Source organism: Onychomys torridus, chromosome 6 (genome assembly GCF_903995425.1).
Source record: "Onychomys torridus chromosome 6, mOncTor1.1, whole genome shotgun sequence".
Lineage (NCBI taxonomy): Eukaryota > Metazoa > Chordata > Mammalia > Rodentia > Cricetidae > Onychomys > Onychomys torridus.
The window spans coordinates 38,743,465-38,815,553 of NC_050448.1; the positions used below are offsets into that span (position 1 = coordinate 38,743,465).

Consider the following 72,089-nt stretch of genomic DNA (forward strand, 5'->3'; position numbering starts at 1 on the left):
ATCAGAATGGAATATTTACTGTAACGAAAAAATTAAAAAGCTTTCAAATAAAGGCCATTATTGAACCAACATGAAGAGCACAACTTGAACTTGACTCCATTCATCTTTTAAAGCTGTCCTCTGAATAACTTCAGTTCTAAGCAGTGAATTCAGTACTGTGAATATTCCTTGGATTCAAGTTTGGCAATAATGCGGTCCAAATGTCTCTTTGCTTCACACTGTGGGAAATTGCTCATGTCATAATATTGAGGGGCAATTTTCACCAACCATTCTGGCTTGATATCTGTACATGTCCAGATATAATTCTTCATTGTCAACACAAACTCATTATAAAGCACCCATTCAGGCTTGTGATCAAGCACAGTAGAGGGATGCAACTGGACCACCTGGTTATCTTTCATAGTTAAATAATGCCCTGTTCGTTCTAAATGTGCCACCTGAGTAAAATAACCAGTAACCAATGCTTTTCTTATATTAATATAATAGTCCCTGCTTGTGAAATCAGTACTTCGACGAGGCAAGTTAAATCTGTCCATTATTCTTGATAGCCTTGAACGGACTCTCATGGATTTTCATAACAAGGGGCACTCAACATTGTGTTTGTGCCCCACATTGGGCACCAGATAATGCAACAATCCACAGAGGTCTATTATTAATTTATTAAGGGGGTGTAATGTGGATACAGACTCACTAATACAGAACAAGGAAGACACTGCTGCTAATCCTGCTGGTCCAGCTACCATTGTTCTGTCCTTCTGCCCCAGGTGGGGTGGGGACCAACTGCAAGCTGCTTCACACTGCTTGACCTGGTCCTGGCCACTCAAGACCACAAATTATGATTCTCCCTCAGCACTTCAGAGGTCACATATGCAGACAAAGCTATACCCTATGGCTTGTACCCCAAAGCAATTGATGAACAGAATGAATCCCCACAACAGAGTGTAGTGTGGAAGTCTCTCACATGGTAACTTTTGAGTATATGGGGGTCATGGAGAGCTGCTGAGGTTCAACACTATGTGGCAGGTTCAGAGTCTCTCTGCAGAGGTCAGGACAGCCATATGTGAGGATGAAGCCTTAGTTGCAGTGGAAACCACAGGATACTAGGAATGCAGGGTTCCAAAAGTGGATGGTTATCCCTATAACAATCATTCTGCTATTGTGCCAATATGCATATCTTGCTATACCAGTGATGACTGTAGCTCACAATTTTCTTTTCAGTAGTATACATGAAGCCCTGAAGCATGGTGAAAACTAGTTAGCAGTGTTGAAGCTTCTAGATAAGCATTAGCTTGATTTCTCCATACCCTATGACTCAAATTTCTTCAGCAATAGAGTTTCACCATCACGTTCTGAAATGTATCCAAGAGCAATTGCAATAGGCTTTAAGGCTTGGAGTGAACTATAGGAGCCACTGGCTACCACTTTGGAAAGAGTCCTCCCTTACCTGGCACTGATTCTTTTCATTGATAGATGATGCTGGCTGGAAGGAGCATTGTTTCCCTGATATATGATAACTCCATTTAAATTCTTTTCATAATATGTGTATTTTAGGAAGCTTCTAAAAAGTAGATTTCTATAAGGCATATGAAAGGTTTTGTTTGTTATCCCTCCTCATACTCCCTACTTAGCCTACCCATCCATTCTTCACTCCATAAACCATTCCTATTCCAGTATCTCTTTCCCCCTTCATACCATCTGTTTTCTTGAAATCCTCCCATAGCCATATCAGTTTTCTGATTTCTATGTGTACACCAGTTTAAACACATTATCTAAAGATTTTAAAAAAAACATGCAAACTGAGTGCAAACATGCAGAAGTGTGTTTCTGGGCCTGAGTAACCTCACTCAGAACAGTTATTTCAGGATTCATCCACTTACTTATGGATTTTATAATTCTATTTTTTTAAATGGAGTGATAGTCCTTTGTGTATATTTCATTATCAATTGATCAGTAAATGACTATCTATGCTGTTTCCATCTTTATGTATAGAGAATAGAGTAGTAATGAAAATGGATAAACAAGTGTATTTTGGGATATGTCCAGGAATGGTATAGATGGATCATATGGTAGATATATTTTTAGATTTTTGAGGAAACTTCGTACTGATTTCCATAGTGGTTGTACCATTTGGCAGTTGCTCCAATAGTGAATAAGTATTTCTCTTTTTTTTTATTCCTACTCTAGCATTTCTTTTTGTTTGTTTGCTGCTCTTAGTCATTCTTATTGAGGTAATGTGAAGTTACAGGCCCAGGTAGTAAGTGGGTTGTTTGTTTTCTTGGTTAGCTTCGTTTTGCTTTGTTTTCATTTACATAGGCTAGAACAATGTACTAATTATAATGGTTCCTTTTACTAACTGGGGTTTGACTTGCTCTTTTTTTTTGTTGTTTGTTTGTTTTTGTTTCTGTTTTTTTTGTGTGACAGGGTTTCTTTCAGTATAACCAATATACCTGGTTATACTGAAACTCACCCTGTAGTCCAGGCTGGAATAAAATTCAGAGATCTACTTGCCTCTGCCTCCTAAATGCTGGGACTACTTGCTCTTCTTAATCCAGGTTTCAACAGTACATCATTAAATAGTTTCTGAATGTATGCACTTAAAGCAATTTATAACTATCTTTGTTTTGTATAATAAGTTTCCTTTATGTTTTGTTTTTAATTTCATTTGATTCTATGGAAATTTATTTTGTTACTGATTTAAAATTTAAAATTGGTGTATATCGCTTCTCTAGGTTATTTCCTTTCTCCCAGCACTGTTCTCCACTGTTTTCTTCATGTGTTATCTAGACTGGATTCCTCAATGTCTGAGGTCCTGACATGGCCAGACCTACATCTAGAGTAGATGGAGAATTCTCCCCTCTTTTATGCTGTTGGTGCTTTGAGGTTGAGTCTATTTTTTCCCTTATAAATCTCATGGTTAGTATTTTCCTGTTTTATCTAGTCTTTCATGTCTGCTGATTATCATGAGCATACATGGCCTTTTCAGCCCTCTCATCTTTTCTCAGGAAGACTCATCAGGGAAGTCTGTTTCGTTCACATTTGTGCCTATGTAGGAGAATGTCGTTTCTCCCTACTGGCCACCTTCCGTCACATAGACAACTTTTACATATGAGTGGATCATAGTTGAGATGAACAAAAAGGTTCAAGCTGAAGAAAAGCCCTAATGAAAATGTGTTTGGAGATGAGAGTCACATTATCAGCTAAATCCATATAACACACTTAATTTCCATTTCAGAAAGTTTATTTGGTATTTTTAAAAAAGCAAAAGCAAGTCAAACAACCATGCACAAGGAGCAGAAGCACTAGGACATAAGAAAATTATTAAACATTAATTTCAATACTTCCCAGCTGAAATGTAGATATTTTTGAGTTGATTTGTGCTGACAAGAGCTTGGGTCCCATCATCATAGGGAAGCAAACACATTCTGGAAATCACCAACTCAGATTATTCCCTGGATATGCAGCCTCTGTGTGCATAATGATTCACTACAGAAATTCAAGAGGATACTATCAATAACTCTACCTGCAATTTACAGTTGGCTGTATACCATCATGCATCAAGAGACACTGTTTATCAATGAATGCAACCCACGTAGGTACCTTAAATTTTGATCTTACAAAAGTATGAGTAAATATTTAAGCTTTAGGAATAATTTACAATCCAGACATTAACCTTTTCATCCAATGTACACAGCATTTTTGTAAAAAGCAATATACAATTTTCATGGGAAGTGAGTGAAAAGAACAATTAACTTAGTTTACCTAGAGCAGACCAAAATAATGTATGGACAAAACATGACTGGAAAAAAACATGGCAGAAGTACAGTATAAAGCTCAGTCCATAAGAATGTCACTGCAATAGTTCTTTATCAGATTTTCTCCTCATTCGTGGTTTCTTTTGTTTACTCTTTTTGAAGATGTTTTATTTTGAGACTGCATGCATGCCTCTGTGTAGGAATGAGTAGAGGATAATTAGCTACAAAGAGCAGCCTGGTCTTGATCTCACAGATTATCGCCTTTAGAATGCTGGAGAGTAATATGCCAACCCATCTAGTCCTCATGACTCCTTTTATATCACATCCTTGAGTCTCATCACAATTTTTCATTATCCTGCCATTTTTGAATACTCAGAGTACATCTTTCCTAACAAATAATAATTAATGGGAATAATGACATAAACATTCTCATTTTGGCAAAATTTTTAAGATTGAGAAGACGAAGTAATTTCCTCAAACATACACAATAATCTTCATTCAAATTGAAATGCAAATTTATCCAAAATCCATTCTCATCCATCATATGGACTGCCTAACTACATGTAAGATTTGTTTATAAATTTTCTTCTAACCAACTAATATACCTATCTCTCATTCTTAATCCTAGATGTAAAAACACTGGAGCTCTAGTAAATGACATGGCTCCATGGATTCCTTCCTCTATGTGGTCATGAGTAACTTGAACCCCAACATTTCTAAGCCGTGTGACATACATGAGACCATCGTCTCTTATAAGGTCATGTTCACAAGTGACGATGTAGGTTAAGGGCAAACTTTGTAACTGGGAATCACTGGCTAGCAAAGGGGACATCATGCTATCCACAAGTGCTGGATAGGAATCATTCAGTTTTCCAAGAATGGGCTCAGTGTAAACATGGTTCTTTTTAAACTTCTCAGGAAGGAAGTCACTCCAGTTAACAAACTTGAACAGATGTCTTGATCCTTCAGGCATGTGTTCATTTCTCAGTGCGGCCTGGAACAGAGCTTTGTCTTCAGACACATACAGGCATGCCAACTTAATTATCATCTCTCTGGACAGAATTGGACCATGTTCATACTCTCGATGAGATGGCAGAAGGGTGTCAGTCGACTGCAGGCCAGGGTATATCAAGGCTTGTGCCTTAATTCTGTCTTTGTATTCTGGATCATTCTGTAGCTAGACATATAAGTACTCATGAGTCAATAGCTATCAAACAAAAGGATTGGTATATTCACCTTAATACCTGTGGTAAAATAAATTTCTTAAGCTGAAATGTTATTGGTGATTTTTCCTATAAAATTTACTCTAATTTAGAGACACAAGAGTGTGTCATCCCACTTTCATCTGTGAAGAAACAATGCATATTCTGTTGCTTACATGTTTATTCACATATAACAACAGGAATACAATCAGAAAGATCAGGAGCACCCTAGAAAAGATGATAAAGTAACTATAATTTTGTTTCTTTTAAGAAAATTTGCTTTTGTTGTTTTTGATAGGGTTATGTTGTGCATCTCAAGTTGTGTGAGAACATACTGTCCCCCATGTCTCAGTCTCCTAGGTGTTCTACAAATTAGCTTGTATTACTATGTCTAGTTTCCCTAAAATAATTTTTGACCTAAGTAATAAAATGAGCCAAAACTACAATATAATATAATACAAATGCCAAAATCTACATATAAAATCTGATGTAACTTGTCATGCTAAAGGAAATGTCTAATATTATTTAAGTAATGTGGCATGATAGAAGTGATAGAAGATACAGAAAACAATTTATGAAAACTAGAATAGCAAAGAAGGATGTGGAATGTTGCACATGTGACCTGTTTCTTATCAGAAATAAGAGGAGTCCTGAGTCTCTAGCTACATTCTTCTTGTGCACTCCTCAGCAGTGAATCTAGACTTCACTTGTAAGTATGAATACTTAACCAGGACCAGCCTGTAGAGCAACTGTGCATCAGTGAATGTATACACTGCCATTCTTTGGGTATCCCAAGGTATGCAAATGTTCTCAAGACAATGACTTCATAAGCAAAGGAAATGAAAGAATTTAATGAAGTCTCATTAGCTCATCACAAGGTTAACCATCTGACTAACTTCAAATTTCAGGAGAGTAGAAAAGGGCTCTTACAAGTTCAGGAAGAAAATGAAGAAATAAAAATTTCGCTAAGAGAATCTTTCCTGGGTCCTTGTTCCTTCTCAGTGGCTTTGCAATGGGAATTTTCTAGATAAAATGCAACTTCTCAGAAGAGTAGAAAACAATTCTGCCTTGAACACAGCTTCAGAATTATGGCAGAGTTGTGATAGCTCTGTCATGAGTAGCAGGAGGGCAGCCCCTAAGTGAGCTAGCAGACATATTTGCACTTGAAGAACACCAAGGTTATAAGGTAGTTTTGTCTTAATTTTAAATTGAAATATATAATAAAATGAATGAGAAATGACATGGCCCTCTCAGTAAAGCATTTGTTGTTACAAGTTTGAAGGCCTGGGTACAGATGGTCAGAACCAAGAAAGCTGGGCATAGCAGCATGTACCTAGCACTGTGAGGAGAGGGTGGACGCAAGGGGATCCCTGAAGTTTAACAGGACAGCCTGTCTAGCTGACTCAGTGATCTCAGGCCCAGTAAGAGACCCAGTTTCAAAAATAAGGTAGAGAAATATAGAGGAAGACATTCAGTGTCAACCTCTGACTTCTGCATGTATGAGCATACACATGAACAAGCACTTGTAAATATACACATTTTTTTGTAATATACTCCCATAAACACATGCATACACACAGACATTAAATGAAAACTGTTGCATTTAAGGTGGAGAAAAAGAGAGAATAATATTTCTCTAGACAGTAGTTGAAAACTCCACATTCTTTAAATCTAAAAAAGCTGGAATAAATGCTATGATACACTGCCCATGGAGGAGAGTGTCTGGGATTCAAATTTCACTAGTCTTCTGCTGTTGTGAGACAATAGATTCCTTCTTTCAATACTCACTGTACTAAAACTAGTAAAATTTCATGGTGGAAATATTGTCTTTACCTCTAAGTTCTCAGTTTCAAACTTTATTATAAAAAAGCTTTCAAATAAAAACCATCAGATATGCTGATTTATACCAATGTCTTTCATTATAAACTCCCAAATTTGGATCCTACTACACTAAAAACAGTTTCTAATTATCATAAGCCAAATCCCCTAGAGAGACACTGATGACCCATTTAAGGTGCCTTTTCACTGAAGAGGACAATCATGGAAGAACTGGCAGTGTCTAAATTTACCTAGAACACTGAAAACCCTAGGAAAAGCAATGGAAGTCTTGACCTTGGCAAGTCAGGTGGATCACAGGGTCTAACTTGGCCCAAAGCATCTGAACCCCAGTGCATTGAAAGGCTAGTTGGTGGCCACATGCCTGCTTTTTGAAATCTTTCCATATCTGACAGCCTTTTGTGACACCACACCTGGACATTGTGGGAATATTGTCATTCTTACAATAGAATAAAAAAAATGGCCTAACACTGTACAAAGATTGATACCTTCTTCCAATTACCCTGATGCCACCAACCTTGGAAGGAAAAACCTTATGGCTATAAAGCTGACTCCTATCTCTTCAGCTACAAAAATATATGATTTTGTAAAGAGGGCTGTAATAAATATGGTGTCTTAAATTGCTTGACTTAGTTCTAGATTTTTCTTGCATACATACTGTAACAGAATTTCAGTAGCCACTCCAATGAAACACAAAGGCAGTTTAGATAGCTAAAGCATGAACCTAATTAGTCTTACCTATAAAAACCAGGAGTCAGATATTGTAATAACTGGAAAGATCAGTGAAGCAGAGGAGCAGCCACCAGTGACTTTTCACCTCTCTGGATCCTCCAACCAAAAGGCCCAAGATCCTGTCTGTCCCACATTATCACTTCTCTCCAGTTCCAGAATGCTTGGATTAAGAGCATGAGCCACCACCGCCCAGCTTCTATGGTTAACTAGTGGCTAGCTTAACCCTTTGAACTGCAGGCAAGCTTTATTTGTCAGAACACAAACAAAATATCACCAACAGGTAGCAGTAAAACAATGGTTATGGTTGTTTGCCCCCCATTGTGGCTGGTGAACCATGGGGCACAGGGTGCAGCAGGAGGGCATGAGGGCAGTAGGAGCAATGTACATCCCAGCACAACAGAAAATAATCACCAAAGTAACTCCATGTAGTGGTTTCTTTTTTCAGCCTTCCAGCACATGCTCCTAATCCCCTAATCATCTTTGCTGATGTGTCAATTTCATAACCTTAGTTTTTGAAAGAGAGGGGGGGAAAGGAGGGGAAGGGAGGCAGGCAAGCAGACAGACAGAAAGAGACAGTGGGGGAGCATGTCTTTGTGCACGTGGTGGTCAGAGGACATCTTGCAGCAGATACTCTCTCTCTCTCCAACATGGTGGACCCCATGATGGAACTCAGATTGTCAGGGCTGGTGGCCAGCATCTTTACACAGTGAGTCAACTTTTCAGTGATTGATAACTCATTCTTTTCACAGATATTTCAATCCCAATGTTCCTATGTGATGTTTGCTTATCTGGCATGTAGTGCTCTTGCTTATCTTATTTCAAGTTATAAGCCAAACTCAATTTTCAAAAATGAACTGAAGGATAAAGGTGTACCAAGTTAATGATTCTGTACTAGCCAGAACCACAGGCTTACAGTCTAGCAACAACTATTCCACTTATATGAGTATGATTACTCAATATCATATTGAGTATGATATGAATACTTTCACCATAATCATGCATACTTGTGTTTGCACATAGTAGTGTCTAAGCAAGAGAATCATTTCCTAAACTCACAGAGCAATTTGCCTTGATTTCAATGATCATTTCTCACCTTATGTTAAACACTGTATATATTATGCCTAAAAGCTTATTCAGTTAGGGAGAAGGTGGTCTGTCTTTATTCATCATTTTAGTTTTTTTTTTTTTTTTTTTAAATTTCTTCACTTCTGACACTTCCTGAGCCGTCACAAATCTGCCTGTTTATCCATACGTCTTTATTGAACTAACTCATTCATCATCCTTTCATCTTTGTAAATGATTTGGTGGAATCTTGTGAATTTTGGGATTCATATGAAGACATCACAGTGCTGCTCCCTACTGAAATGAAACATTTTAAATCTCTCTTTATGTTAGTTTGGGGCCACACAGTTTAGGATAATGTCAGATCTTTTTTTTTTCCTGATAGTATATTAGAGAATAATATACCTGAAGATGACAGCTTTTAGTATTCGGTTCATTTTTTCCCCACCATATGGGTCCTGGAAGTCACACTCAGGCTGTCCAGCTTGGCAGCATGTGCCTTTACCTACTGAGCCATATCATCAGGCTGCCGTGTTTCTTTAAAACATAAGAACACAAATATTTTGTACTCTATATTTTGTTTTTCTACTAGAAAAACCATGACCTGTTTTAGAAGTTTCTTTTAAAAATTCTGTTATTCTGAGAGCCTGTTCATGTACTGATTACCTCATCAAACAGAATGTCCAAGTGATTTAAGAAAAAATTCGAATAATTTGAGTAACTTATGGGCTTATATGATATGGCATTTCATAATGTTTGAATAATCAAAGGGATAGTTGTTTTAAAATGAATTAACTAGTCTTGAAAAAGAAAACATATATTATTGATTGAAGTAAATTTCAAATGAAACAGAAGTATCCAGTAAAATTCAATAAATACAAACTTTGAGACTACATCTACTTTATAAGAGGAAGCCAATCTATGCAATATAAATGATACAAAATATTCATTTTGTTCTACCAAAGCATTTGGGGGAATATGAGTCATGTGTTGGACTGCTTTTCAAAATATTACCAACTGGGCAGTGATTATTTAGCTCATCTCAGCAAGAATTTTAATATGAGGTGACTTAGTTTTATTACAGTAGGAATTCTTCTATACATGTGTGATTTATTGTCCAATGTTATCTATGATAATCTGCATGTTTGCCACACTGCCATGGTTACTAGTCAATAGCAACTTGCCTGAATTTAGAATCATGTAAAGGATTGAAGCATATCTCTGGGAGTACCTATGAGAGTACTTTGGAGAGGATTAATTAAGGCATAAAGATTCACCCTGAACATGAAGGCATCATCTTACAAGTTGAAGTTTTCAGAAAAAAGAGGATTAGTAATTCAGAAATGAAGCTTATTACAAACAAGCATTGCTTCTTGTCAGATATTTAGTCTCAGAGGGAAAAAAAAGTACCTAAACACTCAATGACAGTGATACAAAAATATTGATAATTTTAATAGTTATCTATAGAAAATCAGTAAATCATTAACACATAATTCTTTATTGTAAAAAAGAGTGGTTCATAGATGATGTTGAACTTTTTCCTAACATTGGCAAGGTAAGCCAGTTTGAGTAATGGTCAGTATGACAGTTTTCTAATACCAGGTTCTTGAGTTGCTGAGGCAGGATGCTCACAAGTTCAAGGCCTGCACAAACTACAGAGAACCTCAGGGAATCTTATCAAAAACCTATTTTGAAGCAGTAAGTTTTATTTATTTATTTTATTATTACTTTTATGTGTTTTAATTTTATACATCAGCCATGGGTTCCCCTGCCCTCCCCCTCCCACCCCCACCACCAACTTCCCCCCAGCCCCTCCCCTCCATTCCCATGTCCTCCAGGACCAAGACACCCCTGGGGATTCATTTAAACCTGGGGAAGCACATGAATTATGAACCAACGGCTGAGGAGCCTCCAGCTAGATCAGGCCCTCTGGATAAGTGAGACAACTGAATAGCTTGATCTGTTTGGGAGGCATCCAGTCTGTGGGACCAGGGTCTGTCCTTAGTGCATGAGCTGAAGCAGTAAGTTTAAAAGGGAAGTTTGCATAGTGCTGTGGTAGAGTCCTTTCCTGAACAGCACATATCCCTGGATTCAATGCCCATGCCTCTCCTCCCTAAAAAATAAGTAGGGTTGTAAAGCCCTTCCTTAGCCACATCTAAAGTAATGTGCAAAATGGATAATCCTGTTTAGTTTGAATTTCGCAGATAACAATTTAAAAGTACTGCAAATACACCTAAAACACTGCTTCTTTTATGTTAGGATTAAAAAATATTAATACATACAACGTACCAGTTGAACCACAGTTGCTGCCAAGGCTCCCCCAGAACTTTCTCCTGTAATGCAGATTCGAGTGGTATCTACTCCATATTCTGCAAGAACTTTATCCTGGAGAAAGAACTTGATTACAAAAATGCAATCTTCATGGGCAGCTGGGAATGGATACTGCGGAGCAAGCCTGTAGCTTTAGAGGAAAATCAAGCAAAACCACAATAAATCCCTTGTTAAAATTATACAACTAAATATCTCTCACCAACAGATACACTGATATCTTGGCCTTACTTTGAATCATAAATCTCACCAATACCCCCCAAGCTCATTGGTATCTTCTATCTTAAAGTCAGGTATAGGTTCAGGTTCAGGGTTCCAGGTATTGGTTTTAAGGAGGAACAAGTGAGACAGTGTGTTCACCCTTTGAAGCCTGCATGCTTCAGTGGCCCTCAGTGTGCTTTCTGACTCCAAAGCAATTCAGAATCATTGATAAGATTACCCTAGAAAATTTAAATGTAGAAAATACCAGAGTAAATTATTGACAGATGACTCCAATTATAAATGTATGTAGGTCCATTTTCTACAAAATTGTAGAATTTCATATCACAAACTGAATATCAGAATTTAAATCACGATAGTCATTATGAATTATGAAAATTCTAAGTGTATCAATGGATCTTACTCAATTTTTTGAATTGTTTCATAAGACTAAGTACTATTATGTCTTTTCATTTTTGCATTTTTACTTTGTGTGTGTGTGTGTGTGTGTGTGTGTGTGTGTGTGTGTGTATTCTGTCTTTGGAGGACACCTCAATTGGGGTATCACAATTTTTAATTCTATCACCTTAATACCTGTTAGAATTAGTGGATTATTCACATACTCATAGTAAACAATATCCATGACATCATTCTTGCAGATATTTGTTTTTCAATCTGTGTCTTAAATATTTGAAAATTAGCATACTATGAGCAAATGGCATACAAATATCATTACTCTGAAAGGTAAAGAACAGCATGTACCAAAAAATCATGTATAATTCTTAAACATTGTACATTATATCACACCATTTAAGAAGCTTATTAAAATGATTATATGTTAAATTTGGCTAAAATTACTGCAGGAAAGGCCCACTATTCTTTCTATTATAATTTAGGTATTTCTCAAAACTTAAGCAATTTGTCTGGTTCTATTCACAAATAATTATGAGCAGGACAGAACTAAATAAACTCTCTAGTATGTCCTACCTGCCTCTAATATAATCTCAACTATGGAACTCTTTACTGTGGTTTTGTGTGAGGTCTACAATCCTGTAAGTCTATTTCTACACTATTTCACTATGGAATTGTCCAGATGTGCAGCAATATTTTCATCCTCCTGATGGGAGTCTCAGCAGCTCGGAGGACACAATAGTTTATAAAGTAATTAAGTACTTACTCATATTTTTGTATGTTATTTGAAATGTTGTTAAAAGTCATGAGATAATAAGACATTATTTGGAAAATGTCTTAAAATATTGAAAATTTTTCAACATTTTTCAAATAAACAATACTAGAACCAAGAGCAACACTAACTTTCCACTGTTTAACTAGGTCAAATAAAACCCAACATCTCAAACATATAACAAATATACTTTCTGTGTATGTTACTTGCAGATAAAATAAGCTATTTGTGAAGCCTAGGTGGGTGTCTAGTCCTGCGAAAGCCAAGCCTGTGTTGAGAATGCAAGGGCTGTGGTAAGAAGTATGATTGTTCTCTTACTCTATTCCCACAGCAACAGCATCAAGCTTGTTTGCTATCTGTCTGTTCAGGTCGTCATAGGCTGACATCTCTGAAACAATAGAAATAACTGTAATTGGTGCACTGTAAGTGAAGACAATGGAAACCCACCAATACCAATGACTGTGAACGAAATGTAGACAAGTGATTAGCTGACAGAAACCCTGCAATCCCCACTTTCGTTGTCATGTAGAGCAATACCCTGTGAGAGTTCAGGAAAATAAGATTGTTTACAACTCACCTTACTTCATAAAAATCTTGGTAAAAGAATTGGGAAATCTGGAATTAGGTTGAAAATAACATTGTAGCCAGTAGTATAATTTCACAAACTCAGAGATTTACTATAGGTATTATTATTTTTTAGGGAACTTTTCAATAAAGGCACATCAATTTACTTAAAGCAATGTACTTTCAGTATAAATAAAACAAATGAGTTTTTCCTTTGCTAACGGCATACATATTTATGTAAAGTCATGCATATTTAATGAACTTATAAATAAGTACATATTACCATTCTGAGTAGAAGAGACAATTTAATTTTTATTAAATCAAGTAACAGCATGTTCTTACATTTGTAGTTCCTTACAAAAGTTAACTATGGATGAAATAGAGTTATAGTCAACTTCTAAGAATTAGAAAGAGGAAAAAAGGAAAATGTTTTACTAAGCTTTTAATAGTTAGCAATGTCAAGGTTCTTTCAATTAGCAAGATGTATTACTTCACCCAAAATGCCTAAATTGGCATCCATCATGTTAAATATAAAAACATAATAACCACCAGTGAATAACCTAGAGAAAAATTACAAATTTTAGTTAAAAGAAGTTTATAAAACTTTGCAAAGTCCAGGGAAATATATGCAACCAAATATAGTTGGAATAGAAAGTTAGAGCAGAGGCCGAAAGTGGGCAAAAAAAGGAATGGAGAATCTATACTTCAATGCTTGACAAAAGATTTATCAGTAGGTGGTCAACATAAATGTTTATCAATGATTCATGTAGCCATATTTTCACACTATGACAGACAGAGAAAGAAGGTAAGAGAAATGAAGAAACAGTGGTGAGCAACCAGGAATGAAAGAACAGGAAGTAATCTAAATGATAATCTACATACTGTGTACAGGAACAAGAAGATGCTCACAATTTTGTGGTCAGGACATGTCAGAAAGTGTAGGATCTAAATGACAGTGTAAAGTAGAGCATGTTGGTCACTACTGGGGGTCATTGGGGTCTTATTCATTTTCCTGTTTACTCTTAAAGAAGAGAATATGATGGATCTGTTAATGAATTCACATGGTCCACTAATGGCCAGTTATACAGCCCATTCCACAGTTGAGTTTATTGAACTTAATTTCAGCAACATTGGAGATGGAAAACAAGATGGGCATGGGGGCTAGGGTGGAAAAAGTAAACAATAAAGAAGAGAAAAACATAGAATGAACAGCTAAAGAATGAAATATGAAAATGTAGGAATATTAAATATTTGTAAAGTCTAAACAATAACTTATTTCACCACGGTTTCAGCTTTCTTTTGTTTTAAAATTGTAGTTGCAAATGAAGGGGTAAAGTAAGAAAGGAAAAAGAAATTTATTTCATACAAGCTAACAGTAAAGAACATTAGTGTAGCAAAAGGCATTACTTTCAGATTACACAGTTCAAAGACAGAATGAAAAGGAGAGAAAGAGACAGACATGGAAACATGTCTCTGAAAATAAAGCACAACTATGTAATAACTAGACTGAACAACCAGGGTCAACAGAGGCCAAGGCAGGAAAGACAGTACAAATTTAGGAGTCAATAAAGGGGGTACAATTGCAGGGGGAAGAAACACAAATCAGATGATGATTTGGAAGGAACTATCCCGAGGAAAGCAAGAGATATAAACATGTCTTTTTCCAGGATATAAATAGAGAATAATGAAGAAGAGATCAGTAAGATGCCAGTAAGTGTGAGATGGGTAAGGAGAGAAGTGGATTTGGAGATGCTAAACATACAGACTTAGGTGCTGGAAGGAGCAGGCACCTTGGAAATAGGATGGACATTTAGAAATGTCACTGGAGTAAAACCAAGGTACTAACTGCTTTTGAGAGGGGTCATTTTCCAGCAACAGTGAGAGCATGGATAGCCCACTCAGCAGGAGCATGAGACTGAATCCCCTGGTTTCTGCTGATAAGACTGTTACTTCCTCCCCTTTCTAATTGTGGGGCTTTGAAAACATTTCTTAATACATTTGTTTCTTCACCCCTACAACTTTGGTGATAACTATCTGAGAAATGCTTACTCAGTTGGCAGCCCAGCTGAACTAGTAACATTTTTATTTATTTTATTTTTATTTTTAATTTATTCTTCTCTCATTTATTATATTCTGACTACAGTTTCCCCTCCCTCCTTTCCTTCCAGTCCCTCCCCTACCTCTCCTCTCCAGATCCACTCCTGCTCCTTTCCCTTCAGAAAAGAGCAGGCCTCCCAGGGATACCAACCAGACATGGTACATCAAGTCATAATAAGACTAGGCACATCCCCTCATTTTTGCTTATCTTGAAATGCCCCCAGTTCATGAAAAAAATACTGGATATAATAATTAAGTTACAGGTTCATTGAAGAAAAGGGTGTTATCACTTGTTTCTTATGTCTGTTAAGCACAAAGTACAAATCTCAACACTTTATTGGGTAGTGAATCTGTAAGAAATCAAAGGTCTAAAATGCTCTGTCTCTGTCTCTGTCTCTGTCTCTGTGTCTCTCTGTCTCTGTCTCTGTGTGTGTGTGTGTGTGTGTGTGTGTGTGTGTGTTGCATGTGTGTCTGTCTGTCTTACCTACTACTCTCACCTCCAGAGGGGAATACAGAGGTTCAAGTCAGGAATTGATTAACAGCATTTTTTCATTTTATCACTTTAATACAAAGTTATTCTTTGGTTGCTAAGCTTTTATATTATTCTTGTATCATAATCTACAACTTGAACAAATGTTAACTGCAGTATGGCAGTGATTATATTCTTTTAGATCCAACAATTAAAGTACCTGGTTCACATCAGTGTTTTATATAATTTATTTGATTAGATTATTTTAGTCTGAATTCAGAGATTGTGTTTACATGTTCAAGTCCAGACTCTCTGTGTGTTTATTTGAAAGTAAAGTTTTTCTAATAAAACAATCTTATTTCCACATGATGCTTTACTTGCCAATATGAAATAGGTGTGAGCCATGTCCCATAAATTCCAATGTATCTCACTTAAGAAGCACATATTACTCAAGTCAACATTATATTGGTAAGTACTTTGTCAATCCACAGCACTTATTTGAATATGAATATATGAACAACACACACATCAGAAATACACTTACTGCAGCTTCCAAAAACAAAGGCACCACCATGAATGAAAATTACAGCTGGTCTCAGTCTTTCAGATTTCCTTTTTGGCAAATACAGACGAACTGGAATGCCACTAAAGTTTGTGTCAATCACTGTAATATTTTCATCTGAAACTGGTTTTGTAAAGTGAACTGTTGCTAAAGTTGAAAATAGTTCTCCATATTTCATAAGACCTACATTTTCAAATAATGTGGCCTATAAAAAAAAGACAAAATTTTAAATATTAAACATAATCTATCATTAATCTTTTAATAATAACAAACGCACACACACATGAAAAGATAAAAAAATAGTGTGATAATACTCTAGAAGACTAATTTTATTTCCTAACAGTATTTTGGTAGTATGAAGTTCTCAATATGTTTATCTGCTCCAGACCAGCACAAAACTAAGTTCATGAACAATTCATTATGGATGGCCGATGGGTCAATAAAATCCCACCCCTTTAGAAAAAAATAGGTAGTTATAGGTTAATAAGAAAAAGGAGTCATCTTCTTGCATAGCTGTTAATGAGTTACTCTTGCTATAGTAAATAATCTCTTCCCAATGCTCAAGATGCTAATGTAGTAGTGAATCTATGGGGTCATGATTCATTACAGCAATGGAATACCTAGATTAATATTCCCATAATCTCAGAAATGGACCATAAACAAACTTATGTTTCTGGGAGTAATATTATAAAACATTATAAAAATCAATCACTGAACATTTAGGCACTACAAAAACAGGGCACAACAGCTATTGATCTCTCAGAGGTATCTACAACCCTACTTTAAAATAGTTAACTACAAACCTGTCTGGATTGGGCAATTGACTATGACATCACAGAAACTACAGGCATTAGAATGGCTAGTTCAGGAGCAGCTAAATGCTCAACATTTTGAAGAATCCACCAGCCTTTGGAATTATCCTATATTTGTTATTAAAAAGCAATCTAGAAAATGGAGAATTCTGACAGATCTGAGAACCATAAATAAAGCAATTCATCTAATGGACTCTCTACAGCCTGGAATGGCTTTGCCTTCTCTATTACCTAAAGGAAGGCCTATTATAATTATTGACTTAAAAGACTGTTTTTTCACTATACCTCTACAAGAAAAGGATATGGAAAATTTTGCCTTCATGGTGCTTATTTATAATAATTCTCAGTCTGTTAAGAGATATCAATGGAAGGCACCAGCTAAGGAAATTATAAAAAAAAGTTCTACTTGATCCTTTATAATCAAACTCCATTACCTACAGGAAGTAACCCTAAAGGTATAAAAAAAGAAATGAAATTTGGCCAATGAATATGTCTCATTTTTCAGAATTTGGAAAATTAAAATATGTACATCATACGATAGATATGTTTTCAGGATTTTGATGGCAATTGCACTGAAAAGGCTGATTCTGTAATTACATACCTATTAGAAGTCATGACCATCATGAGAATACCTGTACGAATTAAGAATGACAATGCTCCAGCATGTCTCTAGTAAAATGAAATAGTTTTTTGCATATTATAGTACAGGACAAGTTGTTGTAGAAAGATCTACTTTAACTCTAAAAGATATGCTTAATAAACAGAAAACGGTGATAAATGCCCCAAGAGATAGATTGGAGAATGCCTTATTAACTTTAAATTTTCTAGATGCTAATGAGAAAGGAAGGACAGCTGCAGAGAGACATTGGACAACAGAAAAAAACAACTAAAACTATATCCCTGTGTACTTTAAAGATGTATTGACCTCAGTCTGGAAACCAGGCTATGGATTACATTGGGGAAGGGGTGTCACTTTTGTTTCCACAGGAGAAGAGAAGCTATGAATACCATCAAAATTAATAAAGATTTAATTTGCACAGGAGAGACCTCTTAATAAGGAAAAGTGATAGTTCATCCACTGATGTGAAAATTCTACAAGTCAAAACTCACCAAATAAGGGTTGAGGCAGGGTTTTGTTTTTGTCTTTATAGGAAAATAGAAATACCCATCTTCAAGAAGTCAAAAGGCCTTGGACATCTAGACATCTAAAGAAGAAGGGAAAACTTTCCAGAAAAAATTACCAAGCAAAGAAAAATCTGACCTAATGGTACCAATATTCTCTCCTAACTTTTCAAGACCTAAAAAATTAAAATTGCTTTACTTCTCTAAAAATTTGTAGTCCTGACTCAATTAAAAATTAAAGCTGGCTTTGAAGTTGGAGTGTGGCTTTCTACTTCTCTATATCCAAGAATGTTGTTAAAATAAATTCAGAGTTTCAGTCTCATAACAGAACCTGTTGTTGGACAAAGAAAACCAGAATCTAAGGATCCTTGTTGTCACAATCTCCTTCATCTCATACTTATTTTTGACTCTTTAGAACCTTTCTTTAGATATAATCCTATCTTACAATTTAAACTTTCTGATTTGATACTAAAAATGTTTAAGTTTTCCACAGTGAACAATAAATTTTCCTAACAGTGATCTCTGAAGTCTCCAAAAAGATGGATGGAGCCCCACAACAACAACCCTACCTGGTTCATAATAATGCCATTGAGCATATAAACACCACTCAAAGATTGGCTTTGGACTATTAACTACTCAAGACAATTTCAAGGTGGCTAGCTGAGATGATTCACCTTCTTACACTGAGCTAGCCAGAAGTTCAGATAAGCATTACCCACTACTCTGAGATGGACAACAAATGTTACATCTAGTCCTCAAGAGATTTAACTGTTGTTTTAGTTTTCTTTCTTTCTTTCTTTCTTTTTTTTTTGAGCTGAGGATCGAATCCAGGGCTTTGCGCTTGCTAGGTAAGTGCTCTACCGCTGAGCTAAATCCCCAACCCTTGTTTTAGTTTTCTACAGGATCTCATAGAGATACCATTACTCACTTGACAGCAAGAATAAATTCTAAGAAAATGATACCCCCTCTCCCAACAGGTTTTTGTTTTACTCAAGGTTATGAATAATTGTCATCTGTAAGGGATTGGTTATAAATTGTTGGAAGAGAAACAATAAAGTTAGACTCAAGAATCTCATTTGGAATAGAAAAATGGGGGATAGATAAGATAGGATAAGGTAGATTATTGTATCTACTTGTAAACTAATTTAGCAACTATCAGCTTTAGATAACTTGCATTAGTGTGGATTCTTGTATATTGATATAAATCTAAAATTTTTCTATTCCTGTCTAAGATAATTTGTATATTGATGCTAATTCAAATTATATTTGTCATATTGTATATATGTTCCTACTTCTGTTTAAAATATTTTTGTATATTGACACAAGTGTAAAATTATTTTTATCATACTGTATCTATGTTCTACTTCTCTTTAAAATATTTTTGTATATTGATGCAAATTAAAGATATTTTTGTCATATTGCACTACACATTTCTACTTCTGATTAAGATATTTTTGTGTATTGTCACAATTTCAAGGTCATTGTCCTTATGCTGTACACCTTTTTAAAGATTGTTTATTTTTATACTGTGAAGCTTTAGCTTTAAGCTCTATAGGTTGAGAAGAATTATAGGTTTATAGTCACCCATGTTTGTCAAACTTACAGTCCTGTTAGTTAGATTTCCTAGGTGTGCAGAGACACATCCCACAAAAACAGGTGATCTTCAAATATTCAGAGACCTAGAGGATATGGCACTCATATGTTTTAATAACTTAGAATTCTGTTGACATGAAATACAACTGCTCCTGGCAGCGCTCATCTACTTCCCAAAGGATGACGGGAATCGAAGACACAACAAAACTGTCCTATTGGGCAAAGAACAACCCTTGCCTCACTTGCTGACAGTAAGCATGCTGTCCAACCCGGACAAGCAGGACACAAGGAAAAGCGACTATTAAACCTTACCAAACCAGGGTAGCACAGTCTTTCAAATTTTCCTGCTTCTGAAAATGGTCTGTCAGATATTCTAGGTCTATAGCCAAAGTTGAATGCCCCCACATTGCATAAAAACATTGGGTGACTGTCCAGGCAGCCACCCGTTTCTGTCACTTCTTGTAATTTTTCAGAAGTTTCTCTCTTGCAGTTCTTGCTTACTCAGGTAGTATTATTTTCCTCCTCAGGTCTTGGATGGGGTTGAAGACTAGATAGTTACAGTTACATCCTCTTGTATCTTACTTAAGGGCACATGTGGTGGCTATTGTGTTCCCCAAAATATTGTGTGTTCCCTGAAATAAACATATCTGGGGTCAGAGAACAGACAGCCACTAGAACAAAGCCAAAAATGGTGGCTAGAAAATGGGAAGAGTAAGCCATAGCAGAAGTTGGGCGGTGGTGGTACACACCTTTAATCCCAGCACTCGGGAGATAGAGCTAGCTGGATCTCTGAGTTCAAGGCCACTTTAGAAACAGCTAAGCATGGTGACCCACGCCTTTAATCCTAGGGAGTAGGGGCAGAAAGAGAAAGTATATAAGGCGTGAGGACCAGGAACTAAAGAAAAAAGCATGTAGTTAAGCATAACTGAAGAAGTATTCAGGCTTTGGAGCAGCACAGTTCAGCTGAGAGCCATTGGGATGAGGACTCAGAAGCTTCCAGCCTGAGAAAAAAAGATCACCCAAGGAACTAGCAAGGTGAGATAGCCGTGGCTTGTTCTGCTTCTCTGATCTTCCAGCAATCACCCCAATAACTGGCCTCGGGTTCGAGTTTTATTAATAAGACTCTTTAAGATTCATGTTACAGGCACACTAGGTACAAGATTTAGACTCTTCAGAAGAGGACAGCTATTGGAGTAATCTCTGTAATTTGCCAATTACCTATGGTCTGGACATTTAGAATGTGTTTGATGTTTTTCTTGTAGGTTGTGCTTTCGCTTTTGTTTATATTATTACCTTTTCTTTCTTCTGAACAGTACTTGATAATTGTTCCTATTGCATATAGTTTTGTATTAGGATTAGAACCCTCTTATTTAGACAAAAAAGGAGAAATATTGTGGGAATTCTATCCCTTCAGCCAATGGCTTGGGAGTAACAAAACCTAGGCATGGTCTTGTCTGTGTAAGTGACTGTAAGACCTGAGGAGGAGAGGTTTCAAGCTCTCTTGAGTGGTTGGAGGTGGATCAAGCAGCGGAGAGTGTCTTGTGGTTGGTCGTCATTGCCTTTGGGTGGAAGGGCAGCTAAATCAGCAATGGTGTTTACTCGTTTTGTTTTTGTGAATGTGATCCCCATTTTATTCCTTAATAAATAAGTGTTCTTCCCAGACATCCATGGATTTCCCATATTGATTGTTGGGTCAAGAATCTGTGGATAGACAGGTCATAGGCCACATGAGAGAACCTACTACTGCCACCCTGGTAAATTGACTCCTAAATATGGTCAAACATCATTGTCTAAAATTCTCAAAGAACTATGAAACAGGAAAAGCATGAAATACAAATCAATAAAATTTAAAAAATATATAAAACATGCTGTGTTTGGAAGTAATAGTAGTCTTATTGCCACTAAATACACACACACACACACACACACACACACACACACACACACACACACACAATGTATATGCCGATCTTTCTGACACAGCAGCTTCCTTGATTATTCTGTCCTCCCCTCCCGTCTTACTGTAGGAGATGCATGCTACCATATCCAGCAGACTGGGGGTTCTAGAGATCTGAGGGCAGATCCTAACATTTGCACAGCAAGCGTTTTAGCCACTATGCTGTCTCCATCATCTCTAGTTTAGTTCAATATTTTAAAATACCATCCAATTCTTATATTAATCATAGTTCATTTTCCCCCTTTTCAGATATAAAATTGTATCTTTTATTTTTTAAAAGATGACTTGAGGGAAAAAGAAGCCACTTTTTACTTATACCACTGAAGACAGACTCTCTTTAGTATTTTTGATAAATCATTTAAGATATTACTGACCAGTTTCAGTAAAATCGTTGTTATATTTTTATGTGACTAGAATATTCCAGAGTATATATTATTGTGTCTGCCTCATTATGCTAAGGCTATAAATCAACACAGATATTATACCTATCTACATTAATGGTGAGAGTACTGTCTCCAGGAACTTCTGTGGCTGACCACTGTTACACAGATAGCAACTAGAAGAACAAGGTGAAGTGCCATGTATCTAGGTCAGTGGTACATATGATCTTCTTTGTATAATTAAATGATACATTATAGATCTAAAACATAGAAGTAAGAAAAATGCTAAATTCTAGAAGAATGTAACAATTAGAAGATCAAAATGGCAGTTGTATAAGAAATTTTCTTTGAGGAGTGACAGGTGCTGTTGATGGGATCAGAACTGTGGTTTTGTCATATTCAAGACTTTTTAAAATACTATAAAGCTCTTAACTTAAAATAAATATGTATATATAGAAACATGCAATAAGAATATCTACTAAGAAAAATGCCCAGGACCAGATGGTTTGGGGATAGAATTCTACCAGACTTTCAAAGAAGAGTTAAAGCCAATGCTATACAAAATAGAAACAGAAAGAATATTGCCAAATTTATTTTATGAGGCCACAGTTACCCTGATAGGTAAACCACACAAAGAGACAACAAAGAAAGAGAATTACAGACCAGTTTCCCTTATTAATATAGATGGAAATACTCAATAAAACTTAAAAACACAATCCAAGATCATATCAAAAAGATCATCCACCATGATCAAGTAGGCTTCATCCTAAAGATGCAAGGATGGTTCAACATAAGGAAATCAATGTAATCCACCACATAAACAAACTGAATGAAAAAACAAACACGATCATCTTATTAGATGCTGAAAAAGCCTTAGACAAAGTCCAGCACTGCAGTATGATAAAATTATAGAAAAGAATATGGATACAAGGGACATACCTCAACATAATAAAGGTAATTTACAGCAAGTCTATAGTCAACATCAAATTAAATGTACAGAAACTCAAAGTAATCTCATCAAAATGAGGAACAAGACAATGCTGTCTGCTCTCTCCATATCTATTAAATATAGTATTTGAAATTCTAACTAGATGAATCAGATAACTGAAGGATATCAAGGGGATATAAATTGGAAAGGAAGAGGTCAAAGTATCATTATTTGCAGATGATATGATAGTTTACATAAACAATCCCCAAAATTCTACCAGGGAACTCCTACAGATGATAAACACCTATGAGTAAAGGAGAGTATCATTAGGAATCATTTCTCTTCTTTCTTCCTTCCTTCCTTCCTTCCTTCCTTCCTTCCTTCCTTCCTTCCTTCCTTCCTTCCTTCCTTCCTTCCTTTCTTTCTTTCTTTCTTTCTTTCTTTCTTTCTTTCTTTCTGTCAGTTGTGTTTGGTTATGCTTTCTTTCTCTGAGCTATCTGTTTTCTATAAGCAGACAGGCTTCCAGTGGTGGGACTGGGAAACCAACCCAGCCACAAAACTTTCAACTAAAACCTATCCTGCCTAAAAGAGTGCTGGGGCAATGGTGGCTCTGAGCTTGTGGGAGCTGCCAACCAATAAGTGGTCTAACTTTAGACCTAAGCCATGAGAGGAAGCCCAGGCTCAAATCTGCTTAGATGGCCAAGAATTGGAAGCTTGATAGCTCAGAGAAATAGTGTAGAACCAAACACAACTAACAAAAATATTAATGAAATTATTCCTAGTGATATTCTGCTTTACTCATAGATTTGTGCCTAGCCCAATCATCAGCAGAAAGGCTGCCTCTGACAGCTGATGGAAGCAGAGATCCTCAGCAAAACAGGTATGAAGCTTGTAGAACCCTTCAGAAGAGGAGCAGGAAGGATTGCAGGAGTTAGAGAGGTTGAAGACACTAGGAGAAAACAGCCTACAAAATCAACCAAGCAGGACTCATAGGGACCCACAGAGACTGAAGCAGGAATCATAGAGCTGGCATGGGCCTGCACTAGGTCCTCCATGCTTTGGTTATTTAGTTTAGGTTTTTTGTGGGACTCATAACAGTAAGCGATCAGGTATCTGTGAATCTCTTTGCTCTTGGGATTCTTTCCTCCTACTTGGTTACCTTGTCCAGCCTTGATATGAGGATTTGTCTTATGGCATTTTGTTATGCCATGTTCTATTGATATCCCTGGGAGGCAGGCTCTTTTCTAAAGGGACACAGAGGAAAAGTGGATCTAGGAAAGAGGCAAGGTAGGGAAGCCTGGGAAGAGTGAATGAGGAGATAGTATAGTTGGGCTAGGAAGTTTTGTATGAGAGAAGAATAAATTAAAAATAATAAGAAAGTATTAATAAAAACACCCATTCCTCTCTAGTTACCAAACCATTTATATATTTGTGTTTTGGAAGAAAATGTAGATATGTATTGTCTTTATAAGCTTAATAGATATGAATATCTCTTTCTGCTTGGAAACAATGCCTTTAGAGAGCTACTATCTCTCCATTCAGGTATTTGATGAATCAGCTGCTCAAAGTGATAGTCATTTCTTTGTTAAAAAGTCAGAGTTAATCATAAATTATTTTTATTGAAACCTCCTTGGAAAGTTTATCTTAAGTCTTTAGACAAAAACAAAGAAAATTAGCAGTGAATTATCACCATAAATCACATCAGAAAGTGAATTATTTTTTATTATTTATTATTATCCACCAATCTTCTTGAATATCTCTGAGGTTTCTGTTTGACTTCCTACATTTTTCATGTGCAATTTTAATCTTGGTTTGGTTTTCTCTAGTGATTCTATTTCTACTTTCATGTCTTTGACAATTTTCATTATTTCGTTTCACTTTTTTTCCCTACAGACTTCATTAAGGGATTTATTCATATTCCCTTTAAGGTTCTTGAACATATTCATGCATGCACTTTTGAATTCAGTGTCTTGTGCTTACATATATTGTATTTCTCAGGTCCTGCTGTAGTGGATTCACTGAGTTCTAGTGGAGACATTTTGACTTGGCTGTTAATGTTTGTGTTTTTGTGCTGTGTGGAGGTATCTGGGATCACGTGTACCAGGCCACCAACCAGCTCCCAAATCATGACACAGAGACTTATTACTAGTTTTGAATTCTCAGCCTAACTTAGACTTATTTCTGGTGAGCTCTTTTAACTTAAATTACCCTGTTTCTCTTTGTCTACCTTTTGCCTCAGGGCTCATTGCCTTCCTTAATTCTCTACATCTTACTTTCATTGCTTCACTTGTCTTCTTGGCTAGCATCTGCCTCACTTCTTGCCCTGGACATGCCACTCATTCTTTCCTCCTTTCATTCATCTCCTTCTTTTTGAGCTTAAATTTTTCTTCCTACTTATTCTTACTGTCTGCCAGCCCCACCTATCCTTTCTTTGCATAGTTATTTTTCATTCAGCTTTTTATTAGACCAATCAGGTGCATTACACAGGCAAAGTGAAACAGATGCAACATGTCTTCACATAATTAAGCACAAACAAAAGTAACACATCTTTATATAGTTAAAGTAATATTCTAGAGCACAGACCTTGTAGAATTCTACAGCCTTTCCTATCCCATGGACACAAAAGCATAACCTCTTCCCCAATGTGACATATTTTGACTTCTTTTTTTAAAGTTAAGGCATTCTTAAAGCATATAGGCTAATTTATTTCAGCAGTCCCTTTATAATCCCATGTCTCTCAGTAGCTGTCATTCCCTCATCAGCATTCAAAAATGCAAAGTCAATACAACAACATACAGGATCCAGACTCCCTGTGTATTTCCCATCTTTATGTGGCTTATTATTATTTTTATATATTACTTTACTTATCTCTTTAAAAAATGTGCTTTATTATTTATAAACTATTTACTTTTTTCTGACTGTCTATACCTTTTTTTTCTGTTCTTTCTTGAGCCTATGCACATTGTTAAATACATTGCAACCTTGTAGAGGATTTTTTTTCTGTCTGTATCTGTCTTAACTTTGTATTTCTATCCTTTTCTGTCTCTGTGAGTGAAAAACTGCTGCTCTATCACTGGGTCCTCTGCTGAGGCTTTGGTGGCTTGCTCCACCTTTTTCTTGAGTTGGGGAAGAGGAGCCTTAAACCAGCAGGCCAGGTTCAGAGATATGTTTGACCAAGAACAGCATTCAAACCCTTGCTCTGGAATGTCAGTGCCCAGGCAGCAGCAGGCATTCTTACTTAGCTTGCTGTTTTTACTTAATGTGAAAAAGGCTGTGCTCTGCTGTACAGCAGAGACGCTTAAAGTAGCTGTATGTTCCATTTCTTTTTTTTTTTTTTTAGCTTTCTCAGGTTCTATGTGGAAATTCAGGCCCTATATTGGGTGCAAAAGTGTACCAGGCTTTTTCTTTTGGGCCACCAACCATCTCTCAGTCATGACACAGAAGCTTATTATTAGCTTTGAATGCTCAGCCTAGCTTAGGCATGCTTCTGGCTAGCACTTTAACTTAAATTAACCTGCTTCTCTTTATCTACCACTTGCCTTGTGCTTATTACCTTCTTACTTTTGTACATCTTACTTTCACTACTTTTCTATGTCTGTCTGACTGGTGTCTGCCTGGCTTCTTGTCCCAGGCAAGTCCCTCATTCTCTCCTCCTTCTTCTCTCATTCCTATTTGTTCTCTGTGTCCACCAGCCCCATCTAACCTCTCGCTGTGTAGCTGTTGTTCAGCTTTTTATTAGACCAGTCAAGTGCATTATGCAGGCAAACTAAAACAGATACAACTTGTTTTTATATGCAGCATAAACAAAAGTAACACACCTTACAAGGTTAAAGTAAAATTCCTCAGCATAAACAAATATTAAAATAATATTCTACAACAGGATAATTGGAGTGATTGAGACATCTTAATATATGGTCTTGTCATTGTTGAACAGGTGTTTCATTCCTTGATTTCTGTTGCTCCTTCTGGATCTTAGGAAAGTGTGGTGGCTGTGGGTTGCCAAGTAGAGAATGTTTCTGCATGTTGGTAGGTAACAGAGAGCAATAATGTGGGCTAGGAGAAGAGGCTAAGAGGGACTTCAGAAAAGAGTCAAGGGGATCATGTCCATACCATAAGGTGGTGTGTCTCAGGGGAATTGGAAGTATAGTAGTAGCAGGGGATTCTTCAGCAGATTGTATTAAAGTAAAGTAATTCAAGGAGACAAGGATGACAGTGATAAGGGGACTTTGGGTCTGAACTGAGAGCTGAGGTCTCCAATGAATGGATTTGAGATGAGAAGAAGAACATCTATAAGCCAGTTGTTACCTGACTTAAGGTAAGATTGGAAATATCATAATGGAGTAGAAGAAGGACACAATGAATCATCTTCCTGAGTCCTTGCCAGATGTATCCACTGGGACTCCTGGGTAGAGAGTGTTTCTAAGTATCAGGGCTGACACAAAGGATTGTGAATGGGCTACAAGAAATGGCTGAGAGGGTCCAAAAGAAAGAGCAAAGTTGAGTCTACACCAAGATTTATTGGCATCCCCTGAGAATAGAGATAGAGTAGGAGTAAAGGTATCTGCAGACAGTTTGATACAGGGATAAGGGTAAAACCAGGAAGATTGCAATGGAAAATGCCAAAGAGACTGAAAATTATATGCCTGAGTTTAGATCTATAGGGTTGGTAAGTGTAAGAGAGGGATTTTAAAAGGTGGAGAGATATGTAACCAGAATGTATTATAAAAATATGTAATTGTCAAAAATACATCAGTGCACATAAAATGACCAAAAAACTATAGATGAAAACAGAGACATTACATTAGAAACTGAGGAAATCCATAGAATCACAAGGACATACTTTAAAGTCTATATTTCTCTAAACTGAAAATCTAAAATAAATGAGCAAATTCTTGATATATATACAACCATCCAAGGCTAAACCAATATCATATAAGCAATTTAAACATACCTATAACTGTTAGTGAAATAGAAAATGTAATTAAAAGTTTCTCAATCCTACCTTCCACAAAAATCTCAGGGTCAGGTGGAATCAGCATAGAATTTTACCAGCCTTCAAAGAACAATTAATTCCAATATTCCTTAAATTATTCCACAAAATAAACCAAAAGGAATATAACCTAATTCTTTTTACAGGGCCACAATTGCCCTCACACCCAAGCCACAGAAAGATCTAACAAAGAAAAAAAATTACAGACCCATTTCCCTTATAAACCTGGATACGACTAAACACCCTAGCAGTTGTCTTGGAACTCTCATCCAATAACTGATGGAAGTGGATGCAGAGATCCTTGGCCAGACCCCAGGTGGAGCTCCAGGTGTCCAACTGTCGAGAAGGAGGAGGGACTGCAAGAGCGTGAATTGTTGAATCCAAGATTGCAAAACACAGGGACAAATAGCCAATCGAATGGAAGCACATGAATTATGAACCAATGGCTGTGGAACCCCCTGCTGGATCAGGCCCTCTGGATAAGTGAGACAATTGAATAGCTTGATCTGTTTGGGAGGCTCCCAGGCTGTAGGACCCGGACCTGTCCTTGGTGCATGAGCTGGCTGTTTGGAACCTTGGGCTTACACAGGGACACATGCTCAGCCTGGAAGGAGGGGACTGGACCTGCATGTACTGAATCCACCAGGTTTAAATGAGTCCCCAGGGGTGTCTTGGCCCTGGAGGAGATGGGAATGGAGGGAAGGGGCTGTGGGGAAGGTGGGGGTGGTGGTGGGAGGGGGGAAGACGGGGGAACTCATGGCTGATGTATAAAATTAAAACACATAATAATAAAAAAAATTCTCAATAAAACTTTGAAAACCAAATTAAAAAAAAACCACATTAAAAAATCACCCACCAAGTATGTTTTCTTACATGGATGCATGGATAGTTCAACATAATAGAAATCAAAAAATGTAATTCACCATATCAACAGGCTGAAGGAGAAAAATCCACAAAATTATTTTATTAGAAACATGCCTTTGACAAAATCCAACACCCCTTCATAATAAAAGTCCAGAGGAGACTGGAGATACAAGCAATATATATCAACATAATAAAGGCAATTTTTTCAAGCCCATAGTCAAAATTAATTGAAATGGAAAAAATAAATAAAACCATTCAATTAAATGAACAAGACAATGATGTGTACTCTCTCCAAATCTATTCAATATAAAACTTGTAGTTTTAGAAAGAGCAATAAGACAACTAAAGGAAATTAAATGGATACAAGTACTTGTAGATAATATGATTGTTCTAAAAACTCCACCAAGAAACTTCTGCAGTAGATAAATACTTTCAACAAAGTAACAGGATACAACAATAACTTGTAAAAATCAGTAGTTTTCCTATATAGTAATAAAGAACAGTTTGTGGAAAAAAATCAGGGAAATGATACCTTTTACTGTAGCCTCAAAAAATTAAAATATCTTGGGGTATTTGCCACCAAGCAAATGAAAGACTTTTATGATAAAATCTTTAAGACATTGAAGAAGATATCAGAAGATGAAAAAAATCTCCCATGCTCATGGATCAGTTGAATTAATACAGTAAAAACGCCAAATCCACCAAAAGCAATCTAATGATTCAATGTAATCCTCATCAAAATTCCAATACAGTTCTTCATAGAAATTGGAATGATAATTTTCAGTTTCACATAAAAATACAAAATAATCATGATAGCTAAAACAATCCTAAATAATCAAAGAATAGCTACAGATATCACCATTCCCAATGTCATATTACATGACAGAGCTACATAAATAAAAGACAGCATGGTATTGGCACAAAAAACATACACACTGATCAATGGAATCAAATTGAAGACCCAGATATAAATCCACACACTTGTAGCAATCTGAATTTTGACAAAGAAGACAGAAATACACATCAGAATAAGACAGCATATTCAGCAAATGGTGCTGGTTAAATTGGTTTGTTGCATATAGAGAAATTTAGATAAATCCATATTTTTCATCCTGCATAAAACTGAATCCCAGATGGATCAAGAATCACCACAGCATGCCAGATAGCCTGAATCTGATAGAAGAGAAAGTGGGGAACTTAGTGGTGCATAAAGAGACATTCTGAACCAGACACCATTCGCAGAGACACTGGAACATCAATTGATATATGAGACCTCATGAAACGGAAAGGATTCTATAAGGCAAAGAACAACATTATTTGAACAAAGCATCAGACTACAGAATGGGAAAATATCTTTATGGAATACATGTTCAACAGAGGGCTAATATCTGAACTATATAAAAAATTTAAAAATCTAGACATCAAGAAAAATACAAACTTAATATGGGGTATAGAGCTAAAAAGAATTCTCAAAGAATGAAACACAAATGGCTGAGAAACACTTGAAGAAATGTTCCCATGTTTAGTCACCAGGGAAATGCAAATCAAACTACTTTGAGATTTCATCCTACATCAGTCAGAATGGCTAAAGTCAATAAAAGAAATGGCAGCTCATGCTGGTGAGGGTATGGGGAAAGGGGAACACTTATGCTTTGATGATGGGAATGCAAACCTGAGTAGCCACTATGGAAATCAGTGTAGTACTTCCTCAGAAACTGAACACTCTATATCCCAAGACCTAGCTAAACAATTCTTGGGCTTATACCTGAAAGACTCTACATTTTATTATAGAGACACTTACTCAATCATTTTTCATGACTTCACTCTTTATAATAATCAGAAATTGGAAAACAGCATAGATGTCCATTAGCAAATGAATGGAAAATGTAAATATGATATATTTATATGCTAGAACAGTATTCAGTTATAATACTGGATTCATGAATTTTGTAGGTAAATAAGTGGAGCTAGAAACAAATTATCCTGAATGAAGTGACTAAAATACTGTATATATTCTCTTAAATATGTAAGTTAGCCTTTAAGATTTCAATAAGGATGCTATACATGACAAGGAGGAGTAAAAGTGAGTTAAGGGAAACAATATAGGAAGGAACAACTAAAACTTGAGGGGTCATTGGAAAGCCACTGTTGTAGGAGATCTTTAAAATTTATACATATACGAAAGAAACATAGAAAACTAGACATCTTTTACCACCGACTGAGAAGTTCAGTGTCAGAAATGGGTTCATTTAATTTATTAATTTGCCAAATGGTCACTGAGAAAACCTTGAAATAATTCAAGCCATTGCCAAGACTAATGGTTGCTCTCCACAAATTGATGTTAAGAAGATATCACCTAAATATCAGTCAACATGTAGAAGTTGAACTGTTGCCTCACTAGAGCCCTCTCCCCTACTGACTGTTGTTCATCGCACTGGAAGGAACTCTGCACACTACCAGGTGAGAAAGGTAAAGACCAACGCAGCTACAAACCCTGTGATTTCAATGGTGACCTGCCTGTAGCTGGAGTTTTCTCCAGTCCTGCCTAGGCCCGCAGCTGCTCAGACACAAGTAACCACACAGAGACTTACATTACTTATAAACTGTATGGCCATGGCAGGCATCTTGCTATCTAGTTCTTATATCTTAAAGTAACCTATTTCTATTAATCTATAAGTTGCCACATGGCTTGTGACTTACCAGTACTTTTACATCTTGCTTCCTCTGTGTCAGACTGGTGACTTCTTACTCAGCCTTCCTGTTCCTAGAATTCTCTTCTCTGCTTATCCCACCTATAATATTCTTCCTGCCTGGCTACTGGACAATTAGAATTTTATTTATTAACCAATCAGAGAGAGCAACACATTCAAAGCATATGGAGCAATATCCACAGCACCTGCCTTCATGATGTCCTTGTGAAATAGTTGCATAATATTGTAAAAGTAACCAACCACCCTATGACTGGATTTAAGGCCCCCTCTATGAGATGGAACCAATGCCTGACTCTGCTCAGGTGGCAAAGATCCTCAGATTGGGCAGGTGATGGGCCTAGGGGAAAATCAAATGCTTTTGACCTGCTAAAGGATAATAAAGGACTCCTAATGAAATTCTGTTATGCACATAGATCAGTGTCTTGCTCGGCCATCATCAGAGTAGCTTCTTCCTGTGGTGAATGGGAAGAAATCCAGATACCCACAACTAGACACTGTGCAGAGAGTGAGAGACTTTGCTATATTTATTCTTGAATGTGATGTCTTCATCAAAGCCTTTCTCTCAAGGCTCAGGGAGCCATGTGGAAGAGGAGGTTAAAGACTGTAAGAGGCAGAGGAAATAGATGACACCAAGGAACCAGTGTCTTCCACATACAACACAACTGACACACATAGGAACTCAGAGATTATGGAAGCATGCACAGGGCCTACACAGGTTCAAACCAGATGGGGTCTCAGTGCTGAGAGGGGAATGTAGGCAGGAGCTCCTCTCCTATCACTAACCAAGAAGCTATCTCCAACCAATCACTGCTGGCAATGCAAAAATTAGTGTTCTCCAATGGTGTCTCACTAGATATATAAACCACACTTGAGGGTAAGCCCATCGCCAGCACAACATGACCTCTATACTGTTTTGCCTAATATTGCATTTTTAGGCCATTTTTTATATTACTGCTCTTTTCCTTGTAATTTATGGCTTCCAATTTTGTGTTTTTATAATTATATGTGTGTGTTGTGCTTTTCTGTTTGTTTTCAAAAGAAAAGAGAGAAAGAAGGGGTGGGATTGGGTGGGTGAGGAGGTGAGGAGTGTCTTGGAGGAGATGGGAGAGGGGAAACCATGATCAGAATATAATGCATGAATTTTCTATGAAAATATGACTATTTCACTGTATACAAATATAAAACACTTTAAAACTAGACTTATCTCAAATTATGCATTAATTTTATATGATAAATTTTTAATTGCATTTTAAAAAACATATTTATTTTTGTTGTATGTGCATTGGTGCTTTGTCATTGGTGTGTGTCCCCTGGAACTGGAATTATAGATAGTTGTGAGCTGCTATGTGTGTGCTGTGAAGTGAACACAAATCCTCTGGAAGAGCAGCCAGTGCTCTAACCACTGAACCATCTCTTCAGCTCCTCTATGCTGACTCTTTATATTCATGTTTAAAATATGAATAACAGTGACTTTTTCAAAGTGAAATTGTAGTAAAAAGATCTGAGAAAGTAGAATAAATGCCTCTATCACTTCTGTATGCAGTTAAAACACATTTCATCTAATTGTGAATATACTAGTTGTACTAACTTATAATAACAGCTTCATTACCATCATAGGGAAAACTGCTCACATATTTAATATTGACAAATGTACCCAAATCAAATTTGGAGACCTCAGTAACACAAAGAATATGCAAAATTTATGTGAACAGAACTCTTGAGAACTAATTTAAAATTAGAAAATCACTAGAATGAAATGATTAAATATAACAAAACTTTAAACTTAATGGGCATAAAAGAGTGAGTTTTCAGAGGCTGTAGGATCCTAGGTATTATTAAAAACATTAAACATTTCCAAACTTCCTAGCAATTCCCAAATATTCTTTTCAGATAAAACTATTTCTTGTATTATGATATTGACATATGGTTACTATGTATAATGGTTTAGCAAACACTGAATGTACTCCTGTTTGTAGAAATCACTTAAGAGAGTTAGTTATTAAATATACAGCAATATTATCTGGTTTACATATCATAAAGAAAGCCAGTTGGTGGTGAATATCTTTTCTACCAGCACTCAGGAGGCAGAGGGAAATAGATCTCTGAATTCAAGGTGAGCCTTATCTATAATGCAAGTTACAGGATAAACAGGATTACACAGAGAAACCCCATGTTGAAACTCCAAAACCAAAACCAAAACCAAGACCAAACCAACCAAACAACCATAACAAAAAAGAAAGAAAACTAAAATCTCTTTCAAATACTTTGATGTAAAAGAAGTTTCAAATATACTTATAGCATGGCACCCTAATTCCCCAGTAAAAATATATTACCACAAGTGAAGTCATTTTTATAAGAACATCCATGAATCTCACTTTCCAGGGTTCTTCAATATTTTCTGGAAGAGGTGAATAAACATAATAAGCAAATAGAATACAGGAAAATCCGAAGCACAGAGTTTTGTACTCCATGATAAATCTTTACCAAACTTGTTGTGGTAACAGTCAACAGCATCTCATATATAGACTAGGGAGCAGTAAGACAAAGGTAGGTGAACTGTTTGAGATAAAATGATAATTTTAGAATTAGTGACTTGACATTCACTTCTCAGATCAAGCCACAGATGAAACTGGTTACTCAACCGCACACCTTTGTGAAATAGAATTTACAACAGAATGTCTTATAAAGTGTGCAGCAATGGCATAAGCTTATGAGATCAGTGGGCTCCTCTTTCAACATAACACCAGAGAAGCAGAAGCATTTAGCACTCTGATTAGAACACACCAAAAAAAGAACCAAATGATCGCTTTGTTTTCTAGCTATTTTGCAAAGAACAGTGATAACAGTTTAAAAACAAGGTAAAATGTTAAGTAATGTCTAATCAACCTTGAGGCTAACACCTACAGCACAGTTTATCAGTTCCTAGCTATACCAATCTTGGACATATACCCAAAAGATGCTTAATCATACCACAAGGATACTTACTCAACTATGTTCATAGCAGTGTTATTTGTAATAGTCAAAACCAGGAAACAACCTAGATCCCCCTCAACCAAAGAATGGATAAAGAAAATGTGGTACATTCACATAATGTAGCAATACTCAGCTGGAAAACAAAAAACAAAAAACAAAAAACAAAAAACAAAAAACAAAAAACAAAAAACAACAGCAACAACAAAAAACAGTGGCATCATGAAATTTGCAAGCAAATGGATGGAAGTAGAAAAAAACCATCCTGGGTGAGGTAATCCAGACTCAGAACGAAAAACTTGTGGATATTAGGTGTAAAGTAAAGGATAATCAGACTACAATACAAACTCCAGAGAGGGTAGGTAACAAGGAAGGCTTGAAGGACAGGTAAACAGAAGAGATCTCCTGTGTAAACTGCACATGGGGGTAGGGGCTGGGGAAGGGAGGGGGGATGGGAACATGATGGATTAAGTTTGGCAGGTAGGGAGCAGGACAGTGCAGTGGGGGAGAGTAATGAAAGAGATGTCTTGATGGGGGCCATTTCAGGGTTTGGGAGAAACCTTGTGCCAGGGAAACTCACAAGAATTCACAAAATGACCCAAGATAAGATTCCCAGCAATAGTAGAGAGGGTGCCTGAACTGGTCAGCTCCTGTAATTAGTTTGTTGACTACTCTCTCAGAGAGCCTTCATCCAGTAACTGATATAATCAGATACAGAGATCCACAGCCAAGCCTAGACCAATCTCTGGGAGGGCGTCCTGTTGGAAAGAGGGAACAGAGATTTCATGAGCTAGGGTATTCAAGGTCATGATGGGAGAGCCCACAGGGACAACTGAGCTGAGCTCTTTGGAGCTTAAGGACACTGTCCAACAGCTAGGGAGCATTTGTGGAACCATGCTAGGTCCTCAGCATGTGTGTGACAATTGTGTAGCTAGGTCTCTTTGTGGGGCTCCTAGTAGTGGGATCAGGATCTTTCCCTGGTACTTTTGGGGAACCTATTTCCCATGCTGGGTTGCCTTGACCAGTCTTGATGTAGGGGGAGAAACTTGGTCCTGCCTCAACTTGAAGTGCCATGCTTTGTTGATGCCCATGGGAGGCTTGCCCCTTTCTGAATGTAAGGAGAAGTAGGTGGGGGTGGTGAGGGTAGAGGGGAGGCAGATGGGGGGGGGGGAACTGATCAGGATTAAAAATAAATGAAAAATTTTCATTAATTAGATGAAAAAAGAAAATTCAAATCTACTCAGACAGTGATCTTTAGAGGCAATTAGAAATGAAATTCCTATTCTTTACCAAATTATGAATGAGTCCATTTGATGATGAATAGCTATGTGGCTCATCATCTATTAAGATTGGTAGCTTTAACTGGGTGGTGGTGGCACACACCTTTAATCCCAGCACTTGGGATGCAGAGCTAGGTGGATCTCTGTGAGTTTGAGGCCAGCCTGGGCTACCAAGTGAGTTCCAGGAGAGGCTCAAAGCTACACAGGAAAACCCTGTCTTGGAACCCCCCACCAAAAAAAATTGTTAGCTTTATATAGTTACTCATATAATTGTGGGAAAACTATATGTTGATTAAACTTACTGCATGTGGTATTCCAAATCTTCAGATTAGACAACAGATTTTAACAATTGACTATAACATGGTATTTTTCAGTTCCTTTGTGAAAATTCTTCACTTAACTATATTCTACCAGTTCTGCCATAAAATACCTTCCCAGAAGAGGGCCTTCCCACCTTCCTCTATAACTGGTGGGCAGAAGCTGTTCCTGGCACTCTTCATTGTTTCATGTCACAATCTTAAGCCAACCCTCTTTTGATAACTATCTTTTTCCCATTTTAAAATTATTTTTTTCATTTTTCTTTATTAAGAAATTTTCTATTCACTCCACATACCACCCACAGATCCCAACTCCTCCCTCCTCCCACCCCCTCAGCCCTCTTTCCCAAGCCATCCCACATCCCCGCATCCCCCAAATCAAGGTCTCCCATGGGGAGTCAGCAGAGCCCTGCACACTGAGCCTAGGCAGGTCCGAGCCCCTCCCCACTGCATCAAGGCTGCTCAAGGCATCACACCAGAGTCACTGGGCTCCCAAAAGCCTGCCCATGTACCAGGAATGGATCCCAATCCACCTGCCTGGGTGCCCCCCAAACAGTTCAAGCCAAACAACCCCCTTCCATATGCAGAGGGCTTAGTGCTTTTCCATGGGGGCTCCACAGTCACTAGTCTACAGTTCATGGGCTTCCACTAGTGTGGCAGGATATCTCTGCACATCTTCCCATCATGATCTCAAAGTCCCCCACCTGCAGAATCCCTCCTCTCTCTCATCAATTGGCTTCTTGGAGCTCAACCTGGCACCTTGCTGTGAATCTCTGCATCTGCCTCCATCAGTCACTGGACTGATGACTGTTAGGGTATTCACCAGACTGGTCACCAGAGTGGACCAGACCAGGCACCCTCTAGACTACTGCCAGCACTCCAAGGTGGGGTCATCCTTGTGGATTCCAGAGAACTTCCCTGAACTCTGCCTCTTCCTAATCCCATGATGTCCTCATATTTGATAACTATCTTAATAAGAGAATATTGGTAAAGTGTCACTCTCCAGTTTTGGGAACGAGAACTACATGGACTGTGGGTGGAAGAGGGCTACAGAGGCTGCAAATGAGCTGAAGGGACGATCCCACATTGTGTCCTGGAAACATCAAGATCTACAATATTAGCTTCCTTTTGCATGTTCTCACTCCCTTTTTCCTCTGAACTGCATAGAACTCACAGGGAATTTGATGGACCTTATCCTTCCTCCATCCAGTCAGGTAAGTGCCGTTTACCCTCAAATTTTCAAAGACAGAATTTATAATCAAGAAGGAGGAGGAGGAGGAGGAGGAGGAGGAGGAGGAGGAGGAGGAGGAGGAGGAGGAGGAGGAGGAGTTTAAAATGGGTTGGATTCTGAAATGCCATTTTTTTTTTCTGATAGAAAAGAATATAAAGAAACCATAGTGAAGGATTTGATCAATGGTTTTAGTACAAACATAAACATGAAGCCATGAAAGGCATGAGAATAAAACTTATCTCAAGAGAATCAGAGAAAAAATAAAGGGTAGCAAATAAAAGAGAAATGCTTTTGTCCATTGTTCATTATTCATCCTCCATGCCTGGTTGACTCTCACAAGCACAACAGAGAAGAAGCAAGGGAGGAGCTGGAAGAGACTGAGGTCCAACCTGACAGATGTAACACGAATCTTAAAAGGTTTTATTAATAAAAACCCCAGACCAGATATTGGTGTAAAAACTGAAAGATTAGAGGAATAGAACAAACCTCAGCCAACCTCATCTTACCAGCCTCCAGAGCAAGACTTCCTGTTTGCTCATGTCTAATATACCTTTCTGTACCCTGCCATCTTACTTCCTCTCTCCACATAGCTACATCACTTCTTCTGTCCCTTGAGCTATATCACTTCCTGTCTGTCTGTACAAACCTCCAGACCTCTATAGTTAACTAGTGCTGGTAATAAAGGTGTATGCCACCACATCGGCCTCTGTTCCCAGTGTGGCCTTGAACTCACAGAGATCCAGACAAATCTTTGCCTCTCAAATGCTAGGATTAAGGGTATGTACTACCACTGCCTGGCTTCTATGTGTACTATAGTGACTGGCTTTTTTCTCTTACCCTCAGGCAAGCTTTATTTGTTAGACCACAAATAAAATATCACCACAGACAGAAGACACAATCCCACACTCCAATATCTCAGTGAACTGCAAGCAGTATAAATGCAAAAGAATCCACAACAGACTCACAACTGCAGACAGAAAAAAGACAAAACCCTTGTAGCAAGCAGAATTCCAAGATGGCTCCTCAAGATTCCCAGTCACTGGAGACTGATCTAGTCTAGTCAGACAATAATCTTAGTACTTTATGAAGAAATTTTGTAGGTGGAATGAAGTTTTTAAACAAGGGCCTTCAGACAAAATGATTAGATGGGTTAACCTAACCAATCTCATGATCCCTTAAAGCAAGAAGTTTTCTCCACTTAGATACATGAGACAAGCCTGAGAGGAGAAAAAGGGAGGCCATGTGAGAAGCTCTCAATTGCCCCTTTAAGTACAGAGGGTCATGTGGTAGCCTTTAAGGAGGTGTTCCAACTCAAATAAACTGAAAGAAACAGAACAAAGTTAAGTCAGTCATGGTGGAGCACAACTGTAATCCCAGCAACAGGGAGTTCAAAGGAAGAATCCTGAATTCACAGTGAACTTGGCCAGAAAGCTCCAGGGCAGTCTGACTATGGGGCAAGACCTTTCTCCAAAATATAAATTAGGCAAGGAAGGAGGAAGGGACAAAGAGGGTTGGGGAGGAAGAAAGGAGGGTGAGAGAGAGAGGAGTTGGGGGAGAGAGGGAGAGAGAGGGAGTGGGGAGATGGGAGAATGAAAGGGAAATAGTAAATGTCCTTAGACATCAGGATGCCTTAGTTCTACAGCCATTGGAAACTACAGAGGCCCAGCACATCCTCCAAAGTTCTGTACCTAGCAGCCCTTCTGCTGGTTGGTTTTTACTCCCCATCAGTCCCTGGCTTCCACTGCAACTAGAAATACTGGTATGATATTATTGGGGATTTGAGCATTTTAAGCCCAGGCTGAAGCTGCATGGCTCTGATTTTTCAACAGGGGTTGGGAGGGCATCCCAGCTGCCGATGTAAATATCTGATCACTGCCAGGAGTTTTCCTGCAGTTACCCTTGCCACCCAATTGATAAACAAAGTGTAGTGGACACCAGGCACTGTCAGGGGACAGATAGTTCCTTTCAATGCTCGGCCATTAGCTCAGGATTGTTTCTAGCTAACTCTTACACTTAATCCATATTTCTGTTTATGCATTGCCATGTGGCTCATTGCTTGTTACCTCATTTTTACACATCCTGTTTGCTAGGCAACTGCCTGGCTTCTCCTGACTTGCCCTTTTCCTTCCTATCATCCTTAGTTTGGTCACCCCTATACTTCCTTCCTGGCTGCTGGCCAATCTGCATTTTATTAAACCAATTTGAGTGACAAATCTTTACAGTGTACAACAGGATTATTCCAAAGCAGGGTTTAATCTATTTCAGTAAACAATGACACCACAAGTTTAACAGACTACATTGAATCTACATTTGGCTTTTATATAATGAACATTTTCTCAGTACTAGTTATTGATATCCTTAGCCGTGTTTGGTTTTTCTTTAGTTTCTCAGTTTCTTTAAAGTTTTAATCTTTTCATTATAAATATCTCTCACTTCCACTGTTAAATGAATCACGAGGTACTATTTTTCTCAAAGTATTGATGATGAGATTATTTCACTGATCTATTTCTCAAAATGATTGCCAGTTGTAGAGGAAGGCTACTGATTATTGCACTTTAATTTTGTCACCTTCCATTTAATTGTATGTACTTTTCAGTTCTCAGTGTTTTCTTGTAGAGCATTAGGCTCACTTACATGTTAAGTCATGTCCCCTGCAAATAAGAAAGCTTTTACTTCTCATTACTACTCATATCTCTTTTATTTGTTTATCTTGTCTTATTTCTTTAGTGAAGACTATAGCACTAAATTAAATAAAAATATGGAAATTTCACACCCTTCTCATTTTTACACAAATGTCTCTTCATATATCCTTTATTATGTTGAGATATGTTTCTTCTTATTTGAAAATTATTTTTTATCATGAATGGTGTTGTGCTTTATCAAAATCTATTTTTATACATACTAAGAAATTCCTATGATTTCTTTCCTTGAATTCATTTACAGTATTTACAACATGTATTGATTTATGTATATTGAATCACACCTTCACCTCTACAATGAAGTCCTCTTATGGTGAGTGAACTTTTGCATGTGTCCTTGAATTTGGTATATGAGTATTTTGGAAATATTTAATCATGGACATTAGTTTGTCATTTTCATGGAATTTTAACTGGTTTTAGTGTTGTATGCTACATAGTTTTTAGTTTTTGTCAGCTTGTCACAAGCAAGAATTGGAAACCTAAATTGAGGAATTGGTTCTATAACATTAACCTGTGGCCATGTCTGTGAGACATTATCTGAATTAATTTTTGGTGAAGAGGCAGACTACTGTGGGATATGCTATCCCTGGGCAGGAAGTCATGAGTTATATGAGAAAGTAAGAGGAGCAAATCATGGAAAGCAAGCCAATGGACAGCATGCCTCCATGGTCTCTCATTCAATTCCAGCCTCCATGTTCCTTTCTAGAGTGCTTGGTCCAGCTTCCCTCAGTGATAGACATATACTCACACATAGGCATGCATGCACTAACACACTGGTAGGCTGTTTTTGGTAAAGGAAGTAAAGTAGGGTAGAAATTGTTACCTGTAAGAGGGATATTGCTGTAGTGTTATTTTGGAGGAATTTTGGTTAGTTTTGGAGCTCTGGCCTAGAAATAACATTGATTGCACAGGGATTAATCATTTGCTATGACAGCTAAGGAGATAGAAGTGCTGAGGGAGGTCCAGATGAAGGAAGCCTGCTTGTGAAGTTTCAGAGAGAAGCAAATAGCATATATGAGACAGAGTTATGGGATATTTTGATGAGCAATATATGGAAGTGCAAGCTTTCCTTTATTGGATATTTGTTGCTGGATGTCTGGGGTAAAATGTAATCAGCTGTGCTTAATAAGAGATCAACATCATTGTGGTGAGATCTGGAAGTCAGCAAACAGAAGCTGTGGTTCAGTGAGGAGCAAAGAGAATGTTTCAAGCTGCCAACTCGTTAAATAGTGTATAGTATAGAAGTCTCTCATGTGGTACCTTTTTAATGCATTCAGGGATATAGGAAGCTGCTGAGGCTCAGCACTATGTGGTAGGTTCAGAATCTCTCTGCAGAGATCATGACAGCCTTAAGGGAGGATGAAGCATCAATTGCAGTGGAAACCACAGGAGACTGAGAATGCATTGTTCCACATTGTTCCAAAAGTGGAGGGTTATCTGTATAACAATCATTCTGCTATTGCACCAGTAGGCATATCTTGCAATACCAGTGATGACTGTAGCTCACAAGTTTTTTTTTCCAGTAATGTATATGGAATCCTGAAGCACGATGAAATCTAGCTAGCAGTGCCAAAGCTTCTAGATCTGCACTATCTTGATTCTTCCGTGCCCTATGACTCAAATGTCTTCAGCAATAGAGTCTTACCATCAAGTTCTGGAGTGTATCCAAGAGCAATTGCAATAGCCTGTAAGGTTTGGGGATGAACTATAGGACCCACTGACTACCATCTTGGAAAGTGTCTTCCCTTACCTGGCACTGATTCTTTTCATTGATAGACAATGGTGTCTGGAAGGAGCATTGTTCCCCTGATATATGACAACTACATTTAAATTCTTTTCATAACATGTATATATTTCAGGAAGCATATAAAATAGTAGATATGAAAGGTTTTTCTGTTATCCTTCCTCATATTCCCTCCTTAGCCTGCCCATCCATCCTTTATTCCATAAATCCTTTCTATTCCATTATTCCTTTCCCCATTTATAATAACTGTTTTCTTGAAATCTGCCCATAGCCATATCAGTTTTCTGATTGCTATGTGTACACCAGTTTAAACACATTATCTAAAGATTCAAAAAGAAGCATGCACATGTGAGTGAGAATATGCAGTAATGTGTTTCTGAGTTACTTTACTCAGAACCATTATTTCAGGATCCATCCATTTACTTATGAATTTCATAATTCTATTTTTTCTTTAAATGGAGTGATATTCATTTGTGCATATTTCATTATCCATTCATCAGTTAATGTATGTCTATGCTGTTCCCATATTTTCAGTATTGAGAATAGGGCAGTAATGAAAAATGAATAAGCAAATATATTTTGGGTAGGATATAGAGTCCTTTGCGAACATGTCTAGGAATGGTATAGATGTATCATATGGTAGATATATTTTTAGATTTTTTTGAGGAAACTTCACACTGATTTCGATAGTAGTTGTACCAATGGCACTTGCTTAAACAGGGAATAAGTATTTTCCTTTTTCCATTCCCATGCTAGCATTTCTTTTTGCTGCTCTTGGTCATTCTTATTGAGATAATGTGAAATCTCAAAGTATTTTTTGTTTTGAGTATTCCTCACAGACAAGGATGTTGAAAAAAAAAAAAAGTAAAAAAAAAAAAACAAAAAAAAAAACCAAAAAAACCCCAAAAAACTTCTCTGCCCCATTTGTCCATTTATACTTTTGCTCTTGAGAACCCTGTTTAGTTACAGGCCCAAGTAGTAAGTGGATGTTTTTGTTCTTGGAGTTTAGGTCTAGTTTTGTTTTCATTTGCATAGGCTAAAATATACCCTAATTATAATGATTCCTTTTACTAATTGGTGTTTGCCTTGCTCTTCCTTTTTTTTTTTTTGTTTTTGTTTTTGTTTTTTCAAGACAGGGTTAGTTTGTGTAGCCCTGGTTACACTAAAACTCACTCAGTAGGCCGCTAGCCTATAATTCAGAGATCTACCTGCCTCTGCTAGGACTACTTGCTCTTCTCAATTCAGGTTTATAAATTACATCATTAAATTATTTATTTGAGGTATATCTAGTTTCTTAATATATGCAACTAACACTATTTATAAATATCTTTGTTGTTTTCCATAAGATTTTTAAGTTTTGATTTTAATATCATTTGATTATTTGAATAATTTTTTCCTGATTTAAATTTTTTTTGAGATTATAAATTAATTAAAATATTTTTCCTCCCTGCAAAACTTCCCATATCCCCCCGCCACTATCTTTCAATGTATTTGCCTCCAGATGAAGCATGGCACTAATTTGTTTTATTAAATAAAAACCTGGAGTTAGATATCAGAGGTGAAAGCTGAAAGATGAGAGAAGCAGAGCAGCAGCCACTAGAGACTATTACCTCCAAGAGATCTGAGACTGAAATGGGGGGTGGGGGAGGATATTGTCTGTAGGAATCCTCAGAATAAATGGTCCAAGATCCTGTCTCCACTTTCCTTATAGTCCTGTCTCCACCTCCCCAGTGCTGGGATTAAAGGCATTCACCACTACTGCCAGGCTCTGTTTCTCTTTTAGACTGGTCAATCTTGTGTAACTCAGGGTGGCCTTGAACTCCTGATCTTCCTGTTTCCTCCTCCCAAAAGCTGGGATTAAAGGTGTATGCCACCACTGCCTGGCCTCTATGGTTATCTAGTAGCTATCTCTGCCCTCTGATCTCCAGGCAAGCTTTATTTGTCAGAACACAATCAAAATATCATATAACATTTTCCTCTTTTTGTCTAAAACAAAATACAAAGGTTTTAATTAACATAGAAAAACTATATACAATAAGTACAATAACTATATACAATTATATAAGGCAATAATTACATTAACAATCTTTAGTCTATAACATTTGACAAATTCAGAGAAAATACTCCATATCCTGACTTGGTGAGTCCAAAGTGTTGTATCTTAATCACCTTCTACCCTAACTTGCATTACCAATCCAACACTATTTTTTATGTCTCTCAAGCTTATATACTTTAAATCTCTTTCATGAATATCATTCTGAATTTGTTAAAAAGGAAAACTATAACTATAAATTCTTCAACTCCATCAGAGACCTGAGAAGGATATAATATTACCTGAGTAAACAGGAAGTACAAGCAAGGAACTTCCAAAAATGTGAGAGATGACAGAAACAGATGACTTTCTGAACAGTCACCTAATGTTCCTCTGCAATGTTAGGGCATCATCTTTGGTCTACAGGCCTACAACAGCTGACAGACTTAACTGTGAAACAGGAATTTTGAAGGACTGTCCCACCTTGTCTTGACAAAGTTCAGCTGTCACTTTCTTTTATGTTCTGCTTGTCCAATTGGGACAGCATACTATCAGCAGTTGAGGTAAGAAAAATTTCTAGCCCAGTGAAAGTAAAATCCATATGGAGTTGCTTCAATGCCCATCATCTCTGAAGTAGATTGGTGCTGCCAGGAGCAGACATGTCTCATTGTAATAAAAAATAACTTTATGTTTATATCATCTTAAATGCTATATTCTGTAGATCTCTGAAGTGTTTGGAGACTACTTTCCTATCTAAAATATATCTGTTTGATCTTGAGAACATACCTAACATGACTAGAAGTTTGATTGTAATAGGTGACTGACTACTAAAATGCATTTCTTTATTATCCTAAATAGTTTATAATAACAACTTTCAAGGACTAGAAATTTAATTTACCTTATTAGATGAACTGTATACATATAATACTTTGCACAATAATAGAAATATTTGTACAGTATGTTCTAACCATAAATTAATCTTAAATTTCTATCAATTTACAAAAATCCATATCAATGTAAATATTTAAAACTAGTAGTTACTTTTTTGATTTAAAAGTAGATTCAATAATCTACATTTTATTCTATCATTTCTATAACAAATATACAGTATAACAAAAATAACTTCAATTTTGTATCTATATACAAAAATCCAAGCCAATGTAAAATATTTAAAACTAGGTAGTTGCTTTTTTGGTTTAAGAGTAGATTCAATAATCTACCCTTTTACCCTATGTCTTTATCCACTTTTTTCTTTTTAGAATGAGATCCCTGAATCTAATCTCCTTTATTCAGCCTTTTCCCGAGGAAAAGCCTTGCTCTGGGGAGAAGTTTCCTCCAGGGTGAATTATTGAACCAAATTTGACATGGGAGCCTGAAAAAGGCTCCTCCAAAGTGTTTCCTGATGGCAAAGGGTTACCCTGTTTGTTGCTTGTTGATCTATATTCATTGGTCCAATGTCTGCCTCTGTCATACCTTTTACATACTTTAGAAGGGAGGGGCTTTTATTTGGATTAATCCTAGAAAAACATAGTTTCTAGGAATGCTTTGTCTATAATCCCTTTTTAGGTGACCTTGTTTGCATCAGTTGAAATACCTGACATTTTGATTTTTTCTTCAAGTCCCTGAAAATCACCTCTCCTATCTAAGCACCATTATGGTTATGAGATTCAATATTGACTGTATCTCAGATCCATTCCTCCATGGGTGCTAATACTACCTTTAAAGACATTATTATTCCTTTTCATTGTGAATTAGCATTTTCAAAAGCCAAACATTCAATTATTAATTGTCTGGCTTCTGAATTTGTTATCATTTTACTTATAGCTGAAATCAATCTTTGTAAAAAAAAAATCTGTGAGGGTTTCTTTGGACCTTGTGTAACTTTGGTAAATGACTCAATTCCCTTTTCAACTTCTTCAATTTTGTCCCAAACATTCAAAATTGCTGCATGGCACAAAGCCAGGGTGTGGTCATCATATGGAGACTATCCTTATACACCAGCATAATTGCTCTCTCCAAGAAGTGGGTCTTGGGAGGTTTCAATACCTCTAGCCCTGCTTCAGAATTTAATGGTTGTAGCCTCATCTTCCACTAGATCCTCCACTCTAATTGAGGACGAGGTTCCAATACTGCTGTAACTAAGTCTTTCCAATCTTATGGGACAAGTCTGTTATTAGTTGACCATGAATTTAGCATCTGCTTCACAAAAGGGGAATGAATACCATATGAGACTATCACTTCCTTAAATCTAACATTTCCACAGGAATCCAGTCAGTTCTTACACAGCCTTGGGGATATCTGTCATTTGGCAATTCCTGTAAGGTGAATGGATAAATTAAGGTTCATTCTTTGAAAACCTTGGGCTGTTCGTCTCTAATTTTATAATGTAATGCTGAGGTTGGTTTTTCTTTAAATTCCCCTCTCTGAGTCTGAATATCTCTATGATCTGTTTTGATAAGTTTTTCAAAGGCCTGTGTCTTGGCACTCATATCAACCAATTTTTTTTAGAGATGAACAAGAATTATCAAACCAATAATAAGAATTATCAAAATGATAATAAACATTATGTCAATCCCAGTTAAGTTGATTATCCATTCATTTAATTGTTCAATTTTTAAACCATTCATCACGTAATTATACAGAGACCTAATTCCCTCTGTAGTAATACTGTTTTTTTTTTTTCGAGACAGGGTTTCCCTGTGTAGCTTTGTGCCTTTCCTGGAACTCACTTGGTAGCCCAGGCTGGTGGCCTCAAACTCACAGAGATTTGCCTGGCTCTGCCTCTCAAGTGCTGGGATTAAAGGTGTGTGCCACCACCACCTGGCCTGTTTCCCACTTTTTAATGTGGGGGGAGACCCCCCTCTTTTTTGTAACTAATTCCAACACACACACACACACACACACACACCCTCTAAGAATTACCAATTGTCTTACCAAATCTGCTGACAATGATGGTGAAGATGATGGAGAAGTGTGAGGCTGACTGATGCTTTGTAGAACAATAGAAGCCCTAGTGGGTGTCAAGGCAGCTACCTATGTGGCAGCAGTCCGAGGAGGGGGTCCAGGAAAAGCACACAATTCACTGGCAGAAAAGAAGCCAAAGAGCCAGCTGTCTGCATGGGAGATAGTGTGGAAGTGACTAACTCTGGTGGTATTTGGAGTTTGCTGCAGAGAGGTTGCAACAGAAAAATCCCAAATTCACTCAGGGGATTGGGGAAAAAGAAAGGAAAACGTAACTGGCAAGGTGGTGATTCCATTGGGAGCCCATCTTTGCAGCTTATGCATGTGCTTGTGACTGCAAAGCCACAGACAAGTGGCTTTTTTATGAATTTGTGCCTCACGTTGGGTATCTGACAAAGCATAATCCTAATTAGTCTTAACAAAAAAACCCCCAGAGTCAGATATCACAGTGAAAGCTGAAAGATCAAAGAAGCAGAGCAGCCAGCCACTGAATCAGCCTGGTTCTATCTCTAGTAATCCTCAGACTGAATGGCCCAAGATCCTGTCTCCACTCTCCTTATATTCCTGTCTCCACCTCCCTAGTGCTGGGATTAAAGGCATGCACCACTACTGCCAGGCTCTGTTTCTCTTTTAGAATGGATCAATCTTGTGTAGCCCAGAGTGGCCTTGAACTCCAGATCTTCCTACTTTTTTCTCTCAAATGTTGGGATTAAAGGAGTATGACACCATAGCCTAGCATCTATGGTTAACTAGTGACTAGTTATGCCCTCTGATCTCCAGGCAAGCTTTATTTGCCAGAACATAACAAAATATCATGCAACCTCCAGAATAGTCTGAATCTGATAGAAGAGAAAGTAGAGAGTATTAAAGAGTATTTTTTTTTATCTCATTAGCCCAGGAAGAGACTGTCTAAACAGTACACCAATAGCACAGGCATTAAGACCAACAATTAAAAATGGGACTTCATAAAACTAAAACACTTTCTATGACAAAGGACACTATCATTTGGAAAAAGTGACAGGCTACCAAATTAGAAAAAGATCTTTGACAGTTGCACATGTGATAGAGTGTTAATATCCAAAATATATAAAGAACTAAAAATGACATCAAAAGAAACAATCCAATTTAAAAAATTGAATAGAGTTTTGTGTTCCAAACTGCTTTTCAGATATAAAGAAATGGACTATGGACCTCAGATGAACAATTGTCTTCTGCTCTGTGGATCCTCATTTTACTTCCATAGTTTCCCATTTACACAAATTAGTGGATGAGGGACCAAGTCTGGGGACATCCAAGGCGTGAAGTTTTCTGTAAAGTATCCACTCAGAAACAAACCTATATCACTTCTCTTAGGGGAAGTGTTTGGACTCTCAGAGATAAATAAGAACAGTTTGAGTCTCCTTTCCAATCATGGACCTACTTCAATAGAACTGGCTTAACTTTCATAAATTTCTTTAGTTATGTTTAACATGGAAAGTTTTTCTTTCTCTTCCAGTTGTGAAGGATAGCTCTGCTAGAGTTGGTAATAAGAGTTCGCTGTTAATATTTTTCAGATGGAATGTCTCATTCCAAGCTCCCTCAATCCTTAGTTTCTGGTGAGAAGTCTGTTTTGTTGGGTTTCATTTTACACATAACTTGTCACTTTTGTCCTGTTTATTCTATTGTTTGTTTTGTATACTTAGTGTTCTCATTATAATTTGATGTAAGGAGGTTCTTGTCCCATTGAGATTGGTTCAAACTTGTTAAACCAGGTTAGTGAGGAGGCAGTGTCTTATTCCAACAGACTGCTTGTTGGGTTGTTTTCTGCCTGGGCATCAGCAGGGGTCAGCCTTTCCTCATAAATTTCCTAGCCATTGGTGTATGTTACTTTTCCAGGACATTTCCTTCCTCCCTGCACTAATCTCCTCTATTTTCTTCACGTGTTGGCTAGACTGGATTCCAGGTACAGATTTCAGTGTCTGAGGTCCTGAAATGACCAGACCAACATCTAGAGTAGATGGAGAATTCTCCCCTCTTTTCTGGTGTTGGTGCTTTGAGTTTGAGTCTATTGTTTCCCTTATAAATCTCATATTTAGTATTCGCCTATTTTATCTAGTCTCTCATGTCTGCTGATTACCATGAACATACATGGCCTTTTCAGGCCTCTCATTTTTTTCTAAGAGGTATTCATGAGATAAGTCTGTTTCTTTCATATTTGTGCCTATGTAGAAGAATGCCATTTCTCCCTACTGGCCACCTTTCCTCACACTGGCAACATTTACATCTCTGATTTGCCTTATTTTTAGCACACTGAATAATCCTGAACAGAGTGGATATTGCAAGGTCACTTGGAGAAATAAAAACTGGGCAAACTCAGTTCAGAAAACTCCCCACTTGAAATGGCTTTTCTTTAAAGTTAGGAAATAAAAAACAATGTAATTATTGTTAAAGGGATAATTAAACATTCACTATCATACCATTCTCTTAAGTAAGCATTATTACACATGTGGTAGATAGTTGTTGGCTTGACACTGAAGTAATCTGGGAAGTGGGAATCTCAGTTAAGGTGTTGCTTCCCTTCAATTGATTATCCTGTGGGCAAGGCTGTGGAGGCATTTTTCTTGATTGATGGTTGATATAGGTTGATTCAGACCACTGTAGTCAGTGCTGGGCCTAAGTAGGTGGTTGTGGGGTGTATAAGAAGACATACTGAATAAGTTATGGAATGAAAACCAGTAAGCAGCTCTCTTCCATGGCTCTTGCTTCTGCTCCTGCCTAAGTCTTTCCATCTTCCTTTTCTTCCCTCCACAACTCCTCCTGTGTTCACTCACCTCTCCTGGAATTCTGACCTTTTCATCCTATAATTATTGTCATATACTCAGTAATATATATTTATATATTTCAATCAGTGTTGCCATCATTTACATTTTTTTAAATTTAGAAACATGTTTCAATCATTTTACACACCAATCAGAGATCCCCTTCTTTCCTCCTCCTACCCCACCAAGACTCCCCCTCCCAACCCACCCCTCACTCTTCCCCACTAGAAGGCAAGGCCTCCCATGAGGAGGCACATCCAGTAGAAGCAAGTCCAAGCCCTTCCTCCTGCCTCAAGGCTGCACCATCATAGGTAGTGGGCTCCAAAAAACCCTCTTATGCACCAGGGATGGTATCTGATCCTACCGCCAGAGGGCACCCCAAGCAGATCAAGCTACACAATTGTCTTGCCATGCAGAGGGCCTAGTTCATTCCCTTTAGGCTCCATAGCCATTGATCCAACTTTTATGAGTTCCCACTAGTTTCACTAGTATGGTTGCTGCTGTGGATATCACTCTCTATAAATAAAATGCTGATTAGCCAGTAGACAGGTAGGAAGTAGAGGTGGGACAAGCAGAGAAGATACTTCTGGGAACAGGAAGGCTGAGTCAGGAGATGCTGCCAGCCACTGCCATGAATACCAACATGTAAGATACTGGTAAGCTACAAGCCATGCGGCAAGGTATAGGTTTATAGAAATGGGTTAATTTAAGATAGAAGAACTAGATAACAAGAGGCCTGCCACAGCCATACAGTTTGTAAGCAATATAAGTCTCTGTGTGTTTACTCGGTTGGGTATGAGTGGCTGTGGACTGGTGGGTGAGAGAGATTTGTCCTGACTGTGGGCCAGGCAGGAATGGAGAAAACTTCAGCTATAAGTGTTGTCTTCTCTGCAGGTTTCCCCATCATGACCCTGTTTCGTTTGCATTTGTTTAAGGCTGACTGTTCAGAATTAAAGGCTTCTCCTTGAGAAAAAAAAAACAAAACAAAAACTAGTTCTTTCAGCCTTGCATAGCTTTACCATGGTGTATGATTTTAATATTTGATAACATTTTATTTTATATTGCTTTGTTTGGGCATTTTTTGGAGTATTACTGGCTTTCTGATTATATATTATAGTTTCTGATTTTATGTTTGTTTGGTTTTTTTTTTGTATGTGTTGGTGTGTATGTATGTATTTTGTGCTTTCTCTTTATTTTTCCTTATAAAATTTTTAAAATTCTGAATGTTTGCTTTGTTGTTTGACTGCTTGTATTCTAAAGAGAGAGGAAAAAAAGGAGGAAATTGGGTTGGTGGGTGAGATTTGGGGAAGTTCTGGGAACAGTTTAGAAAAGGTAACAGTAATCAGAACATATTGTGTGAAAAAATGTTATTTTCAATAAAAAAATAAAAGAATTAAAAGGTTTGATATTTTGTATTGCATAAATATTAGGTGTTAGTTATGATATATAAATTGGATTTCAATGGATGGATTTCCCAGATAAGTGCAGTATATTGTTTACAAATTTACTATAAAAATTTTTATGTTTATATTTTTATATTTTATATTTTTATGATTATATGAATGTGTTTGGTGTTAAAAACTCATGCAGCTAAACTCATAGGAAGGACCAATGTATTCCTTCTTCTGAAATAGCTTTCATAAGCCAGACTTAAAATTTAAAAAAAAAAATCAAATACTATATAGTGTATTTCAAAGTGTATTAGAAGCCGAAAGTAAAGTATAAAACATTATTAGAAAACCGAAACATGAGAAAATATAAGAATGACTTTAAAATATGTCCCATGTAATAGGACAAGCCCATAAGGTCAAGGAAATTGGCTCAGACTAGTTGTCAAGGCATGCACATAACTTACTTCCTTATGAGCCAACCTGTAGTCTGCTTGAGGGCCTAGTAACAGGAGCTGTCAGAGTTCCTGATCGTGCCCAGTCAATGAGGGATGACCACACAGACTGGGTACTGGCAGGAGGGTATATAAGTCCTTCCCCATTATTGAATAAATGAGTTTGTTATTTGCCTTCAACAGATTCCTGGTGTGTATGTCATTGATGCCACACCATCTCACCCCCTCCCCCAAGGGAGCTGTTAGGATCCAAGCTATAGTCCTATATAAGGAAGCTCACATGTAATAAGACAAATTTCTGTAAATTGTACGCAGGCTTACTTGTTAATCAGTGCAAAGAGAACCATACTTACAACTTCAGAGCAAAAATTAAGAATTCCAACTGTTAATGTAATTTAAAATATGCTCAGTGGAAGGTGGCAGAGGGGGTCAGAGAGAGAGAAAGATAGATTAAGAGAGATAAAGAAATTATCTAAAACTATTAACACGGTGTTTAAGTCCACCAGCCCTTAAAAAATCCCATTTATAGAATAGAATACTAACTATATTTAAGATGATATTGTAATTTCATTCAATGAGCAATTCCACTTCTTGACCACTCTCACATTCTACAACTTTCACATAATACAACAATATCGACAGTCATGTGCCTGTGGCTACACAAGAGTCTATGTGACCATCCATGGAGAATATTCATATATTCACACAGTTACTCTGAAATACTTAACTAGGGTGAAAAATGTATAATTAGAAAAGTTATCAGCTGTGAAAATGCACTTTGAATAATAAAAGCTAAGAGGTACTCTTGAACTGTAATCTTGCTTACATTGAAACTCATGAAAAGTATATAATTGCCAGCTAATGTGATTGTATTTAACAATTCTTATGACCCCAAACTAACATAAAAGTTTGCAAGACAAATAATCTACCTCTACATGTAAATACCATTATAATTTTCACATATAAACCTTACTCCATTTCATTCATTAGAATCTCTGTCTTTTCTGGAAAATATGACCACTTCATCCTTACACTTGTCTATATTATCCCTAAATCTGTAACTGAGAGATCACAAAATAAGTATAACTATCTTTATTTTATAATAAAATGTTAGATTAGAAAAAAATAAATGACTTTCCCAAGAAAAACAATAATTATTATAACTTTGATTCAAACCATCTTTGGCTTACTCTTATGTGTGTGTGTGTGTGTGTGTGTGTGTGTGTGTGTGTGTGTGTGTGTGTGTGTGTGTGTGTGTGTGTGTGTGTGTGTGTGTGTGTGTGTGAAAATGAGTTTATTGATGAATACACAAGGTAAAGTTTCTCCCACCCCCCCCCCCCAAGAACAAATCCCAACAAGAACAGAAGAATAAGCATTCTTAGGGCAATCTTTACCCTCACACCTGGCTCCGTTGTCCCAAGCTTCAAAACACAGACACACGGACCAGGCTTGGGTGAGGACACACATTCAGGGAATCTGACCCGAAAGAGCTCTGGTGTGTTTGCTGTCCAGTGTGCATCAGAGACACATAGGCCAAGGAGAGCAGACACAGGGGAACCTGACCCCTGATCTCCCAATCTGATCAAGCCTGAAGGGAAGTTGTGGCAGAGGCTATAGACCGTCTCTTCTGGAGAGCCTTTCATGTGAAGCATCACCCCCCAACCCCACACTGCCTGGGGTGAAATGAGAGGTGCCTTTCCCATGGGGTCGGACATCACGGATTGGCTCAGTTAGGCCAGCAGAGAACAGCAGTTGTTATCTGTCACTGGAGAGGCTGAGAGGCCTGTTTCAGAGGTGGACACATCCTGGCATCAAACTGTTCTCCCTGCTTGCCCTGACACGTACTCTTCTTTTGGGAACTACAGTTTGCTTTGAGATGAGAAGACTGTGTTTATAGTGTGAACCCTTGTACTACTCATCTCCAAATGACTCCATGAATGAGTCTCAACAAGGGAACTTTGTCAACTTGCTTTTCCACCAACGTATCACCAACCTACCTGCCTCCCACACAACCCTGCAGTATTTCCTATTGCCCACATGGTGAGGGAGGGATATATTTCCCTTCCACCAGCCAGCAATCCTCTTAAAGACTCTCAAGGCTTATGGAACTTGAGAAGCTTTGCAACTGGGAGGAGACAGGATCATTCCAGACACATGGCTGAAGGAAGTTGGTCTCTACTCCGATTTTCCACAACCTCTCCTCTGGATCCAGTGGCTAGGGCTGAATCCAGCATGAGTCTGTGGATGCTGGCATGCTTCTGACTTGAGCAGGGAACTCTGAATGGAGCCTGAACACCAGGTTCCAGGCTGTGCCACCTCAGACAGTGTCAAGAGTACTGAGCAGGGGAGTGGGTATGAGGCATTCTTTGATGAATCACACCAATGTGTTAAGGGAGGGGACCTCACATCCCCAGCTCTTTGAGAGATGACAAGAACTACCTGGACTTCTGGGATGATCGTACTTTGCTTTGGAGCTTGAGTACCATGGATGAAGAGCAGATCAGAGAGGTGGGGGACAATGAAAACTGGCAACATCTCTACCCTTACTGGCTGGCCTCCAGAATGTGGCTCTAAGAGAGCCCGGCAAATGTTAGCTCCCTTTCACTGTTACCTGCATGTACATTCAGGTCGACTGCCACCTGACACCAATGAATGGGGGAGCACAAAACTCAGTATGGAGCATTTAAAGAGCCACGGGCAGGCGCAGGAGAGGCAGAGGGCTTTGAGGACGAGAACAATGAGCCAGCCATACAGGGAAGCTGGTGGAGTTTCAGGGAACCAGCCTCAGCTCTGCTACTCAAGAGCCAAGAGGCTTCGGCAATAAACTTTTTGCCTGTTACCTTTCTTTGTAGAAAAACAAGGTTGGATAAGCCATTAAAGTCTATTTGAACTCTAAAACTCTGACTTTAGATCTGAATTGGCCCTGAGGAGCAGAGGGAAGAAGGCTAGGGGAGGGCACTGGGGTTCTTACTCATCTCTCCTCAGCTTCCTCAGTCAGTGGGATTACTGGGGTAATGCAGTGCAAAGGAACAGAGCTCTACCATCTCTCAGCTTTGTGCCTGCAGGCCCAGTGTCCTGCACTCTGAAACATCAATGAAGACCACCACTGTCAAGCACAGAGTCACCAAACGAGACAGCATGGGACATAAAGGAGCCTGAAGGCCTGGCCAAGGGAAGACTCTGGCTAGAGGGGAAAGTGAAAATGCAATGGCCAGGAGCAGGGTTGCCACAGACAAGAGAACCCCTTCCCCAGAAGGGGCTGGGGTCGTACCTGTATCTCCCCTAAGACTGTGTTTGATGATGTCACTTGACCCTTTCTGCTCACTGTTCTACCTCAGTTTCTCATCTGTACAAAAATATAAAACAATAAGGTGCAGTTTGTGTTTCAGTGACACTTTTCCTTGCTTTAATTAACTTGTTGCCTTTTTCTGCTTGTGAAATGAGCTTCTGATTACAAAATACCGAACTACACTCAAAAGAGGGTGTAGAAAGAGCTAGCCGTTGGCACAGCATGGAGGAGCTCACAAGAAAGGCCTGAGAGCAACGGCAGGTGGCAGAGGTGGGGAATGATGGGAGCAGTGGTCACATGTGTCACGGGAAGCTAACCTATCCAACAGGGTGATGCTAATGTCAGCACAGGGTGACTGGTCACTACCGGGGTGGGTGGCGCAGTGTTCAGGCTCTACACAGCAGTACGACTTCCTTCAGTTAAGAGTTCTTGGCTTGCACCGATTACAGGGTGGCTGGAGAGTACAGGACCCATTTATTAGTTTTTCAAAATGCTGTTGTAGACCTGATAGATGTACTGAGAGACTTCAGGGGCTCTACACTGCAGTGACAGTATGTAATTGGGGTTTTCTGGCTGGATCTGTAGCTCGGCCAAAATCTAAATGCCATTAGTGAGCTTCAGGGACTGGTACAGCATGTCTTGCCCTTCCCCATTCCTCTTGGCAATAGTGTAAACGTTGTTTTGCAGCTTGCTGGAAACTGTGCCAGCATTTAAATCGCATTCCTTAATCTGAAACTGAAGTTTATTTTCATTGGGAATATCCTTCCATGTTGCAAGGAAGACCTGGCGCTCCATTTTGCCATCGTCTACAAAAAGCACATTGAGTGGGATGAGGCAATTGAAGTAGAAGACATCAATATTGTTTTTAACAGCCACCTGTAAGTTGTTCAGAGGTTCCATCTTCATGACTGGGCCCAAGGTATTGAGAGGCAGAGAGACATCAATGCTCTGGTTGGGCATCCGTGGAGTATGGATGGCCAAGGGAGTGCTCGGGATGACACCAAAACTATTCTGGATGGCAAAGTCTGTCATATACTGCGGAGCTTTGTTGGTGAAGTTCATTTCCATATAGATGTGCCCTCAGCGGTGAGTGAACGTGCCTGAGATCTCCAAACCTTTAGCCTTTACTGCAGGTAGCCAGACCACCTTAGGAGCCACATAGCTGCCAGGCGCCATGCCTATTCCCGTGGAAAGCTCAAACAGGTCATTCAAACCACTGCTGACCACAGCAGGAGTAGGTGAAGGAGCGAAGATTTCAGGCAAGGATGATGGCATGAAGGATTGTCCTACCAGGCCATGTCTGGCTGACTCTTGGCATAGTTCATCAGATAGAGGTACACAAGCTTCTTTAGTTCCATGTTGTCAGTCTGCATACAGTGCACCACATCTGGGAAGAGAGAGCTGACATCCTTCCCTACATTCATAGCAGCAATCACCTTCTTCACAGCCTCCTTCCTCTTTTCTTTCTTTTCATTGTTGAGTTCAGCTTTTAACTCAAAGATTTCTCCCTTCTTATTGGTTGTGAGTCAGTCATGATTCTGGATCTTTAGAGTGTACTGGAGGCAAGGGCAGGGTGGCATCGGCAGCTGGAGAGCATAGCCCGGGGGGGGGTGTAATGGTTTCCCCCCTGTCATCATGATTCTTTTTAGATCTAAGCCACTGCACAAAACCCAGTTTGCCAGGGATAAAGATGGTGGGCCGGAAGCTTTTGCAAGCTTACTCTTATTCCATAAGTCTTTCCCTTATACTCAAAGACATAATAACTTCAATAAGATTATTTTAGATTGCAACCTACTAAATGATTTGTGTAACAGGGCACCAGACATTAGTAGGCACTGAGACCTTAGCACAACTGACTCCATGATGGAAGTGCCACTCAGCCTGTAAAACTCAGCACATAGATAGTACTACCTGCCAAAACTAAAACAAACACCACCAAAGTCCATATAGTTCTGCGAACAGTCAAAATGTACTAACCTTGCTTTATAGCTTCTGGAGTTGTAGTTAGAGTTTTCCTGCCTGGCCCACAGTCAAGACAAATCTCTCTTACTTGCCAGTCCCACAGTCGCTCAGACCCAACCAAGCAAGCATACAGAGACTTATATTGTTTACAAACTGTATGGCCGTGGCAGGCTTCTTGTTATCTACTTCTTCTATCTTAAATTAACTCATTTCTATTCATCTATACTTTGCCACGTGGCTTGTGGCTTACCAGCACCTTACATCTTTCTTGTCATGGCGGCGGCTGGCGGTGTCTCCCTACCCAGCCTTCCACTTCCCAGCATTCTCCTCCTCATCTCACCTACCCTATCCTTCCTGCCTGGCTACTGACCAATCGGCACTTTATTTATTTTAACCAATCAGAGCAACACATTTGACATACAGAACATCCCATGGAGTTCTGCTTTTGGCTAACTATTCTTGTTAACTGGACTATGTTAACCCAGAACATGGTTTTTATGCTTAAGAGCTTACCCTGAGAAAGGCTCAGTGCTACACTGAGGTCCTGAACATCTAGTGTACTCATCAGCTACCTCATAAAGACTTTCTATTGTTTTAAACCCATGTCTTAGCAGTCTTCTCTGGTGAATACCCCATGACAATCTGATGCTGGTGCACAGCATTTATTCATAAACTGCTATCCAATATGTTCATGTATTTAACTATGTCCTGTTCCTGGATGTAAATGAAAGGATTATGCTATGAAAGTTAGAAATCCATGGAGTCCTCCTGTATGGAAATAATTAAATTGAATGCCTACATTTGAAGATTTGTAGCATATATGATATTATTTTTTCTTTTGAAATGATACTAACAAATGACAATATAGGAAGACATTAAATTCTGTTGCTGGAAGTAGTTCACAATGATTTTATCATATATCACAGAGTCCTGGATATGAATCAGAGCTGATTCTCTCTAATCTGTTGCATACCTCCCAGAAAGTGAATTAATAAACTGGAGCAGGTATTTTGATTTCCTTGGCTTGTGTTTAGACTTTCCCTCATTGTTTTCTGAAACATTTTTCCTTGATCAGTGAGTTGTATTGCAAACCTAATTGCCAGATACAAACCATGCTCATTTTCAAAGGTAAAAATGTATAATTTAAGTACCAATAGGATATAAACCAAAATAAAGCTTCTCTTTCATTTTTCTTTTTTATATTTGTGCCATGCTGTACCAGTAAAAATATTAATATTATGAAAATCAGAGGCTTCAAAAATATGTGACTGAGAAATCTCATTCTAAACATAAATGAATTATGATATAAAGCTACAGAAATTGGTATAGTATTTAAGGAACATTTTCAATTTCTTTAAAACTTTTCAGGTACATAAAATAATGCTAACTTTAAGTGCCAAAAATTTGTTGTGAATGCTTTAGTATCACACGATCTCTTGTTCTCTGTATTTTGATCAACTGTGGTTTTCTCTAATGCTCTCTGTCTGCTAAAAAGATAAATTTGTTTGATTAGAGGTGAGAACTATACTTACCTGTGAGTATAGGATTAATATTTAGAATGTAGTTATGAATTATGCTAGCTTAGTGAATTGGCAATTGTAGGATCACTTCCAAGATCGGTGACTTCACTAGCTGCCCCCCCCCCCCAGTAGTTGGCTAGGATTCAGGCATGGTTTCCCTCTTGTTGAGGAAGTCTTATGTTGAATTAATGAGCTGTTGGTTTCCATCAAAGTATTGAGCCACTATTAAACCCTTATGATTATTGTACCATGCTGGTTGATTTTTGGTTTGTAGGTGTTGTAGTTCTCTCCCTTGGGAGTTGGTGTAGTACCTTCAGATACCATGAAAGCTTGTCCCTAGGAAGGAGACTTTCAGGGCAGATCCAGTTCATGTTCTCTGGCTGCTGTGTCCAAAATGCTAAGGCTCAGGGATCATTGCAGAAGAGGCAGATAAAGGCTCCATGAAGGCAGCAGCTTGATTTCTTCATGGGTAATGAGTTGTATGGGTGTTGTCCTCAGCAATGGTCCTTAGCCCCTGCTGTCAGTTTGCAGAGTTAACGTTTGTCTTAGCATACACTTGGGTGATTGGAGATTTCCATGGGAACTCTTGGCCAGCAGCTCAGTTGAATATGACCTAGTCCTGCCACTGGAAGCCTCTTTTGGCTACAAGAGATAACCAGCTAAGACTCTGCATCACCCATTACTAAGAGTTCTCAGCATCCTTTGTGCATATGCCCAGGAATGATATAGCAGGGTCTTGAGATTGGTCAATTCCCATTTTTCTGAGACATCACCACATTGATTTTCATAGTGGCTGTACAAGTTTGTACTTCTACCAGCAATGGAGGAGGAGTGTTGTTCTTGCTTTACATCTTTGTCGGCATGAGCTGGCACTTGTGATTTTAGCCATTCTGACAGATATAGGATGGAATCTCAAAGTAGTTCTCATTTGCATTTCCCTGATGGCAAAGGATGTTGAACATTTCTTTAAGTGTTTCTCAACATTTGAGACTCCTCTATTGAGAATTTTGTTTAGAACTATATCCCCATTTTAAATTGATTTTTATTTGGTTTGTAGATGTCTAATTTCTTGAGTTCTTTATATATTTTGGATATTATTCCTCTAATAAATGTGAAGTTGACAAAAATATTTTTCCATTGTGTAGGCTTCCATTTTGCCCAATTTATAGTATTTTTTGCTTATAGAAGCTTTTGCATTTCATGAGGTCCCATTTATTAATTATTGGTCTCAATTCCTGAGCTAGATAATCCTCTATCTAACCACTCTTAGGTCCAGTATTCCTCTGTTTAGGTATGGTCTTGATGATTTGTCCATTGGTGAAAGTAGGGTATTGATGTCTCCCGCTATCACTGTGTGATTTAAGCCATAGTAGAATTTCTTTTAAAAACTTGGGTGCCCTAGTGTTTGGGGCATAGATGTTAAGAATGGAAATGTTATGTTGATTGATTTTCCTTTAATGAATATGTAGTGTTCTTCCCTATCTCTTTTGATTAGTTTTTGTTTAAAATCGATTTTCTTAGATATTAAATTGTCTACATTAGCTTGCCTCTTAGGTCCATTTGCTTGGAATATCTGTTTAAAGGTATCCTGAGGTGATAGCTATTCTTGATGTTGAGGTTTGTTTCTTGGATGCAGCAGAAGAATGGATACTTTTTAAAAAAATACATTCTGTTAGTCTGTGTCTTTTTATTGGAGAACTGAGGGCATTGATATTGAAAGATATCAATGAATAATGTATGTTAATTCCTTCTATTTGTTGTTATAATTGGTGATGGTGGTGATGGAGGTATATGCTTTTCTTCTTTTGATTTTGCTTGTGTGAGATTATTTTGTTCCTGTGACTTCATGTGTGTAGTTAGCCTCCTTAGGTTTGAGTTTTCCTTCTAGCACCTCTACAGGGCTGGATTGGTAGATAGTTATTGTTTACATTTCATTTTATCCTGGAATATCTTTTCTCCATCTACAGTGATTGAAAATTTTGCTGGATATAATAGTCTTGGCTGGCATCGATGATCTCTTGGAGGCTGCAGCACATCTCTCCAGGCCCTTCTAGCTTTTAGAGTCTTCACTGGGAAGTCAGATGTAATTCTAGTAGGTCTTCTTTTAGGTATTACTTGTTCTTTTCCCATTGCAGTTTTTAATATTCTTTCTTTTTTTTCTCTGTGTTTAGTGCTTTGATTGTTATGTGCTGAGGGGAGTTATAATTCTGGTCCAACCTGTTTGGTGGCCTGTATACTTCTTGTATCTTTATAGACTTGTCCTTCTTTAGGTTAGGAAAAGTTTCTTTTATTATTTTATTGAAAACCATTTCTGGGCCTTTGAGTTGGGTTTCTTATTCTTCTTGCATTCTTGTACATTCTTGGTACTATCTTTTTATAGTGTTTCAGATTTCCTGGATGTGTTTTGTGTCAAGAGTTTATTGTTGTTGTTGTTGTTGTTGTTGTTGTTGTTTTGTTTTGTTTTTGTGTGTTAGATGTGTACATTTTTTTTCTTTCACTTCTTTAATGCCTGAAATTCTCTCTTTGATCTGCTGTATTTTGTTGGCGAATCATGCCTCTGTGCTTCCTTTTTGAAAGTTTACTTTCCCAGAATTCCCTCAGATTGGGTTTTCTTTATTGGCTGTATTTCCAATATCATGTTTTGCACAGTTTTATTTATTTCCTTACATTGTTTATATTTTTCTTGATTTCTTTAGTGGATTTATTCATTTCCTCTTTAAGTATATCTTTATTATATTCACAAAGATTTTTTTCATGGTCTTTTTCTTGTACTTCAGCTCTGTTGGCATATAGCTGGGCTTAGGTAAAAAAAGCTGGGCTCTAGTGGGCACATACTGTCCTGGCTATTGTTGATTGTATATGACACTGGCATGTAGGAATCTGAGTTTGGTGTGATTATAGGTTTACATGCTGATTTCTGAGTTTGTCTTTGTTGAGCTGGTATATTGTTCCTTGGTTTCTGTTTCCTCTCTGGATTTTCAGAGTTTGATGGCACTTTGTTACCTCTTTTCCTGGCTTGTTCAGATGATGTTTTCAAAGGGAATGCCTGCTGGTTTTGGATTCTGAGTAACTGAGATGAATTGGGGGAAGGAAAGATGGAGGGGAGGTCTTTGTGATTGATTGGGGGTATGGTCAGAGAGGAAAGGGAGACCACAGCAGGTTTCTTGCTACAGTGTTAAGAATGAGACTGGGGGATTGGATCTCAAGAGTAGTGGGAGAGGTGTGGGCCTACCTTCAGCCTACTTGTTGCTCTGGGATTTGTGACCCTTTGGTTAGAAGCATGTGCCTGCTGGACTGGTGTCTAGGATACAGTGACAAGTGGTGGGGACAGAATATAGGAGAGGATGGTTTATGAGATCCCCAGGAGATGTGGGCAGGGGAAGATAAGGATGTATCTGGTTTTCTGTTGCAGCACTAGTGATGGGACTGTGGGATTGGGTCTGGGGGAACACTGAGTAAGACAAAAGTTCTGCGAGCAGCCTATCTGGTTTTCTGGCAGGTGTGGTCTGGAGTTTACAAGGGCATGCCTTCTGGAGTTTGGGGCTGGGATACAGATATGACTTTGGGGAGGGAAGTTAGGAGGGGATGGGCTGTGAGAACCACAGGAGTTATGGGCAGAGGGGTCAGAAGGCTGTAGCTGGTGTTCTGTTGCAGTCCTAGGGAGGGACTGAGGGATTGGGTCTTGAGGAACAGAGAGTTCCAAATATCTTTTTAAATGGGATAAATCCAGAGTCATCAGACCTCTGTTTATGTGCCGAGATTATCTTCCACAGTGTGGATCTTCCACAAACAAGGATTTAGGTCCACTCAGTACTGCTTCCTATTTCATTCTTTAAGCTTACTTATGAGGGATTTGGTTTTAATCATTCAATTTTTATTGATGGCATAGTTATACTATTTCCCACATAGCAGTGTTCCTGTGAATCTCCTGAGAGATTCCTTTGATCTAGTCCTTACTTTGCTGAAACCTTGTTTCTTCTTGTTCATGAAGTCAAAAGAACTTGGTCCTTCAAATATGGTTCAGTTAGGTGCAAATACGTTAGTTTTAGAAATCTGTTAGTTAAACACCATTTAAGTTAAGACCACACACCTCCACCTCCCTCCCAGGTGGTAAATGACAGATGTACCTTCATAAGCCAAGTTCAGGTATTTGGAAGGCTTGTGTACTTTACCACTGGTTAAATGAGAGAGTCTCTGTGGCCTTTAACAGTACAAGGTCTGGGATGACAGATGTTAGGTTATCAGTAGCAGCCACATATGGAGAGAGACTAAGGAAGGTGTTATGTTTCCAGCCTTTGGAATTACATCTTTGGAATAAAGGAGATTGGCACATCACTGTTCCCACTAGAGGGGATGGGATGCATGTGTTCTGTATCTGTCAGTCATGGTTTGACTTCAGCTGAGAATACATGCTTAACTTCCTGCCCAGTTCTTTGCCCATTACTTCAGTGGGTACCGATTGTTGGCTTAACCAGATTTTTAGCAACAATGTCCAGTTGAGGAGGGGAGTCCTTTCTGAACAAACTTGGCCTCTCTAGCAGCATCACTGAAAGACTGAACCCCTATAATTGGATAAAGGTAATTGAGGTATGTGCCAAACCAAAAGCAAAGACAAAAAGAATATCACCCTCAATCTTAAATTATTTCTGCTTTTTCATAGCCTTGTCAGACATTTGGGGAAAACAGCCATTATCTGTATGCACATGAGGAGTTGAGTTAAAAAAAAAACCCTCAAAGAAATTCTAGTAATAAACAGATAAAGATCCACATAGAATATTATAAGAAATGGGTTTCAACATGTGTATGTGATTTAAAAATGTATAAGAAAAATTTTGGCACATGATTGGATACTGTTTAAAAGAGAGAAATTATAGAATTGCACTCAACATAAAACAAAGATGACTCATTTAAAATGAAAAAAGAATTTGGATAGAAATCTAAGGAGCCTGGCATTTCTTGCACATGCCAAACAGAGAATGAGGCGTGACTGCAAAGTTCCAGAAGGGGCGAGAAAAGTGCGAACACAAGAGACCTTGTTTTAACAGAGATGCAGTAAGAACTGCAGAGATCTTGGGAGGTCATGTTTAAGGGAAGGTCAGAAGTTTGGTCTGAACTATCTTACAGAGTGGGGCCCAGTGAGGACTTGGCTAAAGCCTTTATTTGGAATTTTACATATTGTGGTGAAAATATTATTCACTATAATAAACATTTCTGTGGTAGATTTTTTTCAGAAACCTATGGCTCAACCTGGAACAGTGCCCGTACCTCCAAAGACATTTCCTTGGCATTGATTCCGAGTGATGAAAACTGCAACAATTACCTCTGCCCCAAGCAATTTTCATACTATTGCATGAAGTTACAAAACAAAAATATGTAAACAAAAATACAAAACAAACTTGTCATTGCAGACAACCCCTTACTTTTTCTCATTTCCATGAGGAAAACAAGTTAGAGGTTTGACTAGCTAAAGACCAATGATGCTGGTGGCTCCTGTTTGAGTCTGGGAAGATACTCCCCTTCTTGTGTAGGAGATAGAATTGTCTTTGTACATTCCAGGCTATAGAAATGATCATTTTCACCTGGGCATTGGAAGGGCATGTGTCACTGCCAGAATTAATTATCTTCTAGATCCTATGGCTGGGTCTATAGAACAGTGCATTGGGTATCTCTCTATCTAGTTCCCCAAATGCTGGTACTCTTAGATTGTTTCTTGGAAAACAAACAAAACACCCCCAGATGAGGGGTATTCTTGACAATCCAGAAAGAGTACACCTCACAATTCATGAGGTCATTGGAATATTCACTACAATGACCAACAGAAACTTTATAGAAACTAACAGAGCATCCATTTTTTATGAATAACAACCAATACTTGATGTACACTTTAATATTCTTAGCCATATTTTGAGAAAAATCAAATCTAAATCTCTTATTTTATTTTTTTCTATTATTTTTTATTTTATAATTTAATTTAATTTTACATATTAGCCATGGGTTTCCCTGTCCTCCTCCCTCCCCACTGCTTTCCCCCCAGCCCATCCCCCATTCCCATCTCCTCCAGGGCAAAGACTCCCTTGGGGATTCAGCTCAGGCTGGTAGATTCCGTCCAGGCATGTCCAGTCCCCTCTTCCCAGGTTGAGCAAAGTGTCCCTGCATAAGCCACAGGTTCTAAACAGCCAGCTCATGCACTAAGGACAGGTCCGGGTCCCACTGCTGGGTACCTCCCAAACAGTTCAAGCTATTCAACTGTCTCACCTATCCAGGGTGGCTCCTGAGCTTTTGGTTCATAGTTCATGTGATTCCACTAGTTTGGCTATTCGTCCCTGTGCTTTTTCCAATCTTGGTCTCAACAATTCTCGCTCATATAATCCCTCCTCTTTCCCACTAATTGGACTCCTGGAGCTCTACCTGGGACCTGGCTGAGGATCTCTGCATCCACTTCCTTCAGTCACTGGATGAGAGCTTGAGCACGACAGTCAGGATGTTTGGCCATCTGATCACCAGACTAGGTCAGTTTGGGCTGTCTCTCAACCATTGCCAGTAGTCTACTGTGGAGGCATCCTTGCGGATTTCTGGGGACCTCTCCAGCACCTTGCTTCTTCCTATTCTCATGTGGCCTTCGTTCATCATGGTCTGTTATTCCTTGTTCTCAGACTCTGTTCCTGATCCAGCTGGGATCTCCCGCTCTCCTAAGCTCTAATTCCCTTGAAATTTGCTCTTCACTACCCCAACTCATGTCCAGTTTCTTCATGTAGATCTCATCCATTTCTCTGTCATTAGGTGATCCCTGGGTCTCTCTTAGGGTCCTGTTTTCTAGGTAGCCTCCCTGGAGTTGTGAGTAGCAATCTAGTCATCTTTGTTTTACATCTAGTATCCTAATATGAGTGAGTACATACCATGTTTGTCTTTCTGAGTCTGGGTTACCTCACTCAGGATGATTTTTTCTAGATCCATCCATTTACCTGCAAACCTCATGATGTCATTATTCTTCTCTGCTGAGTAGTACTCCATGGTGTATATGTACCATATTTTCTTTATCCATTCTTCAATGAAGGGCATCTAGGTTGTTTCCAGGTTCTGGCTATTACAAACAATGCTGCTATGAACATAGCTGAGCAAATGCCCTTGTGGTATGATTGAGCATTCCTTGGGTATATGCCCAAGATTGGTATAGCTGGGTCTTGGTGGAGATGGATTCCCAGTTTTCTAAGGAAGCTCCATATTGATTTCCAAAGTGTCTGTACAAACTTGCATTCCCACCAACAATGGAGGAGAGCTCCCCTTGCTCCACATCCTCTCCAGCATAATCTGTCTTCTGTGTTTTTGATCTTAGCCATTCTGACAGGTGTAAGGCAGTATCTCAGAGTCATTTTGATTTGCATTTCTCTGATAATTAGGGATGTTGAGCAATTCCTTAAATGTCTTTCAGCCATTTGAGCTTCCTCTGTTGAGAATTCTCTATTTAGTTCTATAGTCCTTTTCTTAATTGGAGTGTTGAACATTTTGATGTCTAATTTCTTGAGTTCTTTATATATTCTAGATATCAGCCTTCTGTGGGGTTGGTGAAGACCTTTTCCCATTCTGTAGGCTGTCACTTTGTCTTGTTGACCATGTCCTTTGCTCTACAAAAGTTTCTCAGTTTCAACAGGTCCCATTGATTGATTGTTTCTCTCAGTGTCTGTGCTACTGGTGTTATATTTAGGACATGATCTCCTATGCCAATGCATTCAAGACTACTTCCTACTTTCTCTTCTCTCAGGTACAGAGTAACTAGATTTATGCTGAGGTCTTCAATCCACTTGGACTTAAGTTTTGTGCATGGTGACAGATATGGATCTATATGCAGCCTTCTACATGCTGACATCCAGTTACGCCAGCACCATTTGTTGAAAATGCTTTCTTTTTTCCATTGTATATTTTTGGCTTCTTTGTCAAAAATTACATGTTCATAGGTGTGTGGATTAATGTCAGGGTCTTCAATTTGATTCCATTGGTCCACATGCCGGTTTTTATGCCACTATCAAGCTGTTTTTATTACTGTAGCTTTATAGTAGAGCTTGAGGTCAGGGATAGTGATGCCTCCAGAGGTTGTTTTATTGTACAGGATTCTTTTGGTGATCCTGATTTTTTGTTTTTCCATATGAAGTTGAGAATTATTCTTTCCAGGTCTGTGAAGAATTGTGTTGGTATTTTGATGGGGATTGCATTGAATCTGTAGGTTGCTTTTGGTAAGATTGCCATTTTTACTATGTTAATCCTGCCTATCCATGAGCATGGGAGATCTTTCCATTTTCTGACATCTTCTTCAATTTCTTTTTTCAGGAACTTAAAGTTCTTGTCATATAGGTTCTTCACTTGTTTAGTTAGAGTTACCCCAAGGTATTTTATATCATTTGTGGCTATTGTAAAGGGTTATGTATCTCTGATTTCCTTCTCAGCCTGTTTGTCTATTGTATATAGGAGGGCTAGTGATTTTTTTTGTGTTGATGTTGTAAATCCTGCTGTGTTGCTGAAGGTGTTTATAAGCTGTATCAGTTCCTTGGTTGAATATTTGGGGTCACTCATGTATATTATCATGTCATCTGCAAATAGGGAAAGCTTGACTTCTTCCTTTCCAATTTGTATCACTTTGATCTCCTTATGTTGTCTTATAGCTCTGGCTAGAACTTCAAGTACTATATTGAATAAGTTTGGGGAGAGGGGACAGCCTTGCCTTGTTCCTGATTTTAGTGGTTTTGCTTTGAGTTTCTCTCCATTTAATTTGATGTTGGCTGTTGGCTTGCTGTAGATTGCCTTTATTATGTCTAGGTATGTTCCCTGTATTCCTGATCGCTCCAAGACCTTTATCATGAAGGGGTGTTGGATTTTGTCAAATGCCTTTTCTGCATCTAGTGAGATGATCATGTGTTTTTTTCTTTGAGTTTGTTTATATGGTGTATTACATTGACAGACTTTGGTATGTTGAACCAACCTTGCATCCCTGGGATGAAGCCTATTTGATCATGGTGGATAAATGTTTTGATGTGTTCTTGGAGTCTGTTTGCCAGTATTTTATTGAGTAATTTTGCATCAATGTTCATGATGGAGATCAGTCTGTTGCATTTTTGTTTGGTTTAGGAATCAGGGTAATTGTAGCCTCATAGAAGGAGTTTGGTAATATTCCTTCTGCTTCTATTGTGTTGAACACTTTAAAGAGTATTGGTATTAACTCTTCTTTGAAGATCTGGTAGAATTCTGCACTGAAACCATCTGTTCCTGGGCTTTTGTTGGTTGGGAGACTTTTAATGACTGATTCTATTTCCTTAGGGGTTATTGAACTATTTAAATGGTTTATCTGGTCTTGATTTAACTTAGGTACTAATCCTCAGACATGATTATATTTTAAAATGTAATTTGCCTATACAGTACAAAATTTCATTTTGTCAATTTCCAACAAAAATTGTTTTGTTGTTTCACTGACTCTTTTTCCCATTCCCCTGACCCTACCTGTGCCCTTACACCTGTCATCACAGCCACCTTTCCTGCTGATTGTACCCCGTTGCCCTCCCATCCCTTCATCAAAACTCATTTTCCTCATTGTAGAAAATAAAATCTGTTTTTATTTTGTTATGCAAATTCACCAAATGGAAATGTATGTGCACTACTACAAAGATTTATATAAAAGATATGAAATTCACAGTTACATTGAAAAGTAACTACATAATTTCTGAAGGTTATATTCATTTAACAGAATATTTTAGCAACAATGTTTATTCAGTATGACCTGCTGATATCTATGTTTTACTCTAGAGGATGCAGTTAGGTAGGTGTGTGAACATTTGCACATACACATATTCACCAAAATGTTTTATATTTTATTGAGATATAGATATATTCTACATCTAATTTGCATATAATGTCTTCATTTTATGACTAGAAAATGTCAACTTTTAAATATGAAAACCAAAAATATTGACTTCTTAAAAAGTTAGAGAAAATGTCTCTGGTAAGAGAGAACTAAAGAGATCTATGTAGTAGATATAGTGGGATAATATTATTTCTTGTGTAGTATTTGGGGACATTAAATAAAATTTAAGAAAAATGGTGTGTAGACCTCAAGTCAGAATTAATTTTTAGTAATATACATTAAATGTCACAAATTTTTAAGTTAGAAGGGAAAAACATTCATAATACTTTCATCAATGTGTTTAACATCTATGTGCGGAGGCAGAAACTGATAAAACCATGATAATTGTCTTAAGACCTTAAACCATTAAATGGCAGTCAGCGAAATCATTATGTTAAACAAATATATCATAGTAAGGTAATTGTTAGAAAAAGGGGTTAGTTGGCACAGTACATGGGATCTCTTTGTACTGTGTAAACACATTTTTCTTTAAACCTAAAAATATTTAAGAATTTGGTAAAGGTTCTAAAAGTGATGGAGACAAATTAATTTGGAAATGATGGAGGAGCTTGATAAATGCCCTCACCTCCAAACGTGAAACAGCAAAATCATCAAAATAACCATATAGTAAAAGAAAAAGTAGGACTAGTAAAGTATTTGTTTCTGCAAATCCTGATCTTCTCTCTCTCTCTCTCTCTCTCTCTCTCTCTCTCTCTCTCTCTCTCTCTCTCTCTCTCTTGAGTAGAAAGAAATAAGCTTTAAATCCAAGTGCAACACAGCTAAGCAGCTCATGGGAAACAACCTGGGAGAAGAAGGGGTCAGATAGATTGTTTTCTTGTTTCACAAGAGCAGCTGATGCGCTCTCCCAGCTAAACTTTATTTTTGAATTGAGGGTCATGTGTCATTGCCATAGTAAGAGAAAATCTCAGGAGACTCATATCAGTTTCCAGCTGCAAAGTAGGCACTTTGTTTATCTTCTCTTGGCCTTCACCCTAAATCCTTGTGACCTTAGACCACTCTCTTGAGTGTTAAAGATGTCCACTGAGAATAGGTGTAATCAGGAAACCTCATCAAGGGACCCAGGCTACCAAATTATCTCCCTTTTTGTCAAATTTATAAGTGAATGTTAATATATGTACTAATGATGAACACACAATGGTCCCCAAGTGCTGTTTATGTGCCAGTTGCCAATAACACGATTTATTTAGTTCATTCATAGTATTATTTATATTTTTCCATCTTTCTAAAACACAAGTATTTGGTTTTTATCTAACTACCTGAGGTTAGGAATGAGAGGATATTCAATTGTTAATGACTCTTGAGTCATTTGTTGGGCATAGTCATTCCTTGTCAATGCTGGAAAAAAATGACTACAACCAGGGACATGAAACAACACACATTTATTATCTTACAGTTGCTTAGATTAGAGGTCTGAAAGACATCTTTCTAGGCTAAAACAAAGTGCTTACAAGACTCTCCTGGTTCCTAGGGTATCTAGTGGAGAATTGATTATTGATGGTTGCTTCCCTCATTTTTAGATTTTAGAGGTTTTCTGAATTGCTTATGGTCTCTCTTCATCTTGAAAGATCAGAATGGCTTTTTGGGACTCCCTTTTTTATTGATCTAAAAATACATCTACTTACATTTGTTGTATGTGCCTGATGTATATATGTGAACATGAGTGTGCCATGGCACAGGCATGGAGACAGAGGACAAGCTTGTGAAGTTGCTTCTCCCATTCCACCTATATGTGGGTTTCTGGGATTGAACTCAAGTTGCCAGGCTGTAAGAAGTGTTGTATGAGCTGAGACATCTTGCTGGCACAGAATGACATAAATCTTATGTGACAGTGGTGCTTCTGTCTTTGTCATGTTTCAGGAGCACTCATGATTATATTGAAACATCTGTGATATTAATAGTATAATTTCCCAATTTTATATGAAGTGTTTAGCAGTTAGTTAGAACTGTAGAATGGGAATGCTGGCTTTATTGAGGTTTTGCTTAAAATAATAAATTACATCACCTCAATCAAATTACAACCTCTTAGTGTGTTATATACCACAGCCACATTTCCATTACCCATGAATTATGTTTGTAAAAGCTTTGGTTGCCATGTGACATATAGAATATATTTTACTAATGAATTTTATTATGAATACTTATAAATATAATATAAATCCTATTACAATTTAATGTGGCTAGCCTCCATATGTATTTTTCCATTTTACTTTTTATTTTATTCTGAGGCAAAGTCTAGCTATGTAGCTCAGGCAGGCCTGAAACTCACTATATATCCTAGGTTTGGAAAGAACTCATGATGACACCCTTGCTGTGGCCTCTCAAGTGTTGGCATCAGAGATAGGTATCATCATACATGACCTTCCTTCATGTTTGTAAAGCCATTGAGGCAGAAAAACACACGAAATAGCTTATTGGTTGTGCTTAGGCTACATACATATTACTCCCCTAACAGTGCTCTTGAAAACTTATAACCTTTATCTGCATGTGACATATGCATGTACCCTTCTCCTAACAATGGATATATATACCCAAGACCTTCCCCTGTGTCAGGCTGCATGCACCTGCTTTAAACAGTGCAAGTAAGTTATTCCCTTTAACAGTTTCTTAATAATTTCCCACTTCTATTCAAACATATCCTAAAACATATTCTGAAATCAAGTAGCATAGCCTATTTATGCTAACCTAGTTCCAGGTGTCGACACAATCAGAAAATGGGGTCTTCTAGGTATCTAACTTTAACTCTGCAGGCTGATATTAGTGTAAGAAGAAAAGTGTAAGAGTGATCACTCAGCTAGAAATTCTTTACTCAGATTGATTACCCAATTTTTTTCAGTTTCATACTGTGGTGGTTTGAAAAAAATGGCCCCCAAAGGGAGTAGCAGTATTAGGAGGCAAGGCTTTGTTGGAGAAAGTGTGTCACTGTGGACATAAGCTTTGAGGTCTCATATATGCTCAAGCCCAGTGTTCATCACTTTCTGTTACCTGAGCAGGATATAGAATTTTCAACTCCTTCACCAGCACCATGTCTACCATGCTGCAAAATAGTACATTACCATTGCATGACACCATGCTCCCTGCCATGATGTCATGGTGTCTCTTCACAGCAATAGAGGTCCTAACTAAGACACATACACACTGGTAATGGTTTTGCTCAGGTCTTAAAATTAGGGAAAAAATCCAGTGGTATATTCTTTTTAACCCTGTAGTTTCCTGGGTAACTGTGTTCCAATGATTATATGAATACTCAGGAGAGAGAATGTTTTTCCCTTTTACTGATGGTAGATATTTTTTTCTCACATAATATATCCTGATTAAGGTTTCCCCTCTCATCTCCTCTCTTATCCAGATCCAACTCCTTTCTCTCTCCTTGAAGAACAAACATGCTTCTAAGGAATAATAATAAAATAAAATACAACATAATGAGACACATAAAAAACAAACACAACAGAATATGACAAAACAAAGAAACATAAGGAAAAGAGCCCAAGAAAAGGCACATGAAACAGATATAGACGCAGAGACCCACTCATTCCCACACTCTGCAATCCCATACAAACAGTAAACTGGAAGCCATGATTTATAAGATATTTTTAAAAGGTAAATTAGAAATAAGATAAAGGTGTTTAAAACATCCTGACAACATTATGAGTCAAGGAACTTCCAAAAATGTCATTGGTTTCATTTTCTGTTGGCCATCTACTGCTGGGCATGCAGCCTACCTTTAAGAGTCCTTCATTTTCCCAGTAAAAGTCCCTTGAAGAAAACTGAATTTTCATTTGAAAGTGGTTGTCAATTGTAGATTGCTTCTGAGTTATGTTTGGGGCCATATGTCCACTTCTGTTTTGACCTGTAAGACCCATGTGTGTGCTGCTTCAATCTCTGTGGATTCAAATGTATGTCTATCTTGTTGATTTAGAGGGCCTTCTTTTCTTAGTGTTCTCCATGTTCTTTGCCTCTTATAATCTTTCTACCTTATCTGTCTTCTGCAGGGTTTCCTGAGATCTGAGAGGAAGGATTTGAAGGAGACATCCCATTTAGGGATGAGTATTCCAAGGTCCCTCACTCTCTGCAAAATATTTGGCTGTGGGTCTCTGTATTTGATTCCATCTGCTGCATGCTTCTCTGATTGTGGCTGAGCAAAGAAAGCACCGATCTATTAATGTAGAAGAAGGTCATTAGGAGTCATTTTATTAC

At 38.0% G+C, this 72,089-nt stretch overlaps 1 protein-coding gene across 1 annotated transcript; it reads right to left on the bottom strand.

The window, feature by feature from the left end:
* Positions 1–4,326: 4,326 nt before the first annotated feature.
* LOC118585176 (arylacetamide deacetylase-like 2) lies at positions 4,327–33,813 on the bottom strand. Its single transcript, XM_036189370.1, has 5 exons — positions 33,676–33,813; positions 15,968–16,190; positions 12,612–12,681; positions 10,874–11,045; positions 4,327–4,929 (listed from the first exon to the last, which is right to left on the bottom strand). The coding sequence occupies exons 1-5, from the start codon at positions 33,811–33,813 to the stop codon at positions 4,327–4,329; spliced, it is 1,206 nt and encodes a 401-aa protein (XP_036045263.1).
* Between the last annotated feature and the right edge of the window lie 38,276 nt (positions 33,814–72,089).

Excerpts from the sequence above, each read along its gene's own strand:
- LOC118585176 (XM_036189370.1), bottom strand. The coding sequence starts at position 33,813 with ATGGAGTACAAAACTCTGTGCTTCGGATTTTCCTGTATTCTATTTGCT. Across the intron at positions 16,191-33,675 it reads TAAAAATGACTTCACTTGTG|GCCACATTATTTGAAAATGT; the intron begins GTAATATATTTT and ends TTTTTTTTATAG. Across the intron at positions 4,930-10,873 it reads CAGCAACTGTGGTTCAACTG|CTACAGAATGATCCAGAATA; the intron begins GTACGTTGTATG and ends TTATATGTCTAG.